Source organism: Anomaloglossus baeobatrachus, chromosome 6, assembly GCF_048569485.1.
Source record: "Anomaloglossus baeobatrachus isolate aAnoBae1 chromosome 6, aAnoBae1.hap1, whole genome shotgun sequence".
In the NCBI taxonomy this organism is placed as follows: domain Eukaryota; kingdom Metazoa; phylum Chordata; class Amphibia; order Anura; family Aromobatidae; genus Anomaloglossus; species Anomaloglossus baeobatrachus.
The window spans coordinates 449,628,167-449,700,255 of record NC_134358.1 but is presented as its reverse complement, the minus strand read 5'-3'; the positions used below and the strand labels follow the sequence as shown (position 1 = coordinate 449,700,255).

At 46.2% G+C, this 72,089-nt stretch overlaps 1 protein-coding gene across 1 annotated transcript; it reads right to left on the bottom strand.

Moving 5' to 3' along the window:
- Positions 1 to 49,215: 49,215 nt before the first annotated feature.
- On the bottom strand, positions 49,216 to 62,990 carry LOC142243957 (DNA damage-regulated autophagy modulator protein 1-like). Its single transcript, XM_075316149.1, has 7 exons — positions 62,872 to 62,990; positions 62,260 to 62,327; positions 60,998 to 61,135; positions 54,888 to 55,082; positions 49,682 to 49,737; positions 49,448 to 49,534; positions 49,216 to 49,296 (listed from the first exon to the last, which is right to left on the bottom strand). The coding sequence occupies exons 1-7, from the start codon at positions 62,988 to 62,990 to the stop codon at positions 49,216 to 49,218; spliced, it is 744 nt and encodes a 247-aa protein (XP_075172264.1).
- Between the last annotated feature and the right edge of the window lie 9,099 nt (positions 62,991 to 72,089).

The following is a 72,089-nucleotide window of genomic DNA, read 5'->3' as shown; positions in this document are numbered from 1 at the left end:
TGTGGATTACGTCGGACCTGGAGGGGTATTTGGGGATTTTAATAAAATGGTGAAACAGGGTGTTTTTTTGTCTTTTACTCCAAATAAAGAATTTTTCGCTGTGTGTGTTTCTTCACATTCACTTTCAGTTTAATCATGGAAGGTGTCTCGGGGAGACGCCTGCCATGATTAACTCATTATTACTCCGATTGCCACCGCACCAAGGCAATTCGGGATGAGCTGGGTGGAGTCCCGGGACTGTGGCATCTAATGGATGCGGAAATTCCGGGCGGCTGCTGGGTGATATTGTTAGGGTGGTGGGCTCCCCATAATGTGGCGCTCCCCATCCTGACAATACCAGCCTCCAGCCATGTGGCTTTATCCTGGCTTGTATCAAATATGGGGGGAACCGCATTTTTTTTAATTTATTTATTTATTTTACTGCACGATATAGACCCGCCCACCGGCGGCTGTGATTGGTTGCAATGAGACAGCTGTCACTCATCATGGGGGCGTGTCTGACTGCAACCAATCATGGGCACCAGTGGGCGGGGAAAGCACGGAATACCCGATTGAATAATGAAGCGGCAGCCATTTTCTAAAGAGGAAAAGATGCTGCAGATTTCTGACAGCCGTGCAGCGAGACGCCCGTGATCGGTGAGTAGGAAAGAGAGAGGGATTGTGCTGGGGATGCAGGACGCATGCAGATAGCAACGTGTGCACATAACCTTACTGTGAAAAGCCACGTTTTTGTTGATCGAACCGTTCTCGAACCTAACTCGAACTGTCGAGCCTTTAGCAAAAAGCTCAAGTTCGAGCTCGAGCTCAAACACCCCCCAAAATCACTCTAACATGAAATTATTGAACCTCAAGCCTCGAACATTGCTCATCTCTAGTGTTGACCCACATCTCAGACATTTATGGCATCTCCTGTGGAGATGTCACAAATGTCTGAGATGGAGGAACATTTTTTTCAGATGTCATTTAAAATGTGTGAACCATATATGAAGTACTCAAGATAGACCACTACAACTTTTACCATTAAAGAACCTTTTCCATTATAAGAATAAGGAATTAACCAGGGGTGGACATATTACTATTGTAGCATATATAGCCGCACAGGGACTCAAGAGGTCAGGGGGCCGTTTCTATCTCCAAAAAAGTAAATTTGTGCATTATTATGAGTTATTGAACTGAAAAAAGCTCATACAGTCATATGAAAAAGTTTGGGCACCCCTATTAATGTTAACCTTTTTTCTTTATAACAATTTGGGTTATTGCAACAGCTATTTCAGTTTCATATATCTAATAACTGATGGACTCAGTAATATTTCTGGATTGAAATGAGGTTTATTGTACTAACAGAAAATGGGCAATCCGCATTTAAACAAAATTTGACAGGTGCAAAAGTTTGGGCACCTTTTCTGGTAGTACAATAAACCTCATTTAAATCTAGAAATATTACTGAGTCCATCAGTTATTAGATATATGAAACTGAAATAGCTCTGGCAAAAACCCAAATTGTTATAAAGAAAAAAGGTTAACATTAATAGGGGTGCCCAAACTTTTTGATATGACTGTATACTGTTCTTGCACAGGGACCCTTTTCTGTTTGAGTCCACCAGTTGAATTATCCATTCCTTTGTTCTACCTGATGAGGCAACTGCTGGCCACCACATTTCTCCTGATAGCTGAGAGAGAGATGGTCACTCATCTGTGTGGCTCTTTATCTTCAAGCCTATGGGTGTTACAGAAACTATGGCTGTGCCATAAATGTACAGGATAGAAGCACCCCTTTAACGACCAAGGATGTACTGGTACATCCTTGGCCATGTCACCCCGGCTACATGAGCTTGCTGTAATCCCCGCACATGAATGCTTATCTGATCAAAAGACATGTGTGGCTAACAGGAGTGAGTGCATCGGCGATCCGCCTGTGGCTGCTAACCCCTTTGATCACACTGTCAAACTCTGGCAGCGCTATTTAAAAGGACCACAGCAGGGACAGCACAGTTCCCAGTGCAGCGGCACTCACAGGAACATTACATTTCTCCTAATCAGAGCAATGATACAGCATCGCTTCGATCAGGAGAAGCAATTGGAGTATACAGTCATAAAGTCCCCAAGGTGGACTAGCAAAATCAATAAAAAATGTAAAAAAAAAAGTTTTACTGATGTGTAAAAATTTAGGAAACCTAAAAGTTCAAATAATCCCCCTTTTGCCCCATTGACAATAAAACACAAAAAATACACATATTTGGTATTTCGTTCAGAAATGCGCAATCTATCAAAATATAAAATCAATTAATCTGATCAGTACACAGCGTGGCAATAAAAAACGCCAAAATTCAATTTTTTTAGTCTCACTAACATTGCATTAAAATGCAGTAACAGGCGATAAAAACTTCACAACTCCCCAAAAATGGTATATTTAAAAATGACAGCTCGAGATGCAGAAAATAAGCGATCACTGAGCCCCAGATCCTGAAAAATGAGAAAATGGCGACAAACGCGCAATTCTTCTTTTGTACAAACTTCTGAACTTTTCTTCACCACTTACATAAAAGTAAAAGTATACATATTTGGTATCCATGAATTTGTACCTACCTGAGACATCATACTGACATGTCAGTTTTACTATATAGTGAACATGGCGAATAAAAGAAAACAAAAACCATTGAGGATTTTCAGGTTTTTAACAATTTCTCCATATTTGGAATTTCTTTCTCATTTTCCAGTACAATATAAGGTAATATGAATGGTGTTATTCAAAAGTACAACTCGTACAACTGGTGTAATTCAAAAGTACAACTCGTACCTCCTATGTCTACATTTATGGAAAAGTAAAAAAGTTATGGCTCTCGGAAGAAGGGGAGGAAAAAGCGAAAATGAAAAACGGAAAATCACCTGGGGTAAGGGGGTAGGTAGCGATAAGACGTAGCTAAAAGCATTTGAATTCTCATGTTATTGTGCTGTGGTACTGTCATCCTTATTTCTATTATTTGATTATTAAAATATCATCACATATCTATATCTATCTATCTATATATATTGTGAGGTAGCATGGTCGGCTTCGCAGCAGAAGACACGGGATCCAGGCATTAAGGTTCACAGCACACGGTTTAATGTCCAAACAAAAGTCCACAACAATATACATGTGCCTCTCCAGCAGAGAACTCAGGGAGTTCTGTTCACTCCCTCACACCCGGCACACCTGCCCTTGTTCCTGTTTCCATTTAACCCTTCCTTCAGCCTGTAGGGAAACAGCATTAACCCTAGAGTGGATTTACTTTCTATCATGGAGTGAGCACAACCGGGGCGAGACATACCGGCCGTCATAGATAACCCCGGTCACAGTCTCACATACCCCCCCCTCAGTTCAAGCGTGCGGGGTTGAACTCCCGCCATCAAACACGGGCCGCGGGACAAGGCATCGGCGTTGCCCTGCAACCTACCGGCCCGGTGTTCAACCGTAAACCGGAAGTTCTGCAGAGAAAGGAACCACCGGGTAACCCGGGCATTCCGTTCCTTGGCGGACCTCATCCAGACCAGTGGAGAGTGATCCGTCACCAAGCGAAACTGCCATCCCAGCAGGTAATAGCGTAGGGACTCCAAGGCCCACTTGATCGCCAGGCACTCCTTCTCCACTACGCTATAATTCCGCTCGGGAGTGGTGAGCTTCCTACTCAAGAAGGTGACAGGGTGTTCCTCCCCCTGAACCACCTGAGACAGCACTGCCCCCAGGCCGACCTCCGAGGCGTCAGTCTGTACTATGAACTCCTTCCGGAAATCAGGGTTGACAAGAACGGGCTGTCTGCACAGAACCCCCTTCAGGGCCCGGAAGGAGTCCTCGGCCTGCGGAGTCCAGCGCACCATGACGGACTTCTTGCCTTTGAGAAGGTCCGTCAAGGGGGCTGATAGTCCCGCAAAATCTCTTACAAACCTCCTGTAGTACCCCATGATACCCAGGAAGGCCCTAACCTGCTTTGTGGTCAGGGGTCTAGGCCACTTCTGGATCGCCTCAACCTTGTTAATTTGTGGCTTTATCACTCCTTGGCCTATCACGTAGCCCAAGTAGCGGGCTTCCGTGAGTCCCAACGCACATTTCTTGGGATTGGCTGTCAATCCGGCTGTTCGAAGCGCGTCCACCACCGCTTGTACCTGTTCCAAGTGGGTCTGCCAATCGGAGCTGTAAATAATGATGTCATCAAGGTACGCTGATGCATACGCCTGGTGGGGTTCCAGCACTAAGTCCATCAACCTCTGGAACGTGGCCGGAGCGCCATGTAACCCAAAAGGCAAGACAACATAGTGGAAGAGACCCTCCGGCGTAACAAAAGCGGTTTTCTCCTTGGCGGACTCCGTCAGTGGCACCTGCCAGTACCCCTTGGTCAGGTCGAGCGTGGTAAAATATCGCGCCTGTCCCAGCCTATCAATCAGCTCATCCACCCGGGGCATGGGGTAGAGATCGAACTTGGATATTTCGTTCAATCTCCTAAAGTCATTGCAGAACCTTAAGGAGCCATCGGGTTTTGGTATTAGGACAATCGGACTAGCCCATTCACTCCGGGATTTTTCGATGACCCCCAGGCGTAACATTGTCTTTACTTCCTCCGATATGGCTTGTCGTCGAGCCTCCGGTACCCGGTATGACTTCAGGCGTACCTTCAGGTGGGGCTCGGTGACAATATCATGTTGTATCAGACTGGTCCTACCGGGCAGCTCGGAGAAGACATCGGGGTTCTGCTGAACCAACCGTCTGGCCTCTCTCCTCTGAGTCTTGGTGAGGGCTTCTCCAATCCTTACTTCCGGTTCGTCCTCTCCGGAGGTCGCTGGAGCCGGAGGTGAACGACCCGAAGAGGAGGGAGATGGGGGAAAAACAGCCATCAGGCTTTCCCGTTCCTGCCAAGGTTTTAATAGGTTGACATGGTATATTTGTTCAGGTTTCCGTCTACCGGGCTGCAATACTTTATAGTTAACCACCCCGACTCTTTCCTTTATCTCGTAGGGGCCTTGCCACTGAGCCAGGAATTTACTCTCCGCCGTGGGGATTAACACCAACACCCGATCCCCGGGTTTAAAGGTCCGCACGGTGGCTTGTCTATTGTAGCGGCCGCTTTGCGCGGCCTGAGCCTCCTGTAAATGCTCCTTCACAATTGGCATGACCACGCTTATGCGGTTCTGCATACCCAAAATGTGTTCAATCACACTTTTATGGGGGGTGGGCTCTTGCTCCCATGTTTCCTTTGCTAGGTCCAACAATCCCCGGGGATGTCGCCCGTATAACAATTCAAAAGGCGAAAACCCCGTGGATGCCTGTGGCACCTCTCGGATGGCAAACATCAAATAGGGAAGCATCATATCCCAGTCTTTCCCGTCTTTTGAAATCACCCTTTTTAGCATGGTTTTCAGGGTTTTATTGAAACGCTCGACTAAACCGTCCGTTTGAGGATGATACACAGACGTACGCAACTGCTTGATCTGGAGTAGCCGGCATAGCTCTTTGGTCACTTTAGACATGAATGGGGTCCCCTGATCCGTAAGGATCTCCTTGGGCAACCCCACCCGGCAGAACACAGCAAACAACTCCCGAGCTATAAGCTTTGCTGCAGTATGTCTGAGAGGTATCGCCTCGGGATACCGGGTGGCATAGTCAACGATCACTAGGATGTGTTGGTGCCCTCGAGCGGACTTTACGAGGGGCCCCACCAGATCCATCCCTATCCGTTCAAAAGGGACTTCTATAATTGGTAACGGTACCAACGGACTGCGAAAATGGGTCAGGGGTGCGGTAAGCTGACACTCCGGGCAGGTTTCGCAGAACCGTTTTACCTCCCCAAAAACCCCGGGCCAATAGAACCTTTGCAATATTCGCTCCTGCGTTTTCTTGACCCCTAGGTGGCCACTCATCAGGTGTTTATGAGCCAAGTCGAGGACCCGCCGGCGATATGGCTGGGGCACCACCAACTGTTCTACCCCCACGCCCCGTATTTCATCTACCCGGTAGAGTAAATCTTGCTTAAGAGCGAAATGGGGGTACCTTACCTGGGCACCGTGGTGAGTGGACACTGGGCTTCCATATGTCCCACCCGCTGGCACCGCCAACATCTAATGGGGACGGAAACCCCCTTGACGGGTTGTCGTTTAGGGTACAGAACCTTCCGGACCTCAGGAATGGCGGGTGTGGCCTCTGACGGGACGGTAGGGGACTCCTGCACCGTTGTCAGCGGTGGGTCCTAGGCCCTAGGCTTGGAGGGGCCGGACCGACGGGCGGTACGCAAAGTCTCAGTGTCCCGTATCAAGTCCTGCGTAGCCACATGCCGCTCTACCAGGGACACTAATTGGTCCAGGGTACTCGGGTCACCCTGTCCTACCCACCGTTGAACGGTGACGGGTAAAGTGCGCACAAAACGATCCACTACTACCCTTTCCACCATTTGCGCCGGGCTCAGAGTGTCAGGCTGCAACCACTTTTTTACAAGATGCAATAAGTCATAGGCCTGGGAGCGTACGGGTTTGGCTTCCTCATAGAACCACTGATTTACCCGCTGAGCCCGTACATAGGTATTCACCCCCAACCGAGCCAGTATTTCGGCTTTACGGGTCACATAGTCAATGGCGTCCTCGGTACCGAGGTCCAGGTATGCTTTTTGGGGTTCCCCCGTCAGATAGGGCGACAATACCTCAGCCCACTGGGGGGTCGGCAGCTTTTCCCGCTCGTCCACCCGCTCAAACACCGCCAGGAACGCTTCCACATCATCCCCCGGGGTCATCTTTTGCAACGCTTGTCTCACCGCTTTCCGGACGCTGCCGTCGTCACCCGGTCCCGGGGTTGTTGCTGCCGGTCCGGCATGGATCGACTTGGCCAGGAGGACCATCTGTTCTTGGTGCCTCTGTTCCTGCAATTTCAAGGATTGCTGGTGCTGTTGCTGCTGCTGATCCAACGTCCGGAGCAGGTGTGTATTCATCTGTTGTTGCTGTGCATTAGCCTGTTGTTGCTGTGCAGTAGCCTGAGCCAGCTGCTTTAGTATGTCCTCCATGGCGTTGCCGGGTTTGGGCTGTAGTATAGCCGCTTGAATCCAGGACATGTGCTACCGGGTCACCAGAAATGGAAGCTACACCTCACCGGGCTGGTATGCCCGCCGATTCTCCACCATATGTGAGGTAGCGTGGTCGGCTGCGCAGCAGAAGACACGGGATCCAGGCATTAAGGTTCACAGCACACGGTTTAATGTCCAAACAAAAGTCCACAACAATATACATGTGCCTCTCCAGCAGAGAACTCAGGGAGTTCTGTTCACTCCCTCACACCCGGCACACCTGCCCTTGTTCCTGTTTCCATTTAACCCTTCCTTCAGCCTGTAGGGAAACAGCATTAACCCTAGAGTGGATTTACTTTCTATCATGGAGTGAGCACAACCGGGGCGAGACATACCGGCCGTCATAGATAACCCCGGTCACAGTCTCACAATATGTATATATATATATATATATGTTATATTATTTTGAATTCAATGTCTAATTCAATGTCTAATTACTTTGCTACTTCTGCATTTGTACTCCTTTCAACTGTGTGCTTAGGATTTTTGTGCCTTTCATAGCAATATTTTCCTTTTTACTTGTAACTTTTGTCACTTGACTTTTGAACCGTACTAAAAACACAACACCAATTAAAAGGAAAAGCAAGTTGAGAAACATTGCATAAGAAAAAGAAAAGGCAGAGATCATATTCCGCATGCTTTGGTGTGGTGTGAAATCCTGAACTTTAGAATAAGAGATGAGCTGGGTTCATCTAACACCAACAAACATGATATAGCCACAGGGTATTTCACCCTGGTTAAATACCAGATGAATTAAAGGCTGTTGCCAGCAGCTGTGATGAATGTCACTGGGATGTAGGCTGATTGCTTTCTTAGTGCTCTGAGTGAAGTATGTCGGATCCTTCATCGTTAAGGTCAGCATGTATTTCCAATGGCTGATGTGCGGGGATCTGCTGGAGGCAGACAAAGGAACACAGGTGGCGAAAAATGTCTGTGCTAAAAGTGCCTGATGAAGAACTTGAAGACTAAAAATGTCACATATCTATACTTAAAAGAAGACATATATTCATAAACTAGATAAATGAGAAATAAAGAATACAATTTTTAGCTGTATTTCTAAATTTTCATCACTAAAAATTATAGTCACACCACAAAGAATATAGAACCTTGATGCATTGAGTGGTCTCTTAATGTATCCAATGCCCTTGGGTGGAGACATAGTTTCACCAGAGACCTCGATTCCTTCCACTTCATTAGGTGAATCTCATCACAGAACGTATCGCCTGAACCTTCCTTGCTTGAAAATTTTAAGCAGCAAAATACCAAGTTCTTGGAGATGACATTTACCGACCAGTTCAGCACAAAATCATGTACTGAAAACCACTCTTGTTTAGTTGTACTAAAAATACTTTACAAACGTAATTAAGGTTTATTACATCGAATTGTAATAACAGTCTATTAATTTAAAGAAATCACAGGTAAAGACAGCTAACAAGGTATCACATAGAATCATTAGCTTTTTATTTTGCACAAAAGCAGATCAAACACATGACATTAAAGTAGATCAAACCACTTAGACAGGACTCCTATGTATAAGAGCCACGTAACGTTCTTCTGACAGCAGATATTAGTGGAAACAGGAATTAGACATGTTCTTTTTAACATGTGATTGCTCCTGTGGGAGAAAAATTGCTGATAGAGATGTCTGGTGGTACAGAGGTAGAGGAACTAAGATCAAATCTAAAAATTAATATATATCTAAGCTACACCTTAACACAGGGTGGCCTTCAGGTTTGCCTTTAACAATGAGTCTTGTGGATCCTGTTTAATTTAAAAAGATTGTCCACTATTTTTACATTGATGGCCTATCCTTAGGTAGATAATAAGTGTATGATCAGCTGGGGTCCGACACCTGGCACACCCACTGATTAGCTGGAAATGCTCAACTCCAGAATTGCCCAGTCTTCTGATCGCAACAATGGCTGGGTACTGCACATCCGCCTCTTATTGATTTGAATGGGAGGCGGATGTGCAGTACCCGGCCACAGTAGCTATCAGAAGACGGGGAAACTCCAAAACTGAGCATTTCCACCTGCCTGTTCCCATCGCCGTCACCAAGAGCAGTTGTTTGGTAGGCGTGCCAGGTGTTGGACCCCGGCTAATTAGACATTGATGACCTCTCCTAAGAATAGGCAATCAATGTGAAAGTAGTGGACAACCTCTTTCAGGGGTGCTATACTGGCTCTCTAAACTTTCTCTGTGCTTCTCCAAGCTCATTATCTAACCCCTTCTCATGTGTGTCTTCCTCGTGTACCTCTGCTCTTCCTGTTTTGTTGTCATGGCTCTTTGCTGGGTCTATGGCTGTTGCATCCAAACATGGTCAGTTTTAGACAAAATATGGCCCTGAGCAAACATTAAAATTGTGGTCAAAATCCTATTGTATTGCACCATCAAAGAAAAACATTTTGAGTGCAGTTACAGAAGCTGATTTCAGATCGTTAACCAAGTGCCAATAAGCTATACTCATGTATTATGGTGCTAGTTTCCCGGCCTCTCTACAAAGTCTGGAATTTATTGGAACAGAACTATCATTAATAGATCAGTCTGTCCCCATACAGTATTATAATATTTGCTCTTTCGTTGGGTGATTGCTGACATATTTACACATACAAAGTTTTGTGTGAGTTGCTGGTACTGTAATACTATTGTATGTACTGAGGATTTCGATTGCGTTAGGGCAATGACAACCAGAGACGAGTTCTTGGTGCAAAAGACGTTTTTATAATATGTAACCGCAATATGTGCACAGAACAGAATATACACAATAATATGTAACCGCAATATGTAAACAGAACAAAATATACACAGTAATATGTAACCGCAATATGTACACAGAACAGAATATACACAGTGGAACATAAACACAGTAAATACCTGCCGGGTTCAGAGCAAAGGGGAATTCCCGGGGCCGCGCACTGGACTCCCCTAGGGAGACCGCCAGAAGCGAACCCCTATACAGGGGCTGTCCGGCAATCACCCCAGAAGGCCCAAATGTACAGCAGCCGGGACACAAAAAGAGTAACAGATATAGTCCAAAAAATGTCCGTACGTGATGTGAGTCCTAGGGTGGATATGAACGGAAGGGACCGGGCAGAAGTGCCGACCAGAGACGGCAGACGGAATCCGGGCACAGCTTGATGAGACCAGGTGAAGTCCAGAGCCGGTGTCGGGTGTTTCAACCGGATCCAAACAGCAATCAGGAGATGAGAGCAGCAGGGCAGGAGTACACAGGAAGCAGTATACTCAGGCAACTAGACTAAGCTTAGGGGCGGGCTTTTAAACAGATGAACAGGAAGTAGGGCAACAGAACAGAAAACTCCATGTTAACAAAGGGCAAGATCCTTCAAAAGAAAACTGGAAATCCCGGAACTCTGACAGGTACTTATAACTAGAGATGAGTACACGTTTTAAAGTTAGATTCACCAATCTCTACCGAGCCTTCCAGTGTTCGCCAAACAGTTTGGCGAACATTCCAAACCCATTAAAATTTAAACTTGGCCAAACGTATGTGTTTTAAAATGGTGTAGGGGGGCTGTAAAAGAAAGAAATGAAGGCAGGACATACTTACCAAGTCTTTGTCGCAAGATGCTCCCATGGCTGTACTTCTGGGACTGCTGATTTTCCCTCATCCATATTCACTGTTTTCCCTGCCCACCAGCGTATCTGATTGGCTGCAGTCTGACCCCGCCCCTAGACAGCATCTGTGATTGATTGGGATCACAGACCCTGTCTGCAGGTTTATCATGGTATAAAATAAATAAATAAATAAATAAAATTGGCATAGGGTCCCCAGGATGCAGCCCCTAGCTGCATGTTTATCTTGGCTGTGTATCACAATAAGAGGAACCACATGCACCTTTTTTTTTTTCTTAAATATTTAAACAAATAATTTAAAAACCGATGTATGGTCCCCCCAATTTTGACACCAGGCCATGCTAAAACTCGAAAGAGGGGGCTGGTATTCTCAGGCTGGGGAGACCCAGGGTTATTGAGCCCCCCAGCCTAAAAATAGCAGCCTACAGCCACCCAAAATATTTGTATTTATTAGTTCTTTACCCGGTTTTTCCCAATTGCTCTGGTGCGGTGGCAATTGGGGTAATAAAGGGTTAATCCCAGCTCTAAGCTACCATTAAGCCCCAGATAATATATAAGTGAAAGTAAATAAACACAAACACTGAAAAAAATCCTTTATTTGAAAAAAAAATACAAAAAAGTCCATCCTCTTTGGCCACTTTATTTAACCCCCAAAAGACCCAGTTCTGACGTAATCCAAACAAGGTCCCACAACAATTCCAGCTCAGCTACATCTGAACTGACAGCAAGCGGCCGCCATAGAACATGACCACTCTCTGTAACTTCAGGCAGAGACTGAGCTACAGCAAACAGCAGTGACATCACTCAGGTAGTTGCAGCCACATCTGAATGTTCCCACGGTCTGCTACCTTTGATCACAGGTAACCTGACCTCAGGGGACCTCAATGAACACTCACTGAGTTCATTGACCTGCATTTCATGGCAGAAAGCTGCATTTTTTGCCAAGAGAAGCAGATTTGGTGCTGAAATTTCTACACCATATTCCTGCACCCAATCTACACCTCTTGGGAAAAAAATGCATCACTACCACAATGTGCAAACTTTGCATCCAGCCATTTATCCCATTTCTCACCATATAAATAGCTGGACTCACAGTTTTCACATTACAGGGGAAATGGGGGATAATGTTCAAAAAGCTCATCGACCTATTTATCACCTCCACAGATGTACACACACGCATGCGCACGCACACACACACACGCACGCACGCACGCACGCACACACGCACACACACCTTGTAAATAGCTGGATGCAGTTTTTAAACATTATCCCCCCTTCCCCCTGTAATATGCATACTGAGTATCCAGCTGCTTACAAGGAGGGAGGGGATAATATGCAAAACATGCATACAGCAGTTTGCAAAATGGGGGATAAATAACTGGATGCAAGTTTTGCACATTATGCACCCTCCCTTCTGTAATGTGCAAATTTTACATCCAGCTATTTATTTCCCCCCACCTTTATAATAGCTGGATGCACAGTTTGCACATTACAAGGTAAATGGGCGATAATGTGCCAAACGTACATCCATTTATTTATCCCCAATCCCACTTCCCCCTACACCTTGTAAATAGCTTGCTGCATTGTATGCACATTATCCCACATTCCTATTGCAATGTGCATACTGTGCATCCAGTTACTTACAAGGGGGAGGGAATAATATGCAAAAGATGCATTCAGCTATTTGCAAGGTGGGAGGTATAAATAGCTGGATATAATGATTGCACATTATGCACCCTCCCTCCTGTAATGTGCAAACTTTGCAGCCAACTATTTATCCACCACCACCTTGTAAGTAGCTGGATGCACTTTTTGCACATTGTGCCCCATATCACCTGTAATGTGCAAACTTTGCATCCACCTACTTAGAAGAGAGAGGGAGGGGATAATATGCAAAACATGCATCCAGCTATTTACAAGTTGATCGTGGATAAATAGCTGAATGCACTGTTTGCTCATTATTCCCCCAGAAATGTGCAATCTGTGCATCCATCTATTTATCACCCTTCTCCCCTGTAAATAGATAAATGAATGTTTGGAAAATTGCCAACCTCCATCTTTAACTGTATGCACAAAAAAATGCAGTAAACATGTAAACTAAAAGGTGACATCACATGTCCCCTCTCCCCACTTTTAAATAGATGAAGCCTGGATCTATTTAAAAGTAGGGAGGTGGCATGGGGATACATTAAAAAGAATAAAGTAAAATAATTTTAATAATACCACTGCCGGACCTGGCTCCCTCTCTCTAGATGCAGCACTCCCCGCTACTATATGTAAGCAGAGCAATTTAACCCAACGCTTTGCAGGCAACTAATGTCTTCTGTGCTGGCATAAAGCTCCTCTCTGGCAGGAAAGTTACTTCACCAAGGGGGTGTACTTATGCAAATTCAGCCAGAGTAGAGAGAGTGGCAGAGAAGGAAGGTCGCATGGCGTGCCTGTAAGCAGACATTTAATTTAAAGCACATACACCAGGCAGCCGCCGAAAATCACCGGGCCCCTCACCTATTGGGTCCCATAGCAGTGGCATGCCCTACCACCATTGGCAGTACATAACTGGGTGAGTGGATTGCACTGTGTCCCTAGAGTGGGCCCCACTAAAAGTCCAGGTCCACAGCACTTGCCCATGTGTGCCAAGTGCCATTCCCTGTAACATACCTAACAAATAAACCACATGTTACAGAAACACACTGCGTGTTACATACACTTATACACATGACAATGATGTCACCAAAGGTCCTTCTGCACTTCTAACGGCAAAAACTGCAATGATAATGAAGGGCTTTCATTGCTAGTGCAGTTGCTGGCTTATACAGGCCATAGTTCCTTTGGGCTTTGAGTCTTGGCTCTGACCTCCTAATAACAACCCTGATTATTGACCTTTTTGCCACCAGGTTGCTCCAGCAGCCAACAATCTATTCCATGGCCCCCAACAGGCCCCTATGTAAGTCAATTTCTCTGTCAGTGGAAGCCCTATTAAAGGGAACCAATCATCAAGATTTTCGTATATACACTGCTTGGAGAATTATTAGGCAAATTAGTATTTTGATTACATGATAAGTTTTATACATGTTGTCCTACACCAAGCTGTATAGGCTTGAGAGCCAACTACCAATTAAGTAAATCAAGTGTTTCATGGCAAATAGCCAACCAGTTCGCAAGAAGCGTGTTGGGCAAAAAAGGCGCAAAATAACTGTCCATGAATTGAGGAAAATCAAGCGTGAAACTGCCAAAATGTCATTATCCCCCAGTTTGTCCATATTTCAGAGCTGCAACGTTACTGGAGTATCAAAAAGCACAAGGTGTGCCATACTCAGGGACATGGCCAAGGTAAGGAAGGCTGAAAAATGACCACTTTTGAACAAGAAACATAAGATAAAATGTCAAGACTGATTTTTCAAAGGTTTTATGGACTGATAAAATGAGAGTGACTATTGATGGGCCAGAGGCTGGATCAGTAAAGGGAAGAGAGCGCCACGCCGAGCAGTTATATAGGTTTACCTGGTGAAAATAAACAAGTGAGATGGGAATATATTTGGGTTTTATTAAGTTGCCTAATAACTCTGCACAGTAATAGTTACCTGCACAAACAGATATCCTCCTAAGATAGCCAAAGCTAAAAAAAAAAACCCACTCCAACTTCCAAAAATATCAAGCTTTGATATTTATGAGTCTTTTGGGTTGACTGTGAACATAGTTGTTGATCGATAATAAAAAAATCCTCTAAAATAAAACTTGCCTAATAATTCTGCACACGGTATAAGGTAAAGCCAGTGCTATACTGGCACTATCAGGCAGATTATCAACATACCATTAGTGGTCCCTTCGGATGTTTAGGCTTTCAAATCCAAGAAAACGAAGTTTAAAAATTCGTCATCTTTTTGACTGACAGTTGCACCGCAGCAGAAAATAACCGGGCGGGTGTTCATATGGATTCCCGCCCCCTCGCCGCCTGTTCCTCCCTCTGTCTGGCTCTATGTTAATTTTTCTATTCAGTAAGATGGTGTAAGAGTTGGCACCTGCGTATAGCGCTTATCTCCGGCGCCATCTTTCTGAAGCCCGCGTTACCCCCTGCTGTTCTATTATTCCAACTGAGAGGGCGGCACATGCGCCCTCACATCTTCTGCTCTGGAAACCTCGGCAGCACCCACGGTCACAACAGCAGAGGATAAAATCTGATCAGCTGAGGACATTGTGACGCCCCAAGACACCGTGCCAGTGCCAGGTTGAAGAAGACAGAAGACAAGGATCATGGTGGGGTGAGAGGGAGTAATAAACATGGAGTCTCCAAGTGTGTCTGTGTATTTATTTCTAATAAAGTATTTTTTCTCTGTGTGGTGTCTTTTTTTTAACCTTTTATTAGAGATTCTTAATGGCCGGGCCAAACTTGCCCCAATATTAAAAATCTCTGGCTTAATAGCAGCTGGTAAAAATAAGTTGATATTAATCCCTTAATACCCAGCGTGTCACCCGACACCAGGGCCGCTGGAAAAGTTGGATACAGCGCCAAAAGGTGGCGCTTCTATGAAAGCGCTATTTTCTGGAGTGGCTATGGACTGCAATTCGCAGCGGGGGGGCCAGAAAGCTTGGGCCACCCTGTGCTGTGGATTCCAGTCCCCAGCTGCCTAGTTGTACCTGGCTGGATATAAAAATTGGGCAAAGCCCACGTCGTCTTTTTTTTTTTAAATTATTTCATGAAATTCATGAAATAATTAAAAAAAGAGCTTCCCTATATTTTTGGTTCCAGACAGGTACAAATAGGCAGCTGGGAGTTTGGGGGCAGCCCATACCTGCCTGCTGTACCTGGCTAGCATACAAAAATATGTCGAAGCCCACGTCATTTTCTTTCTTTTTTAAATTCAGTAAAAATATGCATGGGTTTCAGCTGCATTTTCTATTGCTAGCTAAGGGTAACCCAAGCAGCTATTGGCTGATAACCCACACTGCTTGGTGTTACCTTCACTGGAAATGGAAAATCCAGGGAAGCCCCTTTCTTTTTTTTTTTTTTTTTTCTTTTTAAGTTTTTTGCCCATAAACTAAAAAAAAAGACATGGACTTCGCCATATTTTTGTATGCTAGCCAGGTACAGCAGGCAAGAATGGGCTGCCCCAACCCCCAGCTGCCTATTTGCACCTGGCTGTGAACCAAAAATATAGGGAAGTCCTTTTTTAATTATTTCATGAATTTCATGAAATAATTTAAAAAAAAAAATGACGTGGGCTTCGCCCAATTTTTGTATCAAGCCAGGTTCAACTAGGCAGCTGGGAACTGGAATCCGCAGCACAGGGTGGCCCAAGCTTTCTGGCCCCCTTCTGCGAATTGCAGTCCACAGCCGCCCCAGAAAATGGCGCTTTCATAGAAGCGCCATCTTCTGGTGCTGTATCCAACTCTTCCAGCGGCCCTGGTGCCAGGTGGCATGCTGGGTAATAAGGGTTAATACCAGCTTTGTTTTACCTGCTGCTATTAAGCCAGAGATTGTTAATGTCAGGCCAAGTTTGACCTGGCCATTAAGAATCTCCAATAAAGGGTTAAAAAAAATACACCACACAGAGAAAAAATACTTCCTTAGAAATAAATACACAGACACACTTGGAGACTCCATCTTTATTACTCCCTCTCACCCCTCCACAATCCTTGTCTTCTGTCTTCTTGAACCTGGTGCTGGCACAGTGTCTTGGGGTGGCACGGTGTCCTCCGATCCGCTGATCAGCTTTTCTCCTCTGCTGTTGTGACCACACGCGCTGCCTCGGTCATGAGAGCAGAAGATGCGAGGGCGCATGTGCCGCCCTCTCAGTCAGAAGAATAGAACAGCAGGGGGTAACGCGGGCTTTAGAAAGATGGCGCCGGAGATAAGCGATGTGTGCAGGCGCCAACTCCGACACCATCTTACTGAATAGAAAAATTAGCATAGAGCCAGACAGAGGGAGAAACAGGTGGTGGGTGGGGCGTTAATCCAGATGAATACCCTCCCGGTTATTATCTGCTGTGGTGCAACTGTCAATCAAAAAGATGACAAATTTTTAAACTTCACTTTCTTGGATTTGAAAGCCTAAATATCCGATGTGACCACTAATGGTATGTAGATAATCTGCCTGATAGTGCCAGTACTGCACTGGCTTTACCTTATATATGAAAATCCTGATGATTGTTTCCCTTTAAGAGCTGCCAGGCTACTACTCTCAGTACCCTTGTGTGCTGACGGGGTCCTTCTCCCATATCACACAATCAACCGAGCGATAAATGGCTGTAGAATCCAAAGAGCATTTATTCCAAGCAAATCAAATGGTTCATAACATAATCCACAAAACAGAGGATAAAATTAGTCCAGCGATAAATTTCCAGGTCTCTTCGAGAAGTCTCAGCTTCTCCCAGAGGTTCAATCTTCGTCCTTCTCTCTTTAAGTTCTCAAACAAACTGACAAATCCCCCAGGTAAACAGAGAGTTTACAGTAGGTGGATCCTATCCCCCTTCCCCCAGACTTAGGGACAGGGGGTGATTACCTACAGACAATACAATGTACACACAAGCAGTACAAATAATGGACAGTGAACCAAGCTTAAAATACGAATCTGCACATGATACACCTCCCCCCATATCCCACCATCACAACCTCTCCCTCCTTCTGAATAAGTGAGTATGCCATGAGGTCTACACAGACCTCTGGCCATCTCATTTAAGTCCATGTTGCTCAGCTGTGGATAGTCTATGGTTCTTCTTGCTGGGACAGTCCATCAGCATTCTGGTGTTGGCTTCCATGCTTGTATTGGATGGAGAAGCTGTAGATAGTCCCTTGTACAGTGGTATGGTTGGAAAGACAAGCTTCCCTTTGTGTCGTCCTTCACTCAAACTGTGTTTCCTGCACCCACAAATCGGCATTGTAGATCTCCCACATCATTCTTAGGAGAATATCTGCAGGCAGTCCGCTCATCACCCCAACCACACATTGCTTGACTCCAAAGCCAAATCCAGACCTACAGCCACCTTTGGGATATTCCTCCTTTGTCCTCCAGAAAATTCAATAACAATCCCTGGTCCATGATGTATCTCCTCTCGCCAAACCACTCGAGGAGTAGCTATTGTGAGAAATGCCCCGGAGTCACAAAATCCAATGACTCTCTGTCCATCCAGCACAATCTCCTGTAAGTGCTTACTTTGATGGTAGTTCGGCTGTAGAGAATGAACACGTCGATTTGGTGCAAGGTCATTCCTCAATCGACCAACAGGGCAAGTGTTTTTCAAATACCCAGGCTGTCCATAGCGATAACATCTCCTCTGCATCGTACTCCTTCCAGTGGGCATTCTGGAGAAGGCAGTAGAAGAACCTGTTGACAAAGGGCGGAGGCCATACACTCCAACAGGGGCATCTATGGTGCAGGGGTCAGTGGTAGACTCCAGTGGAGGTGGTGGTAACTCTTCCTCAGGCAGGATGGATTGCTCAAAATGCACTGGACGAGATGTAGGTGCATTTTGGGGGTCCCTCCGAATCCTTGTGGGACAACTGGATTTCAGGTGCCCAGGTTGCCCAGGTTGCCCACACCCATAACATCTCCTCTCTGTGATTCCCCCAGGGCGTGGTCGGAACTGTTGGGGCCCAGAATTGTAAGACGTAGATGTCATCAGCCTGCAGAGGGGCAGATATAACTGGAGAGGGCCGAGGAGCAGGAGGATCAGACTGTGGCTAATTGTCCATAAGCCTCCTCCATTGCGGTCAGATTGTAAGGGCCTCACCAGCCACGGCTGCAGCTCTATCCAAGGTGTGCGGCATGCACTCTCTGACCCATTCCCGTATTTCTGAGGGACACTTGTACAGATATTGTTCTATAAGAAATACCTGTATAACATCTTCCACAGTGAAGGCATCTTCCGCTTCCAGCCATCTCCGACATGCCTGGGACATTCTATGGGCATACATCCTAAACGATGCCCCCGTGGTGCATGGGAGGTCTCGGGACTGTGCCCTATGTGAGTCTGGGGTGATGGCATGGTAATCCAGGATAGTCCGCTTTACAATGTTGTAATCCCAGTTCTGCTGTGAGTCAATGGTGCGATAAGCCTCTGCCAGGCTTCCGTTCAGGATTCCAACTAATAAACGCATCCAGCCAGAGTGGGGCACCTCAATCACAGCACACTGCTGCTCAAAGTCCTTGAAGAACCCTTCCACATTTCCGTAAGCCTCATCAAATGGCTTGAAGTCCACCCGGGTGATCCGTACAGGATCCCAGATCGTGGGGTTTACACTCCAACTCACATTACTCCCTCTGTTGGACTCCATTACTTCTTGTCCACTTTGTGCTCGGCGAGCAGCCTGCTCCTTATATTCCTGAGATACACTGGGGCCAAGAGCTGCCATTTCTTCTTTGAACCACATCAACCACTGGCTTTTTGGGCAGGGATCCCCATCCCCTGTGCTTGTCCCTCAGACATCTGGGAGGAGGTGTACTAGCTCGTGCCCACCAGTAGATCAATTAAGGCTTCTTTACTCAGTCCCTGGTAGCTCAGGCCCAGATCTCTGGTTCTTTCCTTTAGACTGGATGCAGTCCAGTTTCTGTACTCACTCTGTGGGTTGATCTCCATTAAGCTCTGCTCTGTTGATCCCACCATTGCCACCAGTTGTGATGGGGTCCTTCTCCCATATCACACAATGAACAGAGCGAGAGATGGCTGTACAATCCAAAGAGCATTAATTCCAAGCAAATCAAATGGTCCATAACATAATCCACAAAACAGAGGGTAAAACTAGTCCAGTGATAACTTTCCAGGTCCCTCCGAGAAGCCTCAGCTTCTCCCAGAGGTTCAATCTTCGTCCTTCTCTCTTCAAGTTCTCAAACAGACTGAAAAAGCGCCCAGGTAAGCAGAGAGTTTACAGTAGGTGGATCCCAGGCCCCTTCCCCCAGACGTAGGGCCAGGAACACTACAGGGGGTGATTACCTACAGACAAGACAATGTACACACAAGCAGTACAAATAATAGACAGTGAACCAAGCTTAAAATGATACATGATACACCTCCCCCCATATCCCACAATCACACCTCGTGACACCTATGCCTACTTTAACAGATTGGACTCCTTTCCCCCTCTTTCTCACATGGTGCTTCCTACTATTCTCTCCTTTCTCACAAAGATTTCTTTCTCCTTACTAGCAACCTCGTTACCTTCCACAGCGAGCAGCAATTTCTAATGCTCCTCCTTCTTTATGGTCACTGTGTGCAAAACCTTGGTTATGTGACTAATTTAAAAAAGCATGTGAACTTTTTCTTGTCAAAAAGTGGCACCCTATTATAGTCCAATTTAAAAGTATTACCCATACTATTACCCATGTTTAACTAAAGACAATGCATTACTTGATTGTATGCACCTGTTTGCATTGTTTGTGGCTAAAAGACCTAAAATAAAAAATGTAGGCGTATCTAAATATTTTTGGAAATATTTAGTATGCATGTATGTTTGTGTGTATGTATGTGTCTGCGTGTGTAGACAGTATTAGACTTTGCATGTCAATTATTAGTTTAATATGACACCGCTTACATAATAAAAATAATTAATTACATGTAAGTAGACCAAATATGTTAACATAATTCTTGAAATACGTCATCTTTCTAAGAAGATGCAATTAGTGCTGCAGAATATGCAAAAAAGATATAAGATTACATGCTCACTTTTGTACTGTGTTATATAGGTGAGACCTCAGGCCAGTGCACAGTAATTCATAATTGCTATTCATAATTATTGAGACAGTGTAAGTCAATGGTGCAATATACATGTACACTATTAATGTAATGAAGCTGCCATAGTTTATATAAACTAGAAAATGTTTAATTTCAATGTGGCTGAAATGAAGTCAAGGGGTAACAGCAGATCCTTCCTGAACATATCCCTTAGGGCATGATAACGCCTAGTATTTCTTAAGTGATAAAGCCATGAGTGTACTATGAAGGTTTTTATTTAATTGAGTTAATTGCACAGCCCAATGTCAGCAATAATGTATCTTGTTTGGACCAGTAGCTTTGAAATTATTTTTAATTCAGTTGAGTCTTCTTTATCCATTTCAGTGACTTAAGTTGCGACTCAGATAGCTTATGTATGATGGGTAATTAGAAAGTGACAATTTTAAGTTGATAAGACTAGCATAAAAGTAATAAAGCAGAAAAGAAGATAAGAATGTGGCAGGTCAGTGGAAGAATGGAGCTGTTACTGTAGATTTATTCTGTTGAAAACTCAATTTATGCAACTATGCACAGAATTATATACCGAATCCAAAAAATCACAGCGTGCTTTAAGAAATGAACTATATCAGATAGATTTATAAAAACAGAGCTCCGAATAGAAATCTATTTTCATTTCATTATATTCAAACTTAGAAAGAACTATGCAGAATCATATATGAGGCCTTACAGAGGTCTTCAGGAACAGAGAAAAAAACAATTAACTAAAAGAAATATACAGTAGTCTAATATAATAAAGCTGAGAGTATGTAAGTATGCATGTATGTATTATATATGTATGTATGTATGTCCGCTAAGGGAATTCGCACCGTTACATGTACATTCACGAAATTTTGCACAGACACTCCATTTGACTCTGAGAACGCCATAGACTATTTTTTGAGGGGAAATTTTAACCCCACGCTTTACAGTTATTTGCCAAAAAAAACTGCCTCCATTAAAGTCAAAGGAGCTGGGAGCCACAGTGCAGCCAGAACTTCAGATGAATGCGCAGCCATGCCCTTAAATGGAATGTTGCCGTGTCACAATGTAGCCAGGGAAAGAGACAGACAGACAGAGACAGAGAGACAGGGAAAGAGACAGACAAAGGTGCAGGGAAAGAGATAGGAAAAAAGACAGACAGAAAGGGAAAGACACAGACAAAGAGACAGACAGAGGCAGACAGAGAAAGAGACAGACAGGGAAAGATAGGAAAAGAGACAGACAGGGAAAAAGACAGACAGAGACAAACAGGGAAAGCAATAGAGACAGATAGGGAAAGAGACAGACAGACAAAGAGATAGAGAGAGACAGACAGACACAGACAGACAGACAAAGACAGAGAGGGAGACAGACAGACACTGTGAGAGAAAAAGGGAGACAGTTACTATCCCGGGCAACGCCGGGTGCTACAGCTAGTTATAAATACATTCATAAACATCTATATTAATTAAATAACAATCATTTAGTCTAGAGAGTTAAATCACTATAGAATTAAAATGACTGCTGCCTTGTTACACTGACAGAAACTAGAATATTAATAAGACAGGCAACTGTGAGCATGAGCAGTAGGAATCTCATCTGCTGTACCCTATATACTACAAATTGTCATGCTATCTCCAGCTCACAACAGTCATTCAGAATTCAAAAAAACAGGGCAGGGTGGACAGCAGTGTGAGCAGCCCCTTCTTACCTCCTCAGCACCACTTGTATGTCCACTATTATCAACAGAAATAAATCAGAAAGACACTGTGGACAGCAGTGTGAGCAGCCTCTTCTTAAGTCAGCACCCTGGTATCTCCAGTAATAGATCAGAAGGACATGCTGGACAGAAGTGTGAGTAGTCTCTCTAACCTCTAGTCTCTAGAACTTCCAGTATTAGATCAGAAATACTGGGTGGACAGCAGTGTGAGCAACCTCTTCTTATCTCAGTACTCCTGATAGCTCTAGTAAAAGATTATTAGGACATGGTAGAGAGAAGTGTGGTCTCTCTTACCTCAGCACCCCTGATTTCTCCAGATGGTGTGGACAGCAGTGTGAATATCATCTTCTTAATACAGCACCTCTGGTATTTCCAGTATTAGATCAGAAAAACAAGGTGGAAAGCAGTGTGAACAGCCTCTTATTAACTCAGCACATGTAGAATCTATGGTATTAGATTAAAATGACAGGGTAAACAGCAGTGTAAGCAACCTCTTCTTACTTCAGCACACCTAGTATCTCCTGTAATAGCTTGCAAGCCAGGGTAGAAAGCAGTTTGCACAGTCTCTTCTTATCTCAGTACCACTGGCATCTCCAGTATTAGATCAGAAATATAGGGTGATCAGTAGTGTCAACAGCTAACTATCTGCCTTACTACTCCCTGGTATCTCTAGTATTAGATCAGAAAGACAGAGTAAATAGCCTTGTGAGTGGTCTTTTCTTACCTCTACACTTTTGGCATCTCCAGAATTAGATAAATAAGACATGATGAATAACAATTTGAGTGTCTTGTTCTTAGGGTACCGTCATACTTTAGCGACGCACCAGTGATCCCACCAGCGATCTGACCTGGTCAGGATCGCTGGTGCGTCACTACATGGTCACTGGTGAGCTGTCAAACAGGCAGATCTCACCAGCGACCAGTGACCAGCCCCCAGCCAGCAGCGATGTGTAAGCAATGCTGCACTTGCAGGGAGCCGGCGTCTGGAAGCTGCGGACACTGGTAACCACGGTAAACATCGGGTATGGTTACCCGATATTTACCTTGGTTACCAGCGCACACCGCTTTGTGCTGGCTCCCTGCACTCATAGCCACAGTACACATCGGGTTAATAAGCAAACCTTTGCTTATTTACCCGATGTGTAATCTGGCTACGTGTGCAGGGAGTAGGGAGCCGGCACTGGCAGCGTGAGAGCAGCGGACGCTAGTAACTAAGGTAAATATCGGGTAACCACCTTGGTTACAGCTTACCGGAGGCTGCCACACGCCGGCTCCCTGCTCCCTGCACATTCAGATTGTTGCTCTCTCGCGGTCACACACAGCGATGTGTGCTTAACAGCGGGAAAGCAACAATAAAAACATGAACCAGCAGTGTGTGCATCGAGCAGCGATCTCACAGCAGGGGCCAGATCGCTGCTCAGTGTCACACACAGCGAGATCGCTAATGAGGTCACTGCTGCGTCACAAAAACAATGACTCAGCAGCGATCTTGCTAGCGATCTCACTATGTGAGAAGTACCCCTTACCGCAGTACCTCTGGTATCTCCTGTATTAGATAAGATAGGCTTACTGGATAGTAGTGCGAATGGCCTAATACTACCTCAACACTGCTATCTCCCGTATTAGCTCATAAAGACATGATGGAGAACAGTGTGAACAGCAGTATGACTGGAGTCTTCTTGCCTCAGCACCCCTAGTATTTCCAGTATTAGCTCAGTAAGACAGGGTGGTCAGCAGTGTGAGAAGGAACATCTTACCTTAGCACATCTGGTATCTCGAGTATTTCATACAAAAACACAAGGTGGACACAAGTGCAACTAACTTCTTCTTAGCACAGCACACATAGTATTTCTAGGTTGTTTTCTACGTTAGCACACCAGGCATCGCCAGTATTCAATCAGAAAGACAGGCAAACAGTAGTGTGAGCAGATTATTTTTACCTTAGCACTCCTCTTATGTCCAGAAATAGATGAGATAGACAGGGTAAACAGCAGTGTGGTTGGCTTAGGTCTACCTTAAGGGTATGTGCGCACGTTGCTTTTTACCTGCTTTTTACCTGCTTTTTACCTGCTTTTTTGCTGCTTTTTCTTCTGCGCTGTTTAATGCCAAAATGGATGTGTTCTTCTATTCAAGCAAAGTCTATGGGAATTTGGGTTTCTTGTTCACACTATGTTGTTCAAAATGCTGCCTTTTTGTGGCAGAACTTTGGTCAAAAACTCAGCTTTGCAGTGCAAAACCCAAATGGCAAAAACAATTGACATGTTGCTTCTTTGAAAAGCTGAGTTTTTGACCAAAGTTCTGCCTCAAAAAGGCAGCATTTTGAACAACATAGTGTGAACAAGAAACCCAAATTCCCATAGACTTTGCTTGAATAGAAGAACACATCCATTTTGGCATTAAACAGCGCAGAAGAAAAAGCAGCAAAAAAGCAGGTAAAAAGCAGGTAAAAAGCAACGTGCGCACATACCCTAATACTCCTTTTATGAACAGTATTAGATCAGGCAGACCATATGGCTAGCAGTGTGAGCAGCCTCTTCTTACATCAACACCCATGCTATACCTGGCATTATATCAGACAGACAGGATGGATATTAGTGCAGCCTTTTCTTACCTCATCACTAGTATTGACAGTAATTGATAAGAAAGACGGGGGGGGGGCGTTATGTAGTATCTCCTTTTCTTTACTTGGCAAGCTGCATTTCCCAAAAAGTTATTTTTCTTGGTCAGTTACTGATTAATTGACATCTTGAGCTTTGACTGTCTTTGCCCTATCTACTCATCTGAGTAAAGGAGATAATTATTTGATCCCTTGCTGATTTTGTAAGTTTGCCCACTGACATGAACAGTCTATAATTTTAAGGGTGGGTCAATGTTAACTGTGAGAATAAGAATATCAAAAATAAAATCCAGAAAATCACATTGTATAAATTATATATTATATATTTATTTAATTATATATTTATTTGCATTTTGCAGAGAGAAATAAGTATTTGATCCCCTACTAACCGTTAAGAGTTCAGGCTCCTATAGAGCAGTTAGACGCTCCTAATCAATTCGTTACCTGCAGCTGTCTTCAATTGTCACCCTGGGTGAGAAGGAGACAACTGTTGGTGCGATAGTAAGAAATTGGAAGAAATACAAAATGAGTGTCAATCGTCATCGATCTGGGGCTCCATGTAAAATCTCACCTCAATGTTGATTAACACTCATTTTGTATTTCTTCCATTTTCTTACTATTGTACCAACAGTTGTCTCTTCACCCAGCGCCTTACTTACGGTTTTGTAGCCCATTCTGGCCTTGTACAGGTCTATGATCCTGTCCCTGACATCCTTAGAAAGCTTTTTGGTCTTGCCCATGTTGTAGAGGTTAGGGTACTTTCACACTTGCGTTTTTTCCTTCCGTCACAAACCGCCCTTTTGGAAAACAGCGGAATCCGTTATCGGATTTCGCTGTTTCCCATAGACTTGTATGGAGGACGGATTGTGCCAAAAGTACCTGCGTTGCTTCTGCTGGTCGAAGCTGCGTTGCTTCCGCCGGGTGGAAGGAAAACAGCATGTAACGTTTTTTGAGCAGCGGAATCCTCTATTTTTCACTGCGCATGCTCATCTTTTTTTTTTTTTTAATCACAGAAACTTTTTTTTGTCTTTTGGTGGCCGAACGTTCAGCTGAGCGCCCGGCCGCCGGCATGAGAGAGCGGTCAGCTGATCGCCCGGCTGCCGGCATGTGAGAGCTCTCAGCTGATTGCCCGGTCGCCAACTTGTGAGAGCTCTCAGCTGATCGCCCGGCCGCCGGCATGTGAGAGCTCTCAGCTGATCGCCCGGAAGCCAGCATGTGAGAGCTCTCAGCTGATCGCCAGGGCGCCGGAATGTGAGCGCTCTCAGCTGATCGCCCGGAAGTCGGCATGTGAGAGCTCTCAGCTGATCGCCCGGCCGCCGGCATGTGAGAGCACTCAGCTGATCGCCCGGCCGTCGGGTGATCAGCTGATCGTTCACAATAGTCTGTTGCCGGTAAAACTGGAAAGAAGAAAAAAATAAAAAAAAACAATAAAAAACCCCCAAAGCTTTCTGTTGTTATATGCAACGCATCCGTTGCATCCATCACACAATGCAATGCAACGGATGCCGTTCAACGCAAGTGTCAAACTAGCCTTAGGCGGGCTTTGCACGTTGCGACATCGCAAGCCGATGCTGCGATGTCGCACGCAATAGTCCCCGCCCCCGTCGCAGGTACGATATCTTGTGATAGCTGGCGTAGCGAAAACTATCGCTACGCCAGCTTCACATGCACTCACCTGCCCTGCGACCGTCGCTCTGGCCGGCGACCCGCCTCCTTCCTAAGGGGGCGGGTCGTGCGGCGTCATAGCGACGTCACACAGCAGGCGGCCATTAGCGGCGGAGGGGCGAAAATAAGCAGGATGTAAACATCCCGCCCACCTCCTTCCTTCCGCATTGTGGCTGGCGGCAGGTAAGGAGATGTTCCACGTTCCTGCGACTTCACACACAGCGATGTGTGCTGCCGCAGGAGCAAGGAACAACATCGTACCTGTCGCGGCACCGGCATTATGGAAATGTCGGAGGCTGCAACGATGATACGATAACGACGCTTTTGCGCTCGTTCATCGTATCATCTAGGATTTACACACTACGACATTGCAAGTGATGCCGGAAGTGCGTCACTTTCGATTTGAGCCCACCGACATCGCACCTGCGATGTCGTAGTGTGCAAAGCCGCCCTTAGGGTATGTGCGCACGTTGCTTTTTACCTGCTTTTTTGCTGCTTTTTCTTCTGCGCTGTTTAATGCCAAAATGGATGTGTTCTTCTATTCAAGCAAAGTCTATGGGAATTTGGGTTTCTTGTTCACACTATGTTGTTCAAAATGCTGCCTTTTTGTGGCAGAACTTTGGTCAAAAACTCAGCTTTGCAGTGCAAAACCCAAATGGCAAAAACAATTGACATGTTGCTTCTTTGAAAAGCTGAGTTTTTGACCAAAGTTCTGCCTCAAAAAGGCAGCATTTTGAACAACATAGTGTGAACAAGAAACCCAAATTCCCATAGACTTTGCTTGAATAGAAGAACACATCCATTTTGGCATTAAACAGCGCAGAAGAAAAAGCAGCAAAAAAGCAGGTAAAAGCAGGTAAAAAGCAACGTGCGCACATACCCTCAGGGTATGTGCGCATGTTGCTTTTTACCTGCTTTTTACCTGCTTTTTTGCTGCTTTTTCTTCTGCGCTGTTTAATGCCAAAATGGATGTGTTCTTCTATTCAAGCAAAGTCTATGGGAATTTGGGTTTCTTGTTCACACTATGTTGTTCAAAATGCTGCCTTTTTGTGGCAGAACTTTGGTCAAAAACTCAGCTTTTCAAAGAAGCAACATGTCAATTGTTTTTGCCATTTGGGTTTTGCACTGCAAAGCTGAGTTTTTGACCAAAGTTCTGCCACAAAAAGGCAGCATTTTGAACAACATAGTGTGAACAAGAAACCCAAATTCCCATAGACTTTGCTTGAATAGAAGAACACATCAATTTCGGCATTAAACAGCGCAGAAGAAAAAGCAGCAAAAAAGCAGGTAGAAAGCAGGTAAAAAGCAACGTGCGCACATACCCTTAGGGTATGTGCGCACGTTGCTTTTTACCTGCTTTTTACCTGCTTTTTTTTCTGCGCTGTTTAATGCCAAAATGGATGTGTTCTTCTATTCAAGCAAAGTCTATGGGAATTTGGGTTTCTTGTTCACACTATGTTGTTCAAAATGCAGCCTTTTTGTGGCAGAACTTTGGTCAAAAACTCAGCTTTGCAGTGCAAAACCCAAATGGCAAAAACAATTGACATGTTGCTTCTTTGAAAAGCTGAGTTTTTGACCAAAGTTCTGCCACAAAAAGGCAGCATTTTGAACAACATAGTGTGAACAAGAAACCCAAATTCCCATAGACTTTGCTTGAATAGAAGAACACATCCATTTTGGCATTAAACAGCGCAGAAGAAAAAGCAGCAAAAAAGCAGGTAAAAAGCAACGTGCGCACATACCCTTAGAGTCTGACTGATTGAGTCTGTAGACAGGAGTCTTTTATACAAGTGACAATTTAAGACAGCTGTATGTAATGTAGGTAACGAGTTGATTAGAAGCATCAATGTGGTCTGTAGGAGCCAGAACTCCTAATGGTTGGTAGGGGATCAAATACTTATTTCTCTCTGCAAAATGCAAATAAATTTATATAATTTATACAATGTGATTTTCTGGATTTTATTTTGGATATTCTATCTCTCACTGTTAAAATTAACCTACTCTTAAATTATAAACTGTTCATGTCTGTCAGTGGGCAAACTAACAAAATTAGCAAGGGATCAAATATTTATTTCCTTCACTGTATTCATAAGATACTTCACAGAAAAAAAGTAATTTAAAAATGTTATTGCAACATCATATTTAAACATTATGGACACCACTATGATATGTATATACAACATCTTTAAGACGTGTGCGAATCCAGCAAGTTTTTCAGGAGGAAGCTGCTACAGGACAAACTGTTGGCTTTTGTCTTAAAGTATCTTATAGGCATCTTTTCAATTGGTTTGTGCAATGTCTTTGGCTGTCAACTCTTTTTTCCATGTATTGAAGAATCAAGTGAGCGATTTCCAAGCAGAAGTACCCTTAAGGCTAGGTTCGCACACTGCGTCTTTTTGACGCTGCGTTTTTGTGCGTTTTTGGCCGCTAAAAACGCACAAAAACGCTCCTGCGTCAAAAAAACGCATCAAAAAATGCGTTTTTGCCGCGATTTGGTGCGTTTTTGGCTGCGTTTTGCTGCGTTTTTGATCTCTGCGTTTTGCTGCGCTTTTCCAATGCATTGATTGGGGGGAAAACGCAGAAAAACACAGGAAAGAACTGACATGTCCATTTTTTTTTTTTTAACTCAAAAACGCAGGTAAAAAAAACAGATGTGTGCAGACAGCAAAAATGAAAACTCATAGACTTTGCTGGGGAAGCAAAGTCCTGCAGTTTTGAGGCCAAAAACGCACCCGAAAAACGCGCAAAAACGCCGCGAAAAACGCACTGTGCACACATAGCCTAAAGATTGTTCTTTTAACTGCTTTGTCTTTGGAAATCTGAAGCTGTGAAAAGAAGCTCTTAGGCTATGTCCGCACGTTGCTTTTTACCTGCTTTTTACCTGCTTTTTTGCTGCTTTTTCAACTGCAGCGTTTAATGGCAAAATGGATGTGTTCTGCTTTTGAAGCAAAGTCTATGGGAATTTTGGTTTCTTGTCCGCACTATGCAGTTCAAACTGCAGCCTTTTTGTTGCAGAACTTTGGTCAAAAAGAACAATTGGTCAATTGTTTTTGCCATTTGGGTTTTGCACTGCAAAGCTGAGTTTTTGACCAAAGTTCTGCAACAAAAAGGCAGCAGTTTGAACTGCATAGTGCGGACAAGAAACACAACCATTTTGGCATTAAACGCTGCAGTTGAAAAAGCAGGTAAAAAGCAACGTGCGGACATAGCCTTAGGAGACAGCATATGAACAACAAGTCATTGTTTTTTTACACTGCAATTCAGATGTGCATTCTTTTTAGCTTTAATTTTGTTTTTGTGGAAGGTTATTGATAGTGCCCACCTGGAAAAGTTGTTGTGTGCAAGTATCCTTAGGATATGCCAAAAAAGTCTACAAGTAAAAAGTTAATCTAAAAGACAGGGTTTTTGCCAAAGTTTTGTAAGAACACATTTTTTGACAGTTTTAGTGTGAGGTTTGCCATGTTTTTTCAGTCTTATTTTTGTTGTGTTTAATCAAATATGGATAAAATAAAGCTGAGGGCAGTACTGTATTATTATTAAAAAAAAAACACATAAAAGGCACACAAGTGCAACATGGCACACAAAAACTACAGTATATAAGGGCTCATGCGCACGTAACTGCTGAATATTCTACAGCGATTTGACAGCACATGTGCATTTCAAATCGCTGCAGAAACACTGCGTAATGGATGCAGTTTTTTTTTTGTAGAAAAAAGCCGATTTCATGCGCTATGGCTGCTGCCCCCACCATATATAGAGTGGGAGCTGCATCCAGAACATACAAATAATTGACATGCTTTTATGAACGCAGGGATTTGGGTCAAAATTTTAGCACCCAAATCGCTGCGTTCAAAAAAGCAACGTGCGCACGTATCATGCACAGTGCAATACACAGCGTAAATGCATGAAATTAAAACGTGTGCATGAGCCCTAACAGTTGTGTCCACATAAGGATACACATCGCTCCTCTGATGTACAAGTGGTCATATGTAACAAGGCAACACAATCACATATAATAAACCACAATCAACTGCACTATAATCTCAGAATAGAATGCAAAATTTTGCCTTAACGCACAAAAAGAAGCAATATGTGTGTTAACCTGATTCTGAAATGTCTGGTATTACAGTAGTAGAAAAAGTACCTGTGAATAAATCCTACTCAGATAAATAAACCAGACAATGGAACAGGTGTGCAAATCCCAATAATGAGTTCATAGAGAGGTAAACAAAACCCCCCCTAAAAGATGCAAAGATAAGAAACGGACCCTCCAAAGAGACAGTTGAAAATGAAGGAGTAGTTATCCCACGCGTATCGCCACACAATATGTGGCTTTTTCAGGGGTGAGGATAAAACATAACACATATGTGACAGGTCACAAAGAAATCCAAAGTAAAATCTATTCAACTAAAGGGTAGACCCCTTGACAATCGCGGACTGGTCCAGAGGACTGCCGACGTCAGCGCTTTATCTCAGTTGAATGTGCGTCCTTGGATCCACATTCAATTGAAATATATCGCCGCAGAGGAAAAAGCTCTGCGCATCGCAATGCCATTACCAGCAGCTAAGGCTGCTTTCACACATCTGGTTTGAGCTATGCGGCTCAATCCGGCTGTGAAGCCTATGCATAAGTTTTTTACATTCGGCCGGTCCGGTTTTTGCCGCTTGCGGCATGCTACTGAGCATGCGCAGTGGCAAAAACCGCATGCGGCGGCCGGATGCGGTTTTTGCCGCATCGCGCCGCATCCGGCATCCATAGGGATGCATTGGGAAAAGAGCCGCATCGGCCGGATGCGGCGCGATGCGGTTTTTTTTTGCCGGAGCAAAAAACGTGCCAGGGAACGTTCCATCCGGCCGCCGCATCGGCTAAATCTGCCGCATGCGGCAAAAACCGGACCGAACGCAAGTCCATGCGGCACAATGCGGCACTAATTAAAGTCTATGCAGGAAAAACGCAACCGGCAGCAAAAAAAAAACGGTTGCGGTTTTCCTGCAAAGTGCCGGATTGTGCCGCATTGCAAAAGCCGGATGTGTGAAAGCAGCCTAACGTAGGCTTGTCTGCTCATGGAACTGACCTTATATTCACCCACGCCGGCATGCCGATGTCAGCTGCTTTCTTCTGATTGCCAAGTGGCTGGCCTGGACTGGTCTGCAATCATTAAGGGTTCTATGGTGCCTGCAGGCTGCATTTGCAGAAAGCAAGTGAACAGAGGACAGGTGAGAAGATTTTTTTAATGTGTATGTTAAAAAAGACACAATTACTACAGAAATGGACAAGGATGGGGCATTACTACAAGATGGGGACCAGGATGGTGCATTACTACAAATTGGGGACCAGAATGGGGCATTACTGTAAGATGAGGACCAGAATGGTGCATTACTACACATTGGGGACCAGGATGGGGCATTACTACAAGTTAGAGACAAGGATGGGAATATGTGACAGTGGGGGACACTTTGTATTACATTTTGTCAGCAATTATCCTTGACATAGCGAAAAGGCATATAGAGAGATCAGTGCAGAAGGACAGTTAAGGCAGTGAATGTGGCACTTTTCTATTTTTTAACACTGGGGCACACTTATCTTCTGCTTCTTTCTTTCATCAATGTGAACTGACTCTGACAAGCTATATAACAAAAATGAGCTTTTTGGACCTGAGCTTATTGACATTGACAGACGATTAACTCCTTCACGATCGGCCAATTTTGCGCTTTCCGTTTTTTGGAGGTTTTTGCCATTCTTCCAAGAGACGTTTCATTTTTATTTTTCAGTCAATCTGGTCATGTGAAGGCTCTTTTTTGCGGAACAAGCTGTACTTTTAAATGAAATCATGAGATTTACCATATAGTGTACTGGAAAATGACAAAAAAATCCAAACACAGAAAAATTGCAAAAAAAGTGCAATTGCACTATTGTTTTTGAGATATTTTATTCACTGTGTTCACTATATGGTAAAATTGATGTGTTGGTACAATGCCTCAGGTCAGTGCGAGTTCATAGACACCAAACATGAATAGGTTTACTTTTATCTAAGGGGTTAAAAAAAATCAGATGTTTGTCCAACAAAAGTGGTGTACATTTGGCGCCATTTCCTGCAACACGTAGCGTTTTCATTTTTTGGGATCTATGGCTCAGTGATGGCTTATTTTTTTGCATCTCGGGCTGACATTTTTAATGGTACCCTTTTTGCGCAGATGCTATGTTTTGATCGCCTGTTATTGCATTTTGCACAAAATCTGCGGCGACCAAAAAATATAATTTTGGCGTGTGGAATTTTTTTGCTGCTAAGCCGTATATCGATCAGATTAATTGATTTATATTTTGATAGATCAGGAATTTTTGAAAGTGGCGATACCAAATATGTGTATATTTTTATTTTTTTTCAATGGGTCGAATGGGGAGTGATTTGAACTTTTAGGGTTTTTTTTGTTTTTTTTTTAATTTTATTAACTTTTTTAAACTTTTTTTATTATTTTACTAGGTCCCCTAGGGGGCTGTAAGGATCAGCAATCTGATCACTTGTTCCTTTTTCACAATCAGATCAGCGCCACTCAGACCGGGAGAAATGATCATCTCTTGTAAGCTGCAGTACTTGGCTGCTTCTTACAGGACCTTAGTCATGTGAGCTACAGAAGTCATCACATGACCCTGTGCTATCATGACAACCATGATTTCTGTTATGGGGCGGTGAGTAAACTACCACCATCGCCGTTTATATGGCGCTGTCACATCTTGACAGCGCCATTTAAGAGATTAACAGGTAAGAGTGGATTGTGATTCCACTCGTAGATGCCAGGCACACATGTCAGCTGTACAAATCAGCTGACATGTGCGCGGATCCCCGTCTGCAGCCCGCAACAGCAGGTGGGCATTAACACTATGACCTCAGGGAGGTAATATTACTGCCTTTGGTCGTTAAAGGGTTAATGTTTGGACTTGAATTGTACGTCTTTTGAAGCACTTTCCACCCGGACAGTTATGTTTAAAGGGGATCTCTAGGTATACAAACCAAAGAAAATAAAAACCCTCTAAAACAATAATCCTTTATTAAAGGATTTCCCTATGAGCACCTACCCTGCCCCTAGGTATGTACCCTCCACCAGAAACCTCAGTAAAGTGCATACAAAAAAGAACCGTGTAACACATTCGTAAGGTAAAGACATCAAGAATCAAGAAGTCCACCCACTGATATATTAAGAAGTTTGTACACTAATGATCAAAATATCCTCAACAGAGGACAAACTAGGGTAGAAAATAAATAAACACCATGATAGGTAACAAATAAATGGCCCTTAACAGGGGATACTTAGCATAAATATGGTAGCTCCATGAGGAGTGTCTTCCGTTGCCAGAGTAAATCCCCTCCATATATTCAACAACCCGATGTGTTTCCCCCTCCTTTGGGGTTCATCAGGGGTAGGGTGACTAATACAGTCCTTGGAGAAGGCCACCTGAAGGTGCCTTCTTCCAGAGATTAAATTTGCTCAGAATCTGAATGCCAAAAATCCACTTTAGTCATAAAACATTGTCCTATCTGGCCACCCTGGCTGCAGTGAGCATTGGGCTAATAGAGATAGCGCCGAGAAATGGGGGCGACAATTACAAATAGGGTGGTTTAACCTCCGTTGTTAGACAGCGGAAAGTGTAGGGCTAGGCCAATGATCTTAACATCGTGATTGGACTGCCTACACCATGATCCTCACAGGTCACTACTGATCTTTACCCCTACTGTAGATGGTCTATAAGTTACCCTCGTGTAGATTGTACACACCAGTTGTGTTGTTTGCCTGGGATTTTAACATATTTATTAAATAAAGATTTATTATTTTTTTGGTTTGTATACTTATACTTCTAATTCATCTAATTGGCTCTCTATCAAGGTATAGAAAAAAAATTTGACAATGTGCCTGGGCTCTGACATAGAGATCCAGCTGAGGATAACCACATTTAGGCCAGTCTTTCACACAGTGTTTTATTGTGTCCATATATGTATTCTAACAATTTTTTTTTGTATACTTATTCGGTGAATGAATTATAAATGTTAACCTCTTAAGCCTGCTTTACACCTCACGATCCAGCATACGATATCGTATGCGATCGTAACCGCCCCCATCGTATGTGCGGCACGCTCAATTTGTTGAATGTGCCGCACAAACGATTAACCCCCGTCACACGTACTTACCCGTCCATACGACCTCGATGTGGGCAGCGAACGTCCACTTCCTGGAGTGGGAGGGACATTCGGCGTCACAGCGACGTCACGCGGCAGCCGGCCAATAGAAGCAAAGGGGCGGAGCTGAGCGGGACGTAAACATCCCGCCCACCTCCTTCCTTCCGCATTGCTGGCCCGGAGCCGCAGGACACAGGTAAGATCTGTTCATCATTCCCGGGGTGTCACACTGCGATGTGTGCTACCCCGGGTACGATGAACAATCTGACGTTCAATTCTAGAGAAATGAACGATGTGCGTGCAATGAACATTTTACCGTTCAATCACAATCGCACGTAGCTGTTACAGCCTGCAATGTACCTTACGATGCCGGATGTGCGTCACATACGACATGACCCCGCCGACACATTGTAAGATACATTGCAGCGTGTAAAGCGGCTTTAGTGACATAGGCAATTTTAAACCTTAACTCCTTCACTCCCAAGCAGGCCAAATTTTACAATTATGACCTGTGTCACTTTATAAGGTAAAAACTCTGGAATGCTTCACTATTTCCCAGTGATTCTGAGAATCTTTTTTAGTTACATATTTTACTTCATGATAGTGATAAATTGTGATTGATATGATTTGCCTTTGTTTATGAAAATATTGAAGATTTGACAAAAAAGTGGAAAATTTTGCAATTTTTTAACTTTGACATTTTAGGCACTTAAATCAGTTATACCACACAAAATTATTAATTAATAAATTGTTCCACTTGTCTACTTTACAGAAACACCATTTTTGTTGAACGAAAAAATTATTTTTTTTTCCCCACTTAAATATTGCTTTAACACACATTTTTAATTTCCACAAGGATAACAGGAAAAAATAGACCATACAATTTGTTGGGAAATTTCTCCTGAGTATGCTGCTATTAATATGTGGTGGAAATCTACTGTTTGGGCGCATGGCAGGGCTCGGAAGGGAAGCAGCCGTGTTGGAATTTTGGAATGCAAAATTGTCTGGAATATATAGTGGACGCAATGTTGTGTTTTCAGAGCCCCTGATGTGTCTAAATAGTGGAGCTCTCCCAACAAGTTACCCTATTTTGGAAAATGTAACCCCACAGGGAATTCATCTAGATGTGTGGTGAGCACCTTGAACACGAAAGTGCTTCACAGAGTTTTATAGTGTGAGTGTATTATATTGTGTTCAATGAAACCTTACACAGACAATATTGATGTAGAGCGATCACTGCAGAAGGACAGCGGAGGCGATGATCCGCACACTTTTTTATTTTTTTACACTGGGGCTACCTGTTCTCGCTTATCAACAATGTGAACCAGCTCTGACAAGCATTTTTTTTCCAGCCCTGCAGTGGTGCTTTCAATCTAATTCCTCGGCTCCAAGTCTTATACTAAAGCGGGCTTTACACACTACGATATTTCTAGCAATTGCTAGCGATATCGTATGCAAAAGCACCCGCCCCCATCGTGCATGCGATATCGTGTGATCGCTGCCACAGCAAACATTATCGCTACGGCAGCGTCGCACGCACTTACCTGGTCAGCGGCGTCACTGTGACTGCCAAACAATCCCTCCCTCAAGGGGGAGGTGCATTCGGCATCACGGCGACGTCACCGCGACGTTACTAAGCGGCCGGCCACTCAAAGCAGAGGGACGGAGACGAACATCCTGCCCACCTACTTCCTTCCTCATTGCGGGCGAGACACAGGTAAGGTGAGGTTCCTCGCTCCTGCGGTGTCACACACAGTGATGTGTGCTGCCGCAGGAACGAGGAACAACATCTTTAAACAACCATTAAAAATTTTTGGTTTTAGGACGACCTCTCCATGGTGAACGATTTTCACCACTTTGGAGGACGTTTAAGGTTGCTGGTAAGTGTTACACGCTGCGATACCGTTAATGACGCCGGATGTGCGTCACTAACGACGTGACCCCGACGATAAAACATTAATGATATCGTAGCGTGTAAAGCCCCCTTTACTCTCCGGTGTCTTATACTTACCCTCCTGTGTTTTCATCCTTTTTGGCACTGATATGGTCATAGAGATACATTGAGTTGTGACCTCTGGCTCCATGAAACACTGGAGCTGCCAGTAGGTCACAAATCACGAGAGGCCGACTGGAGCGACGCTGTAAATAGATGAAGATGGCAGAATGGGAGTATAAGAATGAGGGCAGGGGACTTACATGTTAAGCACCATTCCGGCGCTGAAATAAAAAAGGCAAGGCCTTTCTATTTTGTCTTTACATATTTAAACACTTTTTCTTATTTGTCCATTGAATAAAAAGTGCAAAACCCTATGTATTTTTACCATGAAATTGCTGTTTGCGATACTGCTTTTTACAGCATGGTTTTTATATGTAGAACACATTTTTGCTTCATGTGGTAATTGGAAATCATCAAGAAAGAAACCATTAGTTATCTGGTTAAATATATTTATTGGAAAGAACTTATAGTTCTCAAGGTTAATACCTTGTGAAGAGTTCACCATCAGAGATGAGCGATGTTCGAGGTTCGCCAATTTCATATTCAAGTGATTTTGGGGGGTGTTCGAGTCGTTCGACGAACTCGAACGATTTGCTAAAAGTTCGACAGTTCGAGTTACGTTCGAGAACGGTTTGAGCACCAAAAGCGTGGCTTTTCACAGCAAGTATGTGCACACCTTTCGTATCTGCAGGCGTCCTACATACCCAGCACAATCCCTCTCTCTTTCCTACTCACCGATCACGGGCGTCTCGCTGCACGGCTGTCACAAATCTCCAGCGGCATTTCCTCTTTTGAAAATGGCTGCCGCTTCATTATTCAATTAGTTATTCCGTGCTTTCCCCGCCCACCGGCGCCTATGATTGGTTGCCGTCAGACATGCCCCCACAATGAGTGACAGCTGTCTTACTGCAACCAATCACAGCCGCCGGCGGGCGGCTCTATATCGTGCAGTAAAATAAATAAATAAAAAAAAAAACCCCGGTTTCCCCCATATTTGATACCAGCCAGGATAAAGCCATACGGCTAGAGGCTGGTATTGTCAGGATGGAGAGCACCACATTATGCGGAGCCCACCACCCTAACAATATCAGCAGGCTGCCGCCCTGAATTGCCGCATCCATTAGATGCGATAGTCCTGGGACTCTACCCAGCTCATTCCGAATTGCCCTGGTGCGGTGGCAATCGGGGTAATAAGGAGTTAATCATGCCAGGCGTCTCCCCGAGACACCTTCCATGATTAAACTGTAAGTGAAAGTAAATAAACACACACAACGAAAAATCCTTTATTTGGAATAAAAGACAAAAAAACACTTCATTTACCTTTTTATTAATCCCCAAACAACAATCCAGGTCCGAAGTAATCCACACGACACTGTCAGCTCTGCTACATGAAGATGACAGGGAGCGATCTGTGTCCTCTCCACGTAGCATCTGAAGTGAGCCACGCTGTCACCAGACTTCACTCTGCAATGTAGACGTCAAAATTACCAAATCTGCCTATGTTTCTCGTTAAAGCCAGTGGGTTAATGGATAAGGCCGGAGTCACACTTGCGAGAGACTCGTGCGAGTCTTGCAGCGCATCACCCGTCATGGCCGCACACTCTCCGGACAGGAGTGTCTCAGCTGCATAGAAATACATACAGCCGATCCGCTCCTGTCAGGAGAGTGTGTGGCCATGCCGGGTGATGTGATTCGAGACTCGCGCGAATCTCTCGCAAGTGTGACTCCGGCCTAAGGCTATGTGTCCACGTTGCTTTTTACCTGCTTTTTACCTGCTTTTTTGCTGCTTTTTCAACTGCAGCGTTTAATGCCAAAATGGATATGTTCTGCTTTTCAAGCATAGTCTATGGGAATTTGGGTTTCTTGTGCGCACTATGCTGTTCAAAATGCTGCCTTTTTGTGGCAGAAATTTGGGCAAAAACTCTGCTTTGCAGTTCAAAACGCAAATGGCAAAAACAATTGACATGTTGCTTCTTTGAAAAGCAGAGTTTTTGCCCACATTTCTGCCACAAAAAGGCAGCATTTTGAACAGCATAGTGCGCACAAGAAGCCCAAATTCCCATAGTCTATGCTTGAAAAGCAGAACACATTTTTTGGTATTAAACGCTGCAGTTGAAAAAGCAGGTAAAAAGCAGGTAAAAAGCAACGTGGACACATAGCCTAAGAAGCATTAGTTCACGAGTTCGAGTCCCGGCTGTCCCGGTAAAAAATGTAATTTATTTTTAATTTTCTAATTATAATTATTATTTATTTATAATTATAATTTTAATTTAATTATGCACTGAGGGGAGGAGCCGGACATCAGCTGTGAGCCACGGGACACACCTCTAAAACCGGAGCAGTTCACGGAATGAGGCTGCATTTCTCTCTCTCCTCTCTCTTCTCTCTCTCCTCTCTCTCCTCGCTCTCCTCGCTTTCTTCTTTCTCCTCTCTCTCCTCTCTCTCCCCTCTCTCCCTCTCTCTCCCTCTCTCTCCCTCTCCCTCTCTTTCCCTCTCTCTCCCTCTCTCTCCCTCTCTCTCCCTCTGTCTCCCTCTGTCTCCTCTCTCCTCTCTCTCCTCTCTCTCCTCTCTCTCCTCTCTCTCCCCTCTCTCCCCTCTCTCCCCTCTCTCCCTCTCTCTCCCTCTCTCTCCCTCTCTCTCCCTCTCTCTCCCTCTCTCTCCCTCTCTCTCCCTCTCTCTCCCTCTCTCTCCCTCTCTCTCCCTCTCTCTCCCTCTCTCTCCCCTCTCTCCCCTCTCTCCCCTCTCTCCCCTCTCTCCCCTCTCTCCCCTCTCTCCCCTTTCTCTCCTCTCTCTCCTCTCCCTCCCTCTCTCTCTCTTTTTCTCAGTCTCTCTTTTTCCCTCTCGCTCTCCTTTCCTCTGCTCTTTCTTCTCTCTCTTCTCTCTATTTCTTCTCTCTTCTCCCTCCTCTCTCTCTTCTTTCTCTCTCTCTCAGACTTGGTGATGATCAGCTGATGCGGTCACCTGACGGAATCAGCTGACACTATAAGTCAAGCGGTGAGGCAGGCTTTTTACCACCCGGCTAAACTATCAGCTGCTGCTGTCGGACAGGAGTCTGCACAGAAGTGTGTAGTTTTTTTTTTTTTGCACTGATGCATCAGCTGATTGAAGAAAAGTCGTTTATACAATCAGCTGCTGTGTCATGTGATTCAAGCCCTTGAACCTGACACATCATCTCATCGCTTTGCCTTCCAGCAAACCGATCAGATGATATTGGATCCAGATTGGACAGCGCGGGACTCTTGACCCAGGATTACTGCGGAGGGGGTTCTTTATTTCAATAAAGATGGAGTCACTAATTGTGTTGTGTTTTATTTCTAATAAAAATATTTTTCTGTGTGTTGTGTTTTTTTTTATCTGTACTAGAAATTCATGGTGGCCATGTCTATTATTGGCGTGACACCATGAATTTCGGGCTTAGGGACAGTTGATAATATACAGCTAGCCCTAACCCCATTATTACCCAGCGAGCCACCCGTCACCAGGGCAGCTGAAAGAGTTGGATACAGCGCCAGAAGATGGCGCTTCTATGAAAGTGCAATTTTCTGGAGCGGCTGCGGACTGCAATTCGCAGCAGGGGTGCCCAGAAAGCTTGGGCACCCTGAGCTGCGGATTCCAATCCCCAGCTGCCTAGTTGTACCTGGCTGGACACAAAAATTGGGCGAAGCCCGCATCATTTTTTTTTTTAATTATTTCATGAAATTCATGAAATAATTAAAAAAAAAAAGGGCTTCCCTATATTTTTGGTTCCCAGCTGGGTACAAATAGGCAGCTGGGGGTTGGGGGCAGCCCGTAGCTGCCTGCTGTACCTGGCTAGCATACAAAAACATGGCGAAGCCAACGTAATTTTTTATGGGGGCAAAAAACTCCTGCATACAGTCCTGGATTGAGCATGCTGAGCCTTGTAGTTCTGCAGCTGCTGTCTGCTGTCTGTCTGTATGGAGGAGAGCAGACAGCAGCTGCAGAACTATGAGGCTCAGCATGCTCCATTCACTAGTGTATGCAGGAGAGCCGACAGCAGCTGCAGAATGACAAGGCTCAGCATGCTCCATTCACTAGTGTATGCAGGAGAGCAGACAGCAGCTGCAGAACTACAAGGCTCAGCATACTCCATCCAGGACTGTGTGCAGGAGTTTTTTAACCCCCAAAAAAATGATGTGGGCTTCGCCATATTTTTGTATGCTAGCCAGGTACAGCAGGCAGGTACAGCTGCCCCCAACCCCCATCTGCCTATTTGTACCCGGCTGGGAGCTAAAAAAAAAAAAATAGGGAAACCCTTTTTTTAATTATTTCATGAATTTCATGAAATAATTAAAAAAAAAATCGACATAGGCTTCACCCCATTTTTGTGTCCAGCCAGGTACAACTTGGCCGTTGTGAATTGGAATCCGCAGCACAGGTTAGCCCGAGGTTTGTGGGCGCCTCTGCTGCGGATTTCAGTCCGCAGCCGTCCCAGAAAATGGCGCTCTCATAGAAGCGCCATCATCTGGCGCTGTATCCAACTCTTCCAGCTGCCCTGAAGCCGGGTGGCTTGCTGGGTAATAATGAGTTAATACTAGCTTTGTTTTACTAGCTAGTATTAAGCCAGAGATTCTTAATGTCAGGCAAGTTTGACCCGGCCATTAAGAATCTCCAATAAAGGGTTAAAAAAAAGACACCACAGAGAGAAAAAATACTTTAATAGAAATAAATACACAGACACCCTTAGAGACTCTATGTTTATTTACTCCCTGTCAGCCCTCCACGAGCCTGCTCTTCTGTCTTCTTTCTCCTTCAACCCATGCAGCTCTGCTACATCAGACAGCACTGCATGAGAGGAAAAACGCTGCTGCTCCCGTGCAGTCTATTTACTCAGTGAGTGAGCAGAAGCTGCGTGCTGTAAGCGGTGACGTCACCGCTGACAGGCGGGTTACCATAGCAACGGTGCTCCGATCACGTGATTCCCGGTGCCGCAATTCACCGGCTGTGGCATCTAGTCCTTGCATGTGGGCTGACTCTGTAAAGAGCGCCCACATGCATGGACGGGGAAGCCGACCATGTGCGAGAGCATTTCGCCAGTACACGGAGATGCTGGAATGATCACCGCGTACCGGAGAGATGCATGACGTCTAGACATGTGACCAGTCTGTAGCCAATGAGATAATAGACACGTGACTGGTCACATGCTATTTTGAGGTCCTATCATCAGTGCTGGTTACCGGGAAGACGCAGTGATTATCGGAAGGAAAAGTGGCGGGAGACAGAGTGCAGGACGCGTCGCGGGGACCTGTAAGTGTTATGGCAATGTTTATTAACTGTATGTGTACATGTATAATGTGTTTTTATGTGTTTGTATTTGCCTCCCATTGTTTTCAATGGGGTTCGAGTGGTTCGTCGAACGGTTCATCGAACGGGGCCGCCATTCGACGAACCAAACTCGAACGCCAGGGGAGTGGCTCATCTCTATTCACCATATAATGCAGACAAGTCCTTTGCACTTGGGCTTTGGTAATTTAGGCCACATTCATAGCCATATATATAGTTAGTTACAATTACAAATATTGAAAAGAGACCTAGGTTCATCTAGTTCAAACAATAACGTAACCTAACATGTTGATCCAGAGGAAGGTAAAAAAAACCCTGTGGGCCAGATAGTAAGCACTAGAGTTGAGCGCGGTTCGCGGTTCGAGGTTCTCCAGTTCTAGGCTCGAGTGATTTTGGGGCCTGTTCTGGATCGAACTAGAACTCGAGCTTTTTGCAAAAGCTCGATAGTTCTAGAAACGTTCGAGAACGGTTCTAGCAGCAAAAAAACAGTTAATTCCCAGCTGGCTTTCCGCTGTAATAGTGTAAGTCACTCTGCGACTCACACTATTATGACATTTCAGTGTATAGTGTGCGTGAACAGCGCCTTCAGATCACTGCTGTTTGTATAATGGCGATCGCCTTTTTTTTTTTTTTTCCTTGTCTTCCTTCCCTAAGCGCGCGCGTCTTGTGGGGCGGGCCAGCATGTCAGCCAATCCCAGACACACACACAGCTAAGTGGACTTTTAGCCAGAGAAGCAACGGCATGTGTGATAGGATGTCCATGTCACATGTCCCTGCATTATAAAACCGGACATTTTTCTCCAGGACGCCATTATCTCTTCTGCATCCTTGGTGTCAGACATCACTTGGGCAGCTGCGTCCTGAGTCCTATCGCTGATACAGCTGTATGCGCTCCATACACAGCGCTGGACAGCATAGGGATAGCACTTTCCATCAGTCCTTTTAAGGGCTCGTACCGGCAGGGTCAGAGCCATAGGTGACAGGTCCTGAAAACAGCGACAGCGTCTGTGTAGCAAAGGTCAGGGATTTCCTCCCTGCATTTCCCCATTAGGAGGGAATAGAAAGGCAGGCTTCCTTTCCTCTACCCAGAGCCCCACAATCCTGGCACTGTACCCTCCTGTCCTCTGCACACTCCAACTCATTATAACTAAGCCATTATACTAGCAAACACTCAGTGTACCTAGTGGCATCCTAAACGTGGCTATTGGACTTTGCTATAGTCCCACTAGTGCAAAGACATTTGCAGCACCTCTGCCTGCATTGCACACTCCAACTCATTTTAACTAAGCCATTATACTAGCAAACACTCAGTGTACCTAGTGGCATCCTAAACGTGGCTATTGGACTTTGCTATAGTCCCACTAGTGCAAAGACATTTGCAGCACCTCTGCCTGCATTGCACACTCCAACTCATTTTAACTAAGCCATTATACTAGCAAACACTCAGTGTACCTAGTGGCATCCTAAACGTGGCTATTGGACTGTTGTCTAGTCACACTAGTGCAAAGACATTTGCAGCACCTCTACCTGCATTGCACACTCCAACTCATTATAACTAAGCCATTATACTAGCAATTTTTGCTGCAAGTTTAAGGGCCGTAGTTGCATTGTCAGGGATATTTATTCTTTATTATTCTGCTGTTAATAAAGCTAGACCACCACTGCAATCTACACCACCTCTCAATTTTTACTACCACATTTTCAGTGCACAATCTTGTCACAATCAACATGAGTGGCAAAATGACAGATGCTGGTGGAAAGGGGAAGAGGCGTGGTGGAAAAGGCAAAAAAGGTTTTGTCCGTGGGGAAGGTGGCAAAGCTCCATTATCATCTGCTGAAGATAGACCATATTCCAGCAAAAGTAAGATGTCTACTACTTACCATGGACAATCCGATGTGCTCCCTTTTTTACAGACACGAACAACAGGAACAAAGGTAGATGATGGCCAAAAAAGGAAAATGCTTGAATGGATCTCAAGTGGTCCAACAAGTGCCCTCTCAGCCTCTTCAAGTACCGCATCCAAAAAACACCAGTCCTATGAGTTGTCATCCCAATCAAACTTGCTTTCTCCCAGCTCTGAAGTCTCCATCAGCCCTGCACAGTATGGTGGAACTGAGATGGCTGAGTCTGCAGAGCTGTTCAGTCACATTATAGCCTGGGAATCAGAGGTCTGCTCCCAAGTTACAGTGAGTACAGAACAGGAAATGGTCTGCAGTGATGCCCAGAACCTTTGTGACTCTGATTCAGGCCGTGAGGACCAAGTTTCTGAGCATAATGTTGACCCTTTGTCACAAACTGTAACACCTGTGGTTATAGACAATAAGGAACATACTGATGAAGATGAGACGCAGATACCCGATTGGGATGACAACTTAAATATTCGGTCAGGGCAAGAAGAGGCTCGGTCTGAGGGGGAGGGGAGTGCAAACACAACAATTGATGATGAAGTTCTAGATCCCACCTACTGTCAACCCACAGTCAGGCACTCGAGGAGGTCAACAGAGGTGGTGGAGGAGGATGCAACTGATGACAAAGTTACCTTGCGCCTTCCTGGACAGAGTCGGAGTACTGGTAGCACGTCTACAACTGCATCCTCAGCCACCACTCTGCCTCTGAGCATTATTCGGGGTGGATCAACAGGTCGCATGGCCTCTAAGCCTTGCCTAGCCTGGTCCTTTTTTGACATAGAAAAAGATCGCCCAAATTATGTGATCTGTAAAATTTGTCATGGTTCTCTTAGTAGAGGTCAAAACCTCAGCAGTTTGACAGGTTCTTCCATGAATCATCACATGAATAAATATCATATGGCCCGGTGGGAAGCTCACCGTGCTGCAATGCGGCCTAGCGGAGCGAACCATCCACCGCCTGCCCCTTCCAGTGCATCCGCGCGCTCGTCATCTTCTAGGACTGTGGGGACAGCTGTCACACCTGTTTGTCCACCCACAACTTCCACCACTGTAACCGCAACAGGCAGTTTGCTTGGTAGGTCGTCAGTTGTTTTGGAAGGGGAAACAAGTGAGTGTGTACAGCTCTCTCAGACATCGATAGCACCAACGTTGGATGAAGGCAACATCATGTCTCCGCCAGCACTTTCCTCACAAACCTGCATTTTTCCAGGGGCACCCCACTCAACACCGTCTACACACAGCAGCCAGATCTCTGTCCCTCAGATGTGGTCAAATAAAAGGCCACTTCCTGCGACCCATGACAAAGCGAAGAGGTTGACTCTATCCCTCTGTAAGCTGTTGGCTACCGAAATGCTGCCTTTCCGCCTAGTGGACACACAGTATTTTAGAGACCTTATGTCTGTTGCTGTGCCCCAGTACCAGATGCCTAGTCGCCACTACTTCTCTAAGAAAGGTGTGCCCGCGCTACACCAGCATGTCGCACACAACATCACTGCTTCCTTGAGAAACTCTGTGTGTGAACGGGTGCATTTCACCACCGATACTTGGACCAGTAAGCATGGACAGGGACGTTACATGTCGCTGACTGGGCACTGGGTAACTATGGTGATAGATGGTGAAGGGTCTGCTGCACAAGTCTTGCCGTCCCCACGACTTGTGTGTCAATCCTCTTTCTGTCCAAGTTCTGCCACTGCTTCTGCATCCTCCACCTCATCTGGGTCCTCCACCTCCGCCCCAAGCCTGCCTGGTCAGGCCACCAGCGTTCTCACTGCGCAGAAGGAATCACGCACCCCTCATTACTATGCTGGCAGCAGAGCGCAACGGCATCAGGCGGTCTTTAGCTTGACATGTCTTGGAAATAGGAGTCACACATAGGATGAGTTGTGGGCAGCTCTGGAGACTGAGTTTAATAAATGGTTGTCTCCACTCAACCTGCAGCCTGGTAAGGCCGTGTGCGACAATGCTGCAAACCTGGGTGCGGCCCTTCGCCTGGGCAAGGTGACACACGTACCTTGTATGGCTCACGTGTTGAACCTTGTTGTCCAGCAATTTTTAACACACTATCCCGGCCTAGATGGCCTTCTGAACAGGGCACGAAAACTGTCTGCTCACTTCCGCCGTTCAAGCGCCGCAGCTGAGCGACTTGCATCGCTCCAGAAGTCTTTCGGCCTGCCGGTTCATCGCCTGAAATGCGATGTGGCGACACGCTGGAATTCAACTCTCCACATGTTACAGCGACTGTGGCAGCACCGCCGAGCCCTGGTGCAATACGTCATGACGTATAGCCTGGGCCAACGAGATGCAGAGGTGGGTCAGATCACCCTGATGGAGTGGTCTCAGATCAAGGACCTATGCACCCTTCTGCAGAGTTTCGACATGGCGACGAATATGTTTAGCGCTGACAATGCCATTATCAGCATGACGATTCCAGTTATTTACATGCTGGAGCACACGCTAAACACTATTCGGAGTCAGGGGGTGGGACAACAGGAAGGGGATGAACTACAGGAGGATTCATATGCGCAAGACACAACAACATCACCAAGGTCCAGACGTTCATCATCACCAAGGCGGCAGGCATGGGACCATGGGGGACAGGGATCAACAAGGGCGCATGGTAGCAGGCGAGATGTTGAGGAAGGTGCAGGAGAACATGAAGAAATGGAGGACGAACTGTCCATGGACATGGAAGACTCAGCAGATGAGGGAGACCTTGGTCAAATTTCAGTTGAAAGAGGTTGGGGGGAGATGTCAGAGGAAGAAAGAACGGTTAGCACCTCTATGCCACAAACACAGCGTGGACTTGGTCCGCATGGCTGCGCAAGACACATGAGTGCCTTCTTGTTGCACTACCTCCAACATGACCCTCGTATTGTCAAAATTAGAAGTGATGATGACTACTGGCTTGCCACACTATTAGATCCGCGGTACAAGTCCAAATTTTGTGACATAATTCCAGCCATAGAAAGGGACGCACGTATGCAGGAGTATCAGCAGAAGCTGTTACTCGATCTTAGCTCGGCTTTTCCACCAAACAACCGTGCAGGTGCAGGGAGTGATTCTCCCAGTTGTAACTTGCCAAACATGGGACGGTCTCGTCATCTTCAACAGTCTACCCGTACCAGTAGCACCGTATCTGGTGCTGGTAACAGCAATTTTATGGAATCTTTTCATAATTTTTTTAGACCCTCTTTTGCAAGGCCACCAGAGACAACAAGTCTGACACATAGTCAACGGCTGGAGAGGATGATACAGGAGTATCTCCAAATGAACATCGATGCCATGACTTAGCAAATGGAGCCTTGCTCCTTTTGGGCTTCAAATGTAGAAAAATGGCCAGAGCTATCCAGTTACGTCTTGCAGATTTTGTCGTGTCCAGCTGCCAGCGTTGTCTCTGAACGTGTCTTCAGTGCTGCTGGGTGTGTGCTGACAGATAAGCGCACGCGTCTGTCCAGTGACAATGTGGACAGACTGACGTTCATCAAAATGAACAAGTCATGGATCCAGAAGGAATTTACTACCCCTGGTGTCATCCTGGGGAGAGTAAATGCTTGTAGATTTGGAATGTGCTTGATGCAAATCAAAACATCCTGTTTGCAACTAGGGCACAACTGCTGCCACTGAAGGGGTGGGTGTGTGTGGGGCCCAATTTTTGGAAAAAAGGGAGACTCCGCTTGGAGTAACCCTTGCTTGCTGTGTTTTTAAAAGAAGCCAAGATGAACAGAGCTGGGATCAGGAAAGACTTTGCTACCTACCCCGGTGTCATCCTGGGGACGGTTAATTATGGCGTATTTTTGAATGTGCTTGATGCAAATCTAGCTGTGAATTGTACAACTGGGGCACAACTGCTGCCACTGAAGGGGTGGGTGTGTGTGGGGCCCAATTTTTGGAAAAAAGGGAGACTCCGCTTGGAGTAACCCTTGCTTGCTCTGTTTTTAAAAGAAGCCAAGATGAACAGAGCTGGGATCAGGAAAGACTTTGCTACCTACCCCGGTGTCATCCTGGGGACGGATAAGAATGGCGTATTTTTGAATGTGCTTGATGCAAATCTAGCTGTGAATTGTACAACTGGGGCACAACTGCTGCCACTGAAGGGGTGGGTGTGTGTGGGGCCCAATTTTTGGAAAAAAGGGAGACTCCGCTTGGAGTAACCCTTGCTTGCTGTGTTTTTAAAAGAAGCCAAGATGAACAGAGCTGGGATCAGGAAAGACTTTGCTACCTACCCTGGTGTCATCCTGGGGACGGTTAATTATGGCATATTTTTGAATGTGCTTGATGCAAATCTAGCTGTGAAGTGTACAACTGGGACACAACTGCTGCCACTGAAGGGGTGGGTGTGTGTGGGGCTCAATTTTTGGAAAAAAGGGAGACTCCGCTTGGAGTAACCCTTGCTTGCTGTGTTTTTAAAAGAAGCCAAGATGAACAGAGCTGGGATCAGGAAAGACTTTGCTACCTACCCCGGTGTCATCCTGGGGACGGATAAGAATGGCGTATTTTTGAATGTGCTTGATGCAAATCTAGCTGTGAATTGTACAACTGGGGCACAACTGCTGCCACTGAAGGGGTGGGTGTGTGTGGGGCCCAATTTTTGGAAAAAAAGGGAGACTACGCTTGGAGTCACCTTGCGGTGTTTTACATGATTTTAGAAGGGCGTGCCATGCCTATATCTGTGTGTCCTTCTCTTTTTCCTTGTCCAGCTGTTTTGTTTTCGCATGAGTATATGTCCTTGTCACTTTCCCATGTGTTTGTGTTGTGTTGTGAGTTGTTTGTCACCTTTTGGACACCTTTGAGGGTGTTTTCTAGGTGTTTTTATGTGTTTGTGATTGTCTGCCATTGTTTCCTATGCAGTTCGAGTTCGGTTCGTCGAACGTTCGACGAACCGAACTCGAACGGGACCTCCGTTCGGCGAACCGACCTCGAGCCGAACTGGGACCGGTTCGCTCATCTCTAGTAAGCACCACATTAGGGAAAAAAATTCCTTCCCGACTCCACATACGGCAATCAGAATAGTTCCCTGGATCAACGCCCCATCACAGAATCTAGTGCACATAACTAGTAATGTTATATTTTTCAAGAAAGGCATCCAGGCCTCTCTAAGCTTTAGTAGTGAATCAACCATTACAACATTATGTGGCATAGAGTTCCATAGTCTTCACTGCTCTTACAGTAAAGAATTAAAGTTATACGGCATCAAAGCCATGTTTATCTTCCCAGTGGAGACGGCTTCAGATTTTCTCAATGTTCTTCCGTCCACCAGCAGTTAAAATATCTGTAGCATTCTGCTGCTTTGTGTCCAGGAACATGGTTGATATGACATCCATCTTCTCCATGATGGATGATTCAGTCATTACGTTTCAGTACCTGCCGTACCTGCCGTTCTACAAATTTCTTCTCATTGGAAGTCGGTTAGATGATATGATGCAGCACAGATGATTCAGTTGTCTTTATGTTCCTCCAGCCCCAAGTCTTTCTCCTCGATTTTACACAGGAAGTTTTGTGGCCTGGTTCTTTTCCCTTAGGCAGATGGTGACACCTTCTCGGAAGAACTTTAAAGACAAACTCTAAGAAAAAGGAAAATAGACAATTATCACCGGATGTTACTGAAGTTCGTTATCTCTGCATCTATTTTTGAAACTGGATTTTTTTTATTGCAACAAATCTTTAAGTGAAACATTTTGGCTCAAATAAGACCCTCACATATCATTTACTTACCTGGAAATCGGTATAATTAGTAAGCTGGTGCATTATCAGGCCGAAGAATCCCATCCACTCGCCTATCATGCCTGCCATGTAGAAGATCTGCAGAAGGTAGAGGATAGAGGATGTTATTACCTGCCTAATATGGGATGAGATGGTAGGATGACTTGTCCACCAAGAGTTAATAGTTTACTTTTACAAAGGACACAAGTGAATTACACAAGATAATGAAACATGAAATAAACTTACCGTCCAACAGAGACCACTACATAGCTGGAAGAAGTAGGTGCACATACCTGTAACAACTGGAAGTATATGTTAAGAAAAGCACCAGAATGTTATTACTATATTGTTTAGCGATAAAAAAAACAGTCACAAGGGTGTGTGATGCCCTGGCAAAACCAGATAGTCACACAATAGGCCCCCGCACAACACCATCCCTCACCTAGGTTACATACAGCCGACCTGGAACCCTAGTCACCCCCCCTCAGGGCAAGACAGGCACACCAGTGGGCGGGACCAGGCAGTTAGGGAACGCCCACCTAAGGGTCTAGACAGCTCGGGGCGGGAAAACAAGCAGTAAAAAGTTGGAGTTCAAGTTGAGAGGAGTGTGGGCTGCAGCTAGGTGTAGCTCCAGCAGAGGAGAAGTCCAAGTCGATCGGTGCCAAGTTCGGAGCCCTGGTACCTTGGCTAGGTGGCAGATGGTGGTCTCCGTCAGTAGCAGACGGGAAGACGGCTCGGCAGATCCGAGGAGGACCGGAGCAGGGTTGGAGCCCGCCGGTACCGACACCGGAGACCTGACCGGAAACCGTGCACAGAGAGTGTACTCAGTCCCTGAAGCCAGGACTGAAACCAACGGCCTAGCTAATCAACCGATTAAGGGCAGGATTACAGGTCCTGTCCCAACCAAAGTCCCAAAAGCAGACAACCACCCACAGATAGGGATAGGGCAACCACCAGGGCCCATAGATCCCACGGGTCAGCGTCAGCTGGCACGGTTCCTCATGCACACAGAAAGCCGGGAGCGGACTCCCGTGTTCCACACCGGGAAGTCCAAACACACAACAACAATCAGTGCAGAGGAAGAGACGGCGACCACCAGCCCGGGTGGGGGACCAGAGTACAACCGGCTAATGTGATTCATTTACTTGTGAGTAAGCAAGCATCCCCTGCTACATCCGGGCGCGCAAGCCCCTGCCACCTCCGTACCCTGCAAATAGACACTGGGCCCCGGGGCAACCATCCCTACCCACGGAGGGGTTAACATCCGGCTGCCATTACATCTTCCCCAGGTATCCCACAACAGCAGCGGTGGTGTCCCACTTCACCACACACCGTGGGTGGCGTCACGAACTGAATACGGTCAAGGCCGTACAAATACGTCCCCATTTTCATTTGCCGTGTCCGCGTGGCCCCCGGGTCTGGAGGATCCCTCGAGCCACGCAGTGGGTTTGTGACGCCCTGGACCCCAGGGGTCACAGGTTTCATCACCACATACACCCCTACACTTGAAAAGTACCATCAGTCAACCATAAAGACCTGATTGCCTCCCTCAGTGTTAGACAGGCACACCAGGTGGGCGGAGTCAGGCAGAAAGACACGCCCCCCAAGGAGTCTACTGGCCTGAGGCAGGAAAACACAAACAGTTCAGTACAGACCAGTTCAGTGAACAGTTGAGTGCAGCACAGTAGAGTGGAGTGAAACAGTCAGGCAGGCAGACAGCAGTGACCGCCTGCAGGAGACCGGGAACATGACCAGCTGATCCATAAGGGACCAGGACAGGGTAATGGCCCACGGGAACCGAACCGGGGAGCTAACAGGAAACCAGAGCACCAGGCGGGGTACTCAGGCTATATGCCACCACCATAGTCGAATTAACTGATTGCGGTCTGGACCTCAGGGGTTAATTCCCACCAAAGGCCCGTTAGAAGGCAACAGCCCAACCCGTCCGGATAGTAGCCACCGTCAAAGGCCAGAGATCCAAGGGCCAGTGCCTGCGGGCAAAGGAGCTCCTCCGACATCTACACGCCGGGGAGCGGACTACCAGTGCTCAGGCACAGTGGACAAACTACTACATAGGTGCAGGAGAAGGGTGGATATTGCCACCCCGACTAGGAAGCTGCAGCCGACTGCGGGCCCTGTTCATAGCTTCGTTTGGTTTACTAAAAACTCTGTGTGGTTTAATCGTGAGTACACCAGTGCCCTCAGGCACCGCACCGTGCTGCACCGCAACCCTGTGCCTTGCACCACCGGGCCCCAGGACCCACATCCCCTACCCACGGAGGAGTCCACACCTAGCTGTGCCACTACACCATTCCCGGGAGTCCCCGTACCTTCACCGCAGCGGTGGTGTCCACCATCACCACGACCCGTGGGTGGCGTCACGAACAATCATCCCAAAACCAAATACCCGCATTCCCCCGTGTGCAACGTCAACCCCCTTGCAAAGCGACGTGACCCCCAGGTCCGTGAGAGGCTCGAGCCACCACCCGTAGAACGCGAGCACGGATCCGAGCGGCTCAGTGGCTGCAGCCGAGGCCGCGGGGCGGTACACATCGACTCTTCTGGCGTCACAAACAGGATAGAAGCAATCTACTTATCGGTAGAAGTGCGCCTTGTGATCCCCGTCAGCGTCGTCCCGCTGAAAAATCTGAAGATCCACCATCTTGGGCGCGAAAATTTCCCGCTCGAGTTGTCTTCCCCAAGCAGTGGAGGCGCGAAAGTGCAGCCCCGCCCCCAAAGAGAGAAGTGCTGTAGGAAAACCAAGGGGGGACGAAAAGGAAGATGTCCGCACCTGCCGGAGCTGGCTGCTGCTGATGTCCGCGGGAGAAGAAAGAGAAGAATGTCGGCGTCCCAGGAGGTGAGCGGAGCAGCGCCCATTATCGGAGTGGCGGGGCATGAAGGTGAATCAGCTAGTCAGCGAGCGGCTCCCGCTCCGGTCGCAGGAGAGGAGGTCCCGGGGATGCCAGCAAGTTTAGCGGCACCCGTCGAAGGACCCGCCGGTGGTGATGACCCTGTGACGATAATGGAGCAGGCACCGGTAGGCCGCTTGACTGCACCTGAGAGGCCAGAATTGGAAAGCAGTGACTCCGATAGCAGTATCCCGGTGGCCACGTATATCCCGCGGGACGGCGGGAATGGCTACCGAATGGTTTTGTCGCCCCGGGCATATTATGTGCTAGCATTGGATGAAGCGGATACGGATTCCGTCTCGGAAGATGAGTCCCCACCCGCCGTGCTTGTCCCGGTTTGCAGGCATTGCGGCTTACCCGGGCACTTCGCTAGAGTGTGCCCCAGCGGTGCCGAACCTTAAAGCTGCAACAGGATTCCTGAAGTTCAAAGTTAATGTTTTAAAGTGGAAGTTTTAAAATGTCCCGTTCCTGCATTCCCGTCATCCTTTGTTGAACGCCCCCTGTTCCCGTGGGGCGCCATCCGGTACGCTGGGTGGAAGGAGCCGGACCCTGCCTGACTTGTTGAACGCCGCCGGGGACGGAACCTCGGTGGGCGCCATCAGGGGTCAGAGCCCCTGGTGGAGGACAGCAGGGAGTTAAAGGAGCAAGGAAAGTTCTACAAATGGAGTCCAGTCCACCATACCTGCACTGAAGGCAGTGGAGACCCGTGCTGCCCTGTGGTGGACAGGGGAAAAAGGCTGGAAGAGGCTGCATCGGCAGCGGAATTACTAAAGTGTTTGTGGTAGCCCGTTGGCTGCTGAAGTACCTGTCCCCATTGGGACTGATGTTGTCACCTTTACCGCTTACAGACAAGGCTGAGAACATGCAAGCCACCCAAAAACTATTGGGTTTGTAAATAGTCCCCAACTGCCCCTTCCCGCAACTGCCAGTCTCCGGAGAGGCTGGTTGGAGGAAGGACTCGCAGCAGAGCAGGCTGGGGTCCGGTCACCACCAGGACCGGTGACCATCCTCCGGGTCAGGGGTCCCCTTGGACGTGGTGCCTCTGAAGGACTGTCAGATGCGTAGCACCGTACCCGTTCCCGCTTGGGTGGCCTGGGCCAGTTCCTGTTTTCTGGACTGGGGAAAAGGGGTGCTGCCTGTTTCTTAGGGGCAGCATCAAGGTTCAGGTTGCTTGGGTGGGAAAGCGGAAGGACCCGTTAATGTTATCAAAATATTTCCCCGTTTGCAACGGTTCAAGTGATGTGCCTCCCATAAGGGAAGAAATGAAAATGTTTTTTGAAATATTTTACCTGTTATTTATCCTTTTTGCAGTTAACAGAAAAATAAAACCGGTATGGATGGGCAGCCCGTGGACGGTCTGCATTAAACCAAGGGGGAGTGTGACGCCCTGGACCCCAGGGGTCATAGGTTACAACATCACCACATACACCCCCACACTAGAAAGGTACCATCAGTCAACCATAAAGACCTGATTGCCTCCCTCAGTGTTAGACAGGCACACCAGGTGGGCGGAGTCAGGCGGAAAGACACGCCCCCCGAGGAGTCTGCTGGCCTGAGGCAGGAAAACACAAACAGTTCAGTACAGACCAGTTCAGTGCAGCACAGTGGAGTGGAGTGAAACAGTCAGGCAGGCAGACGCCAGTGACCGCCTGCAGGTGACCGGGAACACGACCAGCGGAACCGTAAGGGACCGGGACAGGGTAGCGGCTTGCGGGAACCAAACAGGATACCGGAGCACCAGGCAGGGTACTCAGACCCCGAACTAGGCTATATGCCACCACCATAGTCGAATTAACTGATTGCAGTCTGGACCTCAGGGGTTCATTCCCACCAAAGTCCCGTTAGAAGGCAACAGCCCAATCCGTCCGGATAGTAGCCACCGCCAAAGGTCAGAGATCCAAGGGCCAGTGCCTGTGGGCAAAGGAGCTCCTCTGACATCTACACGCCGGGGAGCGGACTACCAGTGCTCAGGCACAGTGGTCAAACTACTACATAGGTGCACGAGAAAGGTGGACATTGCCACCCCGACTAGAAAGCTGCTGCGGGCCCTGTTCATAGCTTCGTTTGGTTTACTAAAGACTCTGTGTGGTTTAATCGTGAGTACACCAGTGCCCTCAGGCACCGCAACCCTGCGCCTTGCACCACCGGGCCCCGGGACCCACATCCCCTACCCACGGAGGGGTCAACACCTAGCTGCGCCACTACACCACTCCCAGGAGTCCCCATACCTTCACCACAGCGGTGGTGTCCACCATCACCACGACCCGTGGGTGGCGTCACGAACAATCATCCCAAAACCAAATACCCGCATTCCCCTGTGTGCAACGCCAACCCCCTTGCAGAGCGACGTGACCCCCGGGTCCATGAGAGGCTCGAGCCATCACCCGTAGAACGTGAGCACGGATCCGAGCGGTTCAGCGGCTGCAGCCGAGCCTGCGGGGCGGTACAGGTCCGGATCCGAGCAGCGCCGGCTGCTGGCATGGGGGCGGCACATGTGCACACCTTACACACCTAACCACACTGACTCATCAAGAAAAGGATACCTATCAGGAGTAATGCAATCGTTATCAAAGCTGCTGCCAGTCTAAAGTGGCACATACAGCGACTGCTGAAGGATCTCTTGTACAGGTATACAGACTGACATAAGTTGTAAATGGCAAGAAGAAAAAAAGCCAGTCCTGCTCCGATCCTGTGGGCAATAGGATAGGTTTTCACCCAGAAAGAGAAGTAATATTTGACTGTCATCAATAAGGTCATCATGGAGATCTGAGAATACATAACAGCAGGATCCATCCAATATAATATACTGGCAGTCACCAAACTATAATTTATACTGAACCTGAGGTCCTGATTAGAGATGAGCGAACCAGCCACGGTTTGGCTCGAGCTCCGTTCGCCGAACCGAGGTCCCGTTCGAGTTCGGTTCGGCGAACGTTCGACGAACCGAACTTGAACCAATAGGAAAGAATGGGAGGCAATCACAAACACATAAAAACGCATTATAAATGTACACATTAAGTTAATAAACATTGCCATAACACTTACCGGTGCCCGCGATGCGTCCTGCACTCTGTCTCCTGTCACTATTCCTTCCGATGATCGCTGCGTCCTCCCGATAACCAGCACTGAAAGGACCTTCCGTGACGTCGTCAAAATAGCCATGTGACCAGTCACGTGGCTATTATCTCATTGGCTACAGACTGGTCACATGACTTTGACGTCATGTCCTGTCCTAGGTCCTGTCATTGCACTCTCCGGTACACGGTGCACATTTGTGTATCGCCGTGTACCGGCGACATGCTCTAGCACACGGTCGACTACCCATTCCGTTAGGGACCGGCTAACACAGCCGGTCATTAACGGAGATCACCGTTGCTATAGCAACGCAGTTAGCAGTGATGTCACCGCTAACCGCGGCTCCGGGAATCACATGATCGGAGCACCGTTGCTATGGTAACGCGGATATTTTTGTATGCTAGCCAGGTACAGCAGGCAGGTACGGCTGCCCCCAACCCCCAGTTGCCTATTTGTACCCGGCTGGGAACCAAAAATAAAGGGAAGCCCTTTTTTTATTATTTCATGAATTTCATGAAATAATTAGAAAACAAATGACGTAGGCTTCGCTCCATTTTTGTGTCCAGCCAGGTACAACTAGGCAGCTGGGGATTGGAATCCGCAGCACAGGTTGGCCTGAGCTTTCTGGGCCCCACTGCTGCGAATTGCAGTCTGCAGCCGCCTCAGAAAATGGCACTTTCATAGAAGCGCCATCTTCTGGCGCTGTATCCAACTCTTCCAGCACCTGCCTGCTATACCTGGCTGGCATACAAAAATATAGCGAAGCTTACGTCCTTTTTTTGTAGTTTTTTGGCAAAAAAAATAAAAAATGCTTCCCTGGATTTTCCATTGCCAGTGAAGGTAACACCAAGCAGTGGGGGTTAGCAGCCAGTAGCTGCTTGGATTACCCTTAGCTAGCAATACAAAAAATGCAGCGGGAGCCCATATATATATTTTTTTATTATTTATTTAAATAACTAAAAACAAAATGGGCTTCCCTGTATTTTGATTGCTGGACATCACAGTGCTGTAAAAATAAATCTTTAAAAAAAAATGACATAGCGCTCCGCGGTATTTTTGATTCTCAGCGCAAATAAAGCAGACAGCTATGGGTTGCCACCCCCATCTGCCTGCCGTTACCTTGGTTGGCAATCAAAATACAGGGAAGCCCATTAATTTTTTCTATTTAAAAAATAGTTAAAAAAAAATGATGTTGGGTCCCCCCATTTTTGATAGCCAGCTAGGGTAAAGCAGACGGCTGTAGCCTGAAAACCACAGCTGGCAGCTTTACCGTGGTTGGGGATCCAATGTGGAGGTCCCCCCAGGCTCTTTTTTTATAATTATTTTATAAATATTAATAATTACACAAAAAAAGTAGGGTCCCCCCCAAATTGGATCACCAGCCAAGGTAAAACGGACAGCTGTGGTCTGGTATTCTCAGGGTGGGAAGGTCCATAGTTATTGGGCTTTCACAGCCTAAAAATAGCAGGCCGCAGGCACTCCAGACGTGGCGCATCCACTAGATGCGCCAATCCTGGCGCTTCACCCCAGCTCATCCCGTGCCCTGGTGCAGTGGCAAACGGGGTAATAAATCAAGTTGATACTAGCTGTAAAGTCACCTGAGATCAAGCCCAGCAGTTTGTGATGTCATGGCGTCTATTAGATACCCAACATTGTAAACTGTCAGTACTAACAAAAAAAAATCGACAAAAGAAATTTATTTGAAAAAACAGTCCCCAAAACATTCCCTCTTTCACCAATTTATTGTAAGAAAAAAAATAAAGGGGTCCCACGACGACTCTGGACCGTCTAGAATATGGGGGGGAGACACTCAGGGAACGTATCCCCCATTTTCTAGGAGTGCAGACCCTTCATGTGAGGAGTGTGGGTGCAATGAATCTGCACTCACTCTCCCCGGGTCAACTGCAGCAGAGTCCATGTTGTAATGGTTGCTACCAAGCTGCAATGCCCTGCTCATGAGGTAAGGGCATGCCTAATCAGGAGAACTATTCTACATTTCCAAATATTGGTATTTGCTGATATTATTGCTATTCCACCTACTATATATTGGGGATAGGATCGTGGAGATGGAATACCCCTTTAAGGCCAGTTATCCAGCTGAATGAATACTTAACAACAGAGCTCGCTATTTAGATGTGTTTTCTTGTGGCGTATAACGGACTCTCATGTTTGGTAATCGTTCAGCAGGGAAACTATAAAAGCAAATCCCTCCGTTTGGAAATGTAGTATATAGCTCTCCTGATCAATTATGTTCCTTACCTCATGAGCAGGGCATTGCAGTAATAATAATAATTTATTCATTTATATAGCGTTATTAATTCCATAGCGCTGTATGTCTCTGGAGTGTGGGAGGAAACCGAAGTACCTGGAAGAAACCCATGCAAACACGGGGAGAACATACAAACTCCTTGCAGATGGTGTTCTTGGTGGGAACTGAAGCCAGGACCTCAGCGCTGCAAGACTGCAGTGCTAACCACTGAGCCACCGTGCCACCCATTTAGCTTACAGATACATAACCACTACTCACTGTGTCTGAACACAGGAAGCTGAGCTGACAGCCGCTCTGTGCATGCGGCAGCGTCTATTGTGAAGGAGAGGGCCGTGGGGGGATCAACGCTGCACAGGTACCGTGGGACACCGGGGAACACCGGTGGGTTTATAGGGGGTGACCTGGCAGGGCCTGGGGAGGAGTTTTCTGTTGCATGTGTCATGGCACATGCGACAGAAATCAGAGGAGTAGCGTGAATGCGGCCGGCGCGCTGCTGTGCGCGCGGCCATCTTGGATTTCTGGGAGGGCATCAGGGGGGGCACTTTGGTGACACCGGGGGACTGGAGGGGACTGGGGAGGAGATTTATCATGTTTTTTCATGCCAGATGGGAGATAAATAATTTTTTACCGACACTGTCATTTACTGTAACGTGATCATCGGTATACGGTGTATACCTGTGATCATGTTAGCGGGGACCGGAAAAACCGTCCTGAATCATGATCTCCAGGGTCTCAGCTAGCCCTGAAACCCCGGAGATTTTATGACGCTGGGAGGCGTTATTCACTTATTTCTGCCTGCTGTTTATAAACGGCAGATCAGAATAAGGCTACATTAACACGACCGATCCATTGTTTTGTGGTCTGCAAAAAACAGTCCGTTTCCGTTCCGTAGACGGTCCGTATGTCATCTGTTTGTCATCCGTGTGCCTTCCGTTTTTTTTGTGTACTGCAAAAAAACTGAAGGAGGGAAAATACATAAATTTACCCAGGATCCATAGCTTCAACCTACATGAGACGGTCACATGTTCACTCCAGTGCCATTTTCTACTGCTTTTCACAGCGTAGAGCGCTCTGGTGATTTTCTTGTGCTTGTACACTTCATATCAGTCTTTTCTGTCATTATAATGGCAGAAAGACACATAATGTCCCACTCTCCTGCATTTTGTAATTTTGCACCCTTTGGTGCCTTTCATGTGGCACTAAGGGGTGCTTAGCTTTGTATTTAGCCAAAAAAATGGAAAAAAAAATGACGTGGGGTTTCCCCTATTTTTGTAGCCAGCTAGGGTAAAGCAGACGGCTGCAGCCTGCAGACCGCAGATGGCAGCCTCACCTTGGCTGGTAATCCAAAACTGAGGGCACCCCACGCTGTTATTTTAAATTAAATAAATAATTTAAAAAAAAAAACACGTAGGGGTCCCCCCAAAATTGGATCACCAGCCAAGGTAAAGCAGACAGCTGGGGTCTGATATTCTCAGACTAGGGAGGTCCATGGTTATTGGACTCTCCCCAGCCTAAAAATAGCAGGCCCCAGCCGCCGCAGAAGTGGCGCATCCATTACATGCGCCAATCCTGGTGCTTCGCCCCAGCTCATCCCGTGCCCTGGTGCGGTGGCAAACGGGTTAATATATGGGGTTAATACCAGATGTGTAATGTCACCTGGCATCAAGCCCTGGGGTTGGTGAGGTCAGGCGTCTATCAGATACCCGACATCACCAAGCCAGTCAGTAATAAAAAAAAATAGACGACAAACACATTTTTATTTGAAAAAACACTCCCCAATACATTCCTTCTTTAACCAATTTATTAGAAAGAAAAACAAATCCAGGTCTGGTGTAATCCAAGGGGTTGCCATGACGATCCACACTGTCCCAGTCAATGAAGAGCAGGATGTTCCCCATTGGCTGGGAGAGCAATGCAGTGACTTGAGCTAACATCAATGGGTCAGCCCAGGTCACTGCAGGCGATGACATGTGCTGCTGTCAGGAGCGAGGTACATTACCTGCGCTGATCTCCTGCACTGCTGACAGCACCTGTCACTGAGTTCAATGACCTTCACAGCCAAGTATCGCGAGAGGCCCGTGACGTCACCGCTAGTCAGTCTCGGGTCGGAAGCGAGAGAAGGTGATGTGACAAGCGGCGGCCATGGAGAACAGTGACAGCGTTGAGGTCGGGACTTCATCACCACAGGTAAGCCGAGCGGGACCATGTGTGCAGAGTGCCAGGTGGGCAGAGCCTAGCGGGGTAATGTGTGCAGAGTGCCAGGTGTGCAGAGTGCCAGGTGGGCAGAGCCTAGCGGGGTAATGTGTGCAGAGTGCCAGGTGTGCAGAGTGCCAGGTGGGCGGAGCCTAGCGGGGTAATGTGTGCAGAGTGCCAGGTGTGCAGAGTGCCAGGTGGGAGGAGCCTAGCGGGACCATGTGTGCAGAGTGCCAGGTGTGCAGAGTGCCAGGTGGGCGGAGCCTAGCGGGACCATGTGTGCAGAGTGCCAGGTGGGCGGAGCCTAGCGGGACCATGTGTGCAGAGTGCCAGGTGTGCAAAGTGACAGGTGGGCGGAGCCTAGCGGGGAAATGTGTGCAGAGTGACAGGTGGGCGGAGCCTAGCGGGACCATGTGTGCAGAGTGCCAGGTGGGTGGAGCTTAGCGGGACCATGTGTGCAGAGTGCCAGGTGGGCGGAGCCTAGCGGGGTAATGTGTGCAGAGTGCCAGGTGGGCGGAGCCTAGCGGGACAATGTGTGCAGAGTGTCAGGTGGGCGGAGCCTAGCGGGACCATGTGTGCAGAGTGCCAGGTGGGCGGAGCCATGTGTGCTGGTGGCGGAGTGCAAAGTGGTTGGAGCATAGCGGGGTCATGTGGCGCTGAGGACGTCAGTGTCGTGGACTGCATGGCTGGGGACAGGTGAGTGTGAGTGTGTGTATGTATGTGTACATGCCGCGTGCAGGAGGGGGCGGAGCGAGCTAAGCGGGGAAGTGTCGGCTTCCTGCACACGTAACTAGGATAAATATCGGGTTACTAACCAAAGCGCTTTGCTTGGATACCCTATGTTTGTCTTGGTTACCAGCTTCTGGCAGGCTGCCAGCAATGGCTCCTGCACACTGTAGCTATAAAAAGCCCTGCTTTTTGCTGCTAGAACCGTTCTCGAACGTAACTAGAACTATCGAACTTTAGCAAAAAGCTCGAGTTCTAGTTCGATCTAGAACAGCCCCCAAAATCACTCGAACCGTGAACTGGAGAACCTCGAACCACGAACCGCGCTCAACTCTAGTCCTGAGTATTACTGGAGACAACATTATAAAAAAAACTAATAACTAAACGAACATACAGCATTAACCGCGGTCCCAATGCACACTACCCAGCCAGCGATGAAAAGGATTTTCTGGCAGATGATAAACTGCTTCTCTGATGGCTCAGATTGAATAATCATGAACCTATACTGGATATACATGATGCCAGCTCCTGAAATAGACAAAGCAAGATATCAACCAGATATTTCCATGTCAGTGCTATAGAAAACCTAACCTTAAGAATGCACGAATGATTAACAGCTCCAGTAATGGCCGTTATAAGAGATTTAGGGGTGCTTCACACACAGCGAGCTCGCTGCCGAGATCGCTGCTGAGTCACGCTTTTTGTGACGCAGCAGTGACCTGATTAGCGATCTCGCTGTGTGTGACACTGAGCAGCGATCTGGCCCCTGCTGCGAGATCGCTGCTCGTTACACACAGCCCTGGTTCGTTTTCTTCAAAGGCGCTCTCCCGCTGTGACACAAAGATCGCTGTGTGTGACAGCGAGAGAGCGACAAATGTTTACCTTAGTTACCAGTGTCCGCAGCTTCCAGACGCCGGCTCCGTGCAAGCGCAGCGTCGCTTGCACGTCGCTGCTGGCTGGGGGCTGTTCACTGGTCGCTGGTGAGATCTGCCTGTTTGACAGCTCACCAGCGACCATGTAGCGATGCAGCAGCGATCCTGACCAGGTCAGATCGCTGGTCGGATCGCTGCTGCATCGCTAAAGTGTGAAGGTACCCTTACAGGGACCATCTGTGCCATTGATGTCCTATCTCTTTATCAAATTGGTGGATGATTGAAGGGAAGCCACATATCTTTCATTGCTTATCAGGCACAGATCCTTAAGGCTCTGTCACACACAGAGATAAATCTGCGGCAGATCTGTGGTTGCAGTGAAATTGTGGACAATCAGTGCCAGGTTTGTGGCTGTGTACAAATGGAACAATATGTCCATGATTTCACTGCAACCACAGATCTGCCAAAGATGTATCTCTGTGTGTGATGGCCTTTACTTTTGGTGATGGCTGTGCCTGGTATTACAGCTCTTTGCCATTTACTTTAATGGGCCTGAACTGCAGAAATCTTTAGAACCAGTTTTTTGCAAAAAAGTACCAAAATGTTCAGCATGGTCCGTTAAATCAGGTAAACAGTGGGGTGTCATAGTCAGAACCCCACCGATCTGTTATTAATGGGCTATAAATCTTCTAGTCCCAGAGACTTTAATGTCACCTCTGAGCACAGAATTGCTGAGCTCTTCATGAGGATATCTCCCTATAGGATGCAACGTCTACTTACCAAAGAAGGAATTTACTAGGAAGATAACGGTATAGATGACCGATTCTGGGAACATAATTTCAGTATCACTGTAAAAGATATGGAACATTTTGTGAGTTAATAGGACACAAGCGGTTTAATTGTCATGTATAATAATCTTCCATTATATATTCTGACCAAAAGTACATTGGTGGAATGTTATCAAACTTAACGTCAAAGAAGGGAAGGAAATAATGACAATGCAAAAAAGAAAATTCTCTGCAGCAGGAAGGGGTTACTTTTAATACAATAAGAACATTGCAGGAAATATAATATATTAATAAGAACATTCCATGATATTAAAGGGGTTGTCCACTACTTGGACAACCCCTTCTTGTTCCCCATAAAAATAAAAACTCCAATACACACCTTTGGTGCCGACGCAGTTATACCAATATTGAAACTTGTGTTCCCAGGGCTCATGTGACATTACTAAGACATGGGATCCCCCACACCCAATAACTGCCGCCTTCCTTCTCCCTGCCGGAGGTGAGTATTGGCTTTTTTTTTATTTTTATGGGGATGGTCCAAGAAGTAGACAACCCCTTCAATACAAAATAATAGAAAATCTTCTATGTTCCAGTAGCCTCTTACCTGATGTCAGGATATTTCTTATACCCTGAGATGACTGTCAGGGCAATTAACACACAGACGCCCAATAGCATCCATAAGATCCACAAGATTGGCAATAATGCCAAACCCCGGATCCCCATGATGGAAAGATTAGCTAAGTGAAAGCTTAAACTATCTCTCTATTTCTCTCTCTCTCGCTCTCTATTTCTCTCTGTCTCTTTCTCTATTCACAGATAAGAAGGCAGAGTTAGTATCAGACACAGGTTTTATAGGCTTAGAAACTGATGATGTCACTAGCCTATGGTGATGTCATTGCTGATCACCTCATTGTTTCATCATCATGCATGCAGCCTGGATCTGATTTGTTCTTGTTATTGTAGATTTTTTTCACATATACAGTATTTCTACTTATTCACAATATACATCTTCTATGAGTATATCCAGCACATTGTAGTTTAATCACTCCGATTATTATATTCATTATTTATTAATCTATTATATTTATTATAATTTATTAGTTTACAACGGGCAAGCACATATAAAATAGACATAAAAATGCGCAAATAGAATACTGAAATGGGTGCAAAAAAAGGGCACAAAACATACATAACTAGACAAAACACAGGTGCAAAGGCAATGATGAATCGAGGCCAATGTGTTTTTCAAAAACCTGTACATACAGATTTATATTTATTTAAAAAACTAAAGAGAAAAAAGGCTAAAAATGTATTCCAAACATCGAAACACGGCATACATTACACTACAAACTTTGAGCTATCATCCGGCATCAACATTTTGAGCAATGAAAGAAAGAGAAACCGACTTTAAGGGACAATGCAATTACTAACATTTATCAAAATTCAAGAATACAGAGTATGTTTTAACATACATACAATTTTTGTGTCCAGCCAGGTACAACTAGGCAGCTGGGGGTTGGAATCTGCAGCTCAGGGTGCCCAAGCTTTCTGGGCACCTCTGCTGCGAATTGCAGTCAGCAGCCACCCCAGAAGATGGCGCTTTCATAGAAGTGCCATCTTCTGGCGCTGTATCCAACTCTTCCAGCTGCCCTGAAGCCAGGTGGCTCGCTGGGTAATAATGGGGTTAGGGCTAGTTGTATATTATCAACTGGCCCTAAGCCCGAAATTCATGGTGTCATGCCAATATTAGACATGGCCACCATGAATTTCTAGTACAGATAAAAAAAACACAACACACAGAAAAATATTTTTATTACAAATAAAACACAACACAATTAGTGACTCCATCTTTATTGAAATAAAGAACCCCCCTTCACAGTAATCCTGGGTCAAGGGTCCCGCGCCGTCCAATCCGGATCCAATATCATCTGACTGGTTTGCTGGAAGGCAAAGCGATCAGATGATGTGTCAGGTTCAAGGGCCTGAATCACGTGACACAGCAGCTGATTGTATAAACGGCTTTTATACAATCAGCTGATGCATCAGTGCAAAAAAAAAAACTACACACTTCAGTGCAGACTCCTGTCCGACAGCATCAGCTAATAGTTTAGCTGGCCGGGCGGTAAAAAGCCGGCCTCACCGCTCGACTTATAGTGTCAGCTGAATCCGTCAGGTGACCGCATCAGCTGATCATCGCCAGGTCTGAGAAAGAGAGAGAGAGAAAGAAGAGAGAGAGAAGATAGAGAAAAGAGAGAGAGAGGAGAGAGAGAAGAGAGAGAGGAGAGAAAAGAGAGAGAAAAGAGAGAGAGGAGAGAGAGAAAAGAGAGAGAGGAGAGGGAGAAGAGATAGAGGAGAGGAAAGAGGGAGGGAGAGAGAGAAGAGAGAGAAGAGAGAGAGGAGAAGAGAGAGAAAAAAAGAGAAAAAGAGAGAGAGTGAGAAAAAGAGAGAGAGAGAAAAAGAGAGAGAGAGGAGAGAGAGGAGAGAGAGGAGAGAGAGAGGAGAGAGAGGAGAGAGAGGAGAGAGAGGAGAGAGAGAGAGAGAGGAGAGAGAGAGAGAGAGAGAGAAAGAGACAAAGAGACAGAGAGAAAGAGAGAGCGAGAAAAGAGAAAGAGAAAACAGAGAGAAAGAGAGAGGAGAGAAAAAGAGAGAAGAGAGAGAGGAGAGAGAAGAGGAGAGAAGAGAGAGAGGAGAGAGAAGAGATAGAGAGAAGAGCGAGAGGAGAGGGAGAAGAGAGAGAGAAAAGAGACAGATAGAGAGGGAAAAAGAGAAAAAGAGAGAGAGAAAAAGAGAGAGAGGAGAGAGAGAGAGAAAAATAGAGAGAGAAAGAGAGAGAGAAGAGAGAGAAGAGAGAGAAGAGAGAGGAGAGAGCAATGCAGCCTCATTCCGTGAACTGCTCCGATTTTAGAGGTGTGTCCTGTGGCTCACAGCTGATGTCTGGCTCCTCCCCTCAGTGCATAATTAAATTAAATTATAAATATCTAATAATTATAATTTAAAATTAAAAAAAAAAAAAATTAAATTCTTTACCGGGACCGGAACCCGCGACCTAATGCTTCTGAGGCAAGCGCTCTAGCCACTGAGCTACTGACTCTAATGATAAAGATAGGCACATTTGATAATCTTGAAGTCTGCAGTGCTGAAGTCTCTGCTGACCGCACGATTCACTTCATTGCTACGTGGAGCTGATACAGCGCGATAGTGTTCTACGGTGCTGCTGCATCTTCAGGCAGCAGAGCTGACAGTGTCATGTGGATTACGTCGGACTTGGAGGGATATTTGAGGATTAATAAAGGGGTGAAACAGGGTGGTTTTTTGTCTTTTATTCCAAATAAAGGATTTTTCGTTGTGAGTGTTTATTTACTTTTACTTTCAGTTTAATCATGGACGGTATCTCGCAGAGACACCTGGCATGATTAACTCATTATTACCTCGATTGCCACCGCACTAGGGCAATTCGGGATGAGCTGGGTGGAGTCCCGGGACTGTCACATCTAATGGATGTGGCAATTCTGGGCGGCTGCTGGGTGATAATGTTAGGGTGGTGGGCTCCCGATAACGTGGTGCTCTCCATCCTGACAATACCAGCCTCCAACCGTGTGACTTTATCCTGGCTGGTATCAAATATGGGGAGAACCGCATTTTTTTTTTTATTTATTTATTTAATTTACTGCACGATATAGACCCGCCCGCCGGCGGCTGTGATTGCTTGCAGTGAGACAGCTGTCACTCAGTTTGGGAATGTGTTTGACTGCAACCAATCATGGGCGCCGGTGGGCGGGGAAAGCACGGAATAACTAGTTGACTAATGAAGCAGCAGCCATTTTCTAAAGAGGAAAAGACACCGCAGATTTGTGACAATGATGGAGCGAGGAGCACGTGATCGGTAAGTAGGAAAGGGATAGGTATTGTGCTGGGGACGCAGGACGCATGCAGATAGCAACGAGGGCACATAGCCTTACTGTGAAAAGCCACGTTTATGGTGATCGAACCTGACTTAAACTGTCGAGCTTTTAGCAAAAAAGTTCGAGTTTGATCTCGAGCACCCCCCAAAATCACTCGAACATGAAATTGGCGAACCTCGAACATCGCTCAACTCTATAAGGGAGGACAAGATATAGAATGCAAGTGAATTTATTATGACAAACTGCAAAAAGTGAACTTTGCGCAACAACCTTGAGAAAGGCATAAAAGCTGAAACATTGGTGTTGCTCTAGTCGAGGTTCACCTTTTGCAGTTTGTCATAATAAATTCACTTGCATTCCATATCTTGTCCTTCCTTACTTCTTTGAGTGCTGGGGTTATACTAACTTATAGTGGTAGGATAGAGTCAGAGAGGGTGTGAATGTTGAGATGAGCAAGGTTTCTACGGGGGTGTGCTAGGTGCTAGACAGGTGGGCAGGTGAGGAGGACAGGGCTGAAAAGGTCAGTTGATGGTGGTCATATAGGGGGAAAGGGGGAAAGGGGAGGTTGTGAGGTCAGATAGAGAGCAGAGACGGGTGAAGATAAGGTCTAGTAAGTGGGTGGAAGAGGTGGACCAGTGAGTTAGACCAAGGATGAAGCGAGGGATGGGAGTTTTTAGGCTGCCAACTGGTGTGTATCAGTGGGGTAGTGATGTGGGTATATGATGGCTACTTTGAGATTGGAGGGAGAATAGATGCGAACAGAGTGCACTTCAAAAAAAGGGAGGGTAGAGGTTGGATTGGGTTAAAGCTGCAGTTGTTAGAAAGAAGGAGACCAACTCCTCCACCCTGTCTATTGCCAGGTCAAGGAGTGTGGGTGAAGTCAAGGCAATTGTAGCACAGCGCAGCAGGGGAGGCAGTGTTGGAGGGTGTCAGCCATGTTTCGGTGAGACCCAGGTAGGATATATTGCTAGAGGTAAAGAGCTTGTGTGACGCCCTGGCGCCGCCAGGTGGTCACACAGAGTAGGCCCCCACACAGCACCTTCCCTCACAGGGTTACATCGAGCCAACAAAACCCTAGTCACCCCCCCAGGGTAGGAAAGGCACACCAGTGGGTGGGACCAGGCGGAAGGAAAATGCCCACCTAGGGGTCTAGAGAACCTGGGGGCGGGAAAATTGGAGTTCAGTGAAAGAGTTTGGAGTGAGGAGTTGACAGCAGGGAGGAGAGGAGAAAGTGGAGTGTAGCCAGAGTGGAAAGGTGTCGGGGTTGGAGCCCCGGCATACTGGCTAGGTGGCAGATGGTGGTCTGTGTCTGACAGGAGATGGGAAGACGGCTGCCGGAGATCTGAGGTGGACAGGGACAGGGTAGGAGCCCGCCCGTACCGACACCGGAAAACCGACCCGGAAACCGTGCACAGAGGGGGTACCTGGACCCTGAAGCAATGACCGGAACCACTGGCTTTGTTAATTAACCAGTTGAGGACAGGATTACAGGTCCTGTCCCACCCAAAGTCCCGAAAGCAGACCAGCAGCCTACCACGGGGGATAGGGCATCCGCCAGGGCTCGTAGATCCCAAGGGTCAGCGCCTGCAGGCAAGGCTCCCACCCATAGTTCTGGGAGCGGACTCCCGTGTTTTATACCGAGGAGTCTGAAGAGAACTAAAAATAGTGCAGAGGAAAGTGACACAGACCACACACCCCGAGTGACCAGAATACACCCGACCGCGGAGCTCCGGCCACTGGCACCTTGGTTTACCACTGGACTTGTGTGATTTCATTGACTGTGAGTACACCAACGCCCGCCCCTGCAGCCACCATCCTCAGCATAGTGTCACTGGGCCCCGGGACATCCATCTCTACCCACGGAGGGTTAAAAAACAACTAGCTGCCATCCCAAAGCCCCCGCCCCGGGAGCTCCCTAACAGCAGTGGTGGTACCCCATGTTACCACACACCATGGGTGGCATCACAGACTATACAGAAAATCACACATACAACAAATCCCCTTTTTATTCGACGTGTCCGCAAGACCCCCGGGTCCGGAGACCCCTCGAGCCACACTGTAGATTCGGATCCGACCAGCCTGGCTGCTGGCATGGGACGGCACACTTGGGAATGACGTGCAGTTTATACCAGACAGAACGGGCATTCCAGAGCACTCCCGAGAAAGGGAGCAGTGGAATGGGTGAGAGGGGAATGGATTTTATATTGGAGAGGTTACGGTAGGTTCTAGTAAGTGGGGAGTGATAAGAGGATGATAAAATGATAAAAGGAGAAGGAGAGATGTGAAATTTATGAGCAGTTCAGCAGAGGAGGACAGGTGGGGAGGTAAGATGGAAGGGGAGATAATTATTTGTATGGAGAGTGCGGGGGTTTGGGGATAGCAAAGGAGAGTGAGGATGAGTGGAGAAAAGACTGTAAGGGCATAGGTAAACATGGCGAGATTAAGTTTTGAAAAAATGCAAGCAGGAAGAATGGTTAAAAAGTAGCTCTTACCTTCTGGTCACTTTTGGGACATTTCTGGTATATTTCTGACAGCCCACTTAAAAAGTCCCACTTGACAAAATCACACCAGACCAAGCATACTATGTATTTCCAGAATCCGTCCTTTCTTCAATTCTCAATCTACAAAAATGCTAGTGCATGTCCTCATAATCTCCCACCTGGATTACTGCAACATCCTACTCTGTGGCCTCCCTGCTAACACCCTCACACCTCTCCAGTCCATCCTTAACTCTGAAACCTGACTGATCCACCTTACTCCTCACTACCACCCCACTTCACCCCTATGCAAATCCCTCCATTGGTTCCCAATCCTGCACTGTATCTAATTCAAACTATTAACACTGACCTACAAAGCTGTCCATAATCTGTCTCCTCCATATATCTCCAAACTAATCTCCCACTACACTCCAACATGTAATCTCCGGTCCTCCCAAAATCTACTTCTCTCCTCACTCATTCGCTCCTCATGCAACCGCCTCCAAGACTTCTCGCAAGCATGCCCTGTTTTCTGGAATTTGCTGGCTCAACACATCAGATTATCTGCTACACTTGCAAGCTTCAAACGGAACTTGAAAACTCATCTGTCCAGAAATGCCTATAGTCTCCCATGACCCCACAGCCTCACCACCATGTCGGAGCTGCCGCCTTACCACTGTGCCAGAGCTGCCACCTCACCACCGTGCTGGAGCTGTTGTCTCACCACCATGCCGGAGCTGCCACCTCACCACCGTGCCGGAGCTGCTGCCTCACCACTGCCCCACCTACTGTCTCCTCCCTCAGTATCCTATAGAATGTAAGCCCGCAAGGGCAGAGTCCTCTTTCCTCTGTACCAGTCTGTCTATTCTAACTTGTATAGGTATTCTGTATGTAACCCCTTCTCATGTAGAGTACCATGGAATCAATGGTGCTCTATAAATAAATATTAATAATAATTAATAATACAAGTAGACCAGGATATGGACATTACTACAAGACGATTACTAGGATTACTACAATAAAGTGACCAGGCAGTATTACAAAATGAGGACTAGGCTGGGGACATTACTACAAATGGGGACAAGTATGAGCACATTGCTAAATCTCAGAAGATAGGCACTAAATATTTGTTACTGTGACTGCTCAGTTTCTTCTAGACTTCTATGGACTTTATAGAGAAGCTTAGTGCTGTTAGAAGCATGCTTAGTAGAATTTATAGATTTGTATAGGCTCCATTGACTTTAATGAAACCCATGGAAGTCTATGAAAAGTCTATGAAAAGCATGCGTAAACAATATCAGAGCGCTGTTTAGAAATTCAAAGGACAATCAAACTACAGAGACGACCCGTAGCAGAAAAACATCCTAGCTGAGAGATCATTTCCTAAACAATCCCTGTTAGCGCCTAGCGCAGGGATGGCATGATTACACTGACCCTAGGAAGACAGGTGTAGTGATATTAAATTAGCATGTTTAAGGGTTAAAGTAAATCTACCCGGTAACGCGGGCAAGCTGGGATTAGCCTATCGGCTTGCTGTGCGCCATTTTTAATATTCAATGATTGGCGGCTGGGCTGTAGTGAGCGGGAATTTTGTCTATATAAGGGCCCGTTATCATCAGCTGTTTGACAGTTACAGCTGATGAAAAGCAATTTTCTCCCACCCATCTGCCCACATTATGTTTTTTAAGACCTTTATGTACGTTGTTCTTGTGTTTGATGTGAGTAGGTTCCTACTCACCCATACACATGGAGGTTTTTAAACGCAGAGAGAGGTTTCAGTTCAGTGTAGGTTCCCAGTAATATGAAATTGCCTTGATATGGTTGGCTACTGGGCAGATATAGAAATGGCCATTTTTGTATGCTATATATCTTTGTTTTTCTCTTAATTTCCTTTAGCAGTAATGCATGTCTATATTCTTACACTAGCTGTAGTACCCAGGCGTTGCCCGAGATAGTAACTGTCTCTCTGTCTGTCTCCCAGTCTCCGTCTGTCTGTGTCTGTCTGTCTGTCTGTATATGTCTGTCTCTGTCTGTCTGTCTCTCTCTGTGTCTGTCTCTGTCTATCTGTCTGTCTCTGTATATCTGTCTGTGTCTGTCTGTCTGTCTCTGTCTGTCGGTCTGTCTCTAGAATAGAGAGGTAACTTCGGCACTCATAAAATCAAGAAGGAGTAGCAAGAATATTTGTGTGTTTTTTTATTTTGAAAAATTATAACAAAAACATTCCTAGTCGTTACCACCAACGTTTCGGCCTTGGTTTGTGGCCATTATCACGGTGATAGGAATCTACATATGGAACAGATAATCACAATTACAGTGTATTAAGTGATAGAAAGACTATACAACATTTTTTATACAAATATATGTGGTTTTGCTTATAATCTTGCATATCATATTATACTTACTGTGTTCTTTCTTTTTCTCTAGAATTTTTTATAGATTTTCAACGACTTTCAATTTGAGAAACACTGAATCTAAGTTGTTTTTTCGATAGGTGCGCGTATACTCATCCCATGTTCTTATTTTTCATAATGTACCGTGATCATATTTTGTGACACATTTGTATAAAAAATGTTGAATAGTCTTTCTATCACTTAATACACTGTAATTGTGAAAGACTGGTGGAGCGCATGCCAAGACGCACGAAAGCTGGGATTAAAAATCATGGTTATTCCACAAAATATTGATTTCTTAACTCTTCCTGAGTTAAAACATTATATGTGTGTGTGCATGTCAGTCTCCTTTTCAGCACACCATCTGCATTTTTATTATTCCAGATCCTTTTTCTCACCTTAGGAAGTCAGTGTTGAATAACACCTTTTTCATTTGGACTAGAGATTTATATTATTCTGTACAGTATATGGATTTGAATGCTCTCTGATTTAAATGCAACCGGAATGTATAGAATATTTGTAGTATATACAGAAGTATTACAGTTTAATCTAAGTGCATTTATATACTTGGTACATGCTTCTGAGTTACTTTCGGTTGTACATTACTAAAGGCCACTTTACACACAGCGACATCGCTAGCGATGTCATTGGTGAAAGCACCCGCCCCCGTCGGTTGTGCGTCATGGGCAAATCGCTGCCCGTGGCGCACAATACGCTTACACCCGTCACACATACTTACCTTCCTAGCGACGTCGCTGTGACGGCAAACCACCTCCTTTCTAAGGGGGAGCTTCGTTCGGCGTCACAGCGGTGTTACTTAGCGGCCGCCCAATTGAAGCGAAGGAGGGGCAGAGATGAGCGGCCGTGACATCCCACCCACTTCCTTCCTTCCTCATTGCGGCCGCAAGTACGATGTTGTTCCTCGTTCCTGCGGTGTCACACGTAGCGATGTGTGCTGCCTCAGGAACGACGAACAACCTGTGTCCTGCAACAGCAACGATATTTGGGATTAAAACGATGTGTCAACGATCAACGATTAGGTGAGTAATTTTG

What these genes read in the sequence shown, in the direction of transcription:
- LOC142243957 (XM_075316149.1), bottom strand. Translation starts at nt 62,990, where the DNA reads ATGGGGATCCGGGGTTTGGCATTATTGCCAATCTTGTGGATCTTATGG. An exon ending in CCTAGTAAATTCCTTCTTTG is followed by an intron (nt 61,136 to 62,259) that starts GTAAGTAGACGT and finishes TGTCTATTTCAG; the next exon opens with GAGCTGGCATCATGTATATC. An exon ending in GATTGCATTACTCCTGATAG is followed by an intron (nt 49,738 to 54,887) that starts GTATCCTTTTCT and finishes ATATACTTCCAG; the next exon opens with TTGTTACAGGTATGTGCACC.